This window comes from Dromiciops gliroides, chromosome 5 (assembly GCF_019393635.1).
Source record: "Dromiciops gliroides isolate mDroGli1 chromosome 5, mDroGli1.pri, whole genome shotgun sequence".
Lineage (NCBI taxonomy): Eukaryota > Metazoa > Chordata > Mammalia > Microbiotheria > Microbiotheriidae > Dromiciops > Dromiciops gliroides.
In genome coordinates, this window is record NC_057865.1 from 17505104 (window position 1) to 17577034 (window position 71931).

The 71931-nt window shown below is 45.6% G+C and overlaps 1 protein-coding gene across 1 annotated transcript; it reads right to left on the minus strand.

Annotated features, from left to right (window-relative positions):
• Positions 1–15133: 15133 nt before the first annotated feature.
• On the minus strand, positions 15134–17422 carry HOXA13 (homeobox A13). Its single transcript, XM_043968282.1, has 2 exons — positions 16468–17422; positions 15134–15594 (listed from the first exon to the last, which is right to left on the minus strand). Exons 1-2 carry the CDS (start codon positions 17420–17422, stop codon positions 15350–15352), a joined length of 1200 nt encoding a protein of 399 aa, XP_043824217.1. The 3' UTR covers positions 15134–15349.
• Positions 17423–71931: the final 54509 nt, after the last annotated feature.

The following is a 71931-nucleotide window of genomic DNA, read 5'->3' on the forward strand; positions in this document are numbered from 1 at the left end:
CCCTTTACTGGGAGCCTCATCAATCCACCACGGCGGTTTCCACCCGGGCTTTGCCAGACCTGCTCAGCCATGCAGGGCGTTCGTCTCACCCGGGATCTTTCTCACCCCCACTTCCTCTCTTCCTACTACCCCCCACCTTTCCACGCTTGCTCCCCAGCTTCGGAGCTCCCAGATTCGGAGATCTTGACTGGGGGTGGACTAGGCAGGGGAGGAAGGCTGCATGCTCTCCTTCATGCCTAGCACTGATGACTTGGGGAGCCAATGGCCACGAAGCGAGTCCGGGCTCCGCAAACACTTCCAGTCTTGCTTAATTGCCACTTCTAGTTAATCGTAATTGTCATCCAAGGCTCTTTCCAGGAGCAGGCAGTGACTCCCCAACCACAGCTTCTCCCCGGCAAGCTGACCCAGACAGACCTGAGGGGTGCAAGGGAGTGGGGGCCCGTAGGGAGAGAATAGGGGAGCCTGGTTTTCAAAACAGGGTGAAGACTTTGCCTCCCTTTGCTTGGAAGAAAAGAGAGAACAGGCAGCGGTGGCTGGGTAAGGCAAGGACTAGAAAGTGTGCATCCCACAGAACGAGAAATAGCAAAGAAAATAGAGAAAACCAAACATGGCCATTGGAAGAAGGCAGCCGAACGCGAGAGATAGAGAGACAGACAGAGACACCGACACAGAGACAGAGTCAGAGACAGACAGAGTCAGAGACAGAGACAGAGAGAGCAGCCTGTGGCTATTCTGACAATCGAATTCTTATTTGCTTTAGGGAAAAGGAAAAAGCCAAAGAAGTGGAGGAAAATCCTGGCAGTTTTGCTAGATTTAATTGCCCAGGTTTGGGGACGAAGAGGGAGGGGGAAATTGATGGCCCTGGTAGGCAGTCACAAAGGGCACTGCAGAAGCCGGGGTGCTTAGGAACTGATCCTCCTTTTCATCCCTCTTATCCGGGCCCTTAAGGCTGCGGTGCCAAAAGGACCTCGAAATATGAAAAGGGCTAACCTTTTCCCCATTCCACATCTCCCACTCCCAGAGGTCAAAAGTATCTCCATATGGGGGGGGGGAGGGAGATTTGCAGCCTAAATTCAAAGATCTCCAGTATTTAAATGTCAACATCGATTTATTTATTTATCGCTGAGCTGACCGTAACTGACTTAATAACAAATCTAATCATGTTTGCTCCGGGAAAGAAATATTCTCATTATGTATTTTTGCCAAATGATGGCTCACCATTCCATCTGAATACCCGCCATAAATATCAATAATACGCAGTAATTACTTTGTAGTGGAGTAAACTAATTTATTAGCATTTATGTTTATATGCTTTTTTTTTTTACAAGGATTACTTCTCACAAATCACATCGCTCGGACACCGCCATTTAACGAACTCTAATCAGAGTCTGCGGCGAGAGAACCTTCTGATTCTTAAGGTTGGCGGGATAAATTTCGGGATGATTCCATCATGCCTAGCTCACCATCTCTGTCCCCTGTTGTTTGGGCAGAGGTAGAGAAATGAATGGGTGGTGTGGGGAAGAGACGGGGCTGAGGGAAAGGGAGAAAGAAGTTCTCTACCTGAGAAAGAGAGCAAGAAATTGCATTTCAAGGAAATAACGTGGATTTCCAGAGGGAACTCCAAGACTGTAACACGTTTGCCTCCTGCCTGCTCTCTCGACTGTGTCCTCTCCTTCACTTACTCTTGGAAAAAGGAAAGGGGGGGGGGGGGAGCAAAGAAGAAAATTGTACATCTGTGGAGGTTTAGTTTTCCCCTTTTTACTTCCTGTGTTGAGGTTTCGATATAAAAATACTATCTCCCCCACCGTCGACTCCCCCCTTCAAGTCCCCCCCCCACCTTCCAACAAAAGGGCTGTCTGAAGGATTTCAGTGACTTTGAGATAACAAAGGCGCCACCATCGCAGGCTTCGCCCCGCCCCTGGGCGATGGCAAACCTATTCTTGCACTTGTATTAGGGCTTTAAAGGCCATAATTGAACACGGGACGTCTAGGAGAACCGAAAACTGTTCTAGACAGACCTCCGGCTTTATAGCCCTTTGGCAGTCAACTTCAGCTTGGGGCAGAGCAGACAAACCCGCGTTGCTCAGCAGTGAGATGGATGTGCCACCCTACCCACAACTCCTGGCTGTCCCTTTTTAATTAACTGCACACTCCCTAAAGGGAAGAGTGACCCCGAAAAGGTTGGTATGAGGGTGTCAGTCGGCTTTAGTTTTGCCTTTTCATCTCCATAGCTTTTTCCCCCATCGTGACAAGAGGGGTGGTTTTCACCCTTACCATCATCCCCAAGGGTCTGTACTGGAAACAAAGGGGATTTAAGGGATTGCACTGCATAGAATGAGGGGGGAGAGGGGGAGGTGCAGCCAGGGTGGCTGGCCTGAGTAGGGAGCCTGACTGTGACTTTGGGGATAGGCTGTGTGTGTGTGTGGGGGTGTCATTGGTTACTGAGAAAACAGAGCTCTGAATGGTGCATATTTGAACTCCCAGGGGTAGAACTGTCTCAAGAGACAGCTTTGGAACCCAAGGAAAGGAGGAAAGGCCAACTGAGTTTGGCAAACCTTTGGAGACTGCTAGTGGGAAAGGCTGGGAGCGAGGGGGCAGTGTGTGAGGGGATAAGGGGAAACAACCCCTGCAGTCAGAGAAGTCGTGTTCACAGCTTTATTTGCTGTTAAATGAAACCTAACTCATTACTCTCTCAGCCTTCTCGAAATGTCTGGGCGGGAGATAAGTGGGGTGGAGAGGGAGCTGACTGCTCTGCTCATTTTTTACGAACAGAAGGGAATATTCGTTATTGGGGAAGAGGTGTGTGTGTGTGGGGGGAGGAGACCCAAGGTTGCCAGAGGGAAGGCGGGGGCAGTTGATTTTGACTTTGCTCTTTGCCGGTCTGAAGCTGTTTCAGGAGGCCCAACCCAAGGGCACAAACCTTGCTCAGCTCCGGGAGAGGGCCAGCGGACGTGGGAAGGGCAGGCAAGCACCGTGGGCACATCAGCTCCTTTTCCCCAGGTTCTCCAAGCATTCTCAGGTAAGGTAGAACCGAAGTTCTGACACTTGGCAGGGCGAAATGCAGCCTGCGTTTTCGCACAGTGGGGTAAGATAGTCAAATAACCTCGGAGGTCGATCTGATATCTCGCACTCGATTTATTAATTTTATTGGTCAACATGGAGTTCCCTAAGAGCCTTATGTAAAGTGCCTCCAAATTCCTTCGGAGGAAGGAAAACAAAGCCAGGAAGTACGGACATTTGGATTTGCTTGCTTGTGATGAGCAGAGACAGAGCGCAATTCCTTCTGGCTGTTTTGTAAAAACTTCAAGGTCTCTACCGCTCTGGGAGGGTCGGACTCCTCCGGTTCCGTTGGATGCATTTTGGGGAGAAACCCATTTTTTTGCAGAAAAGAGGGAAGGGGGGAAAAGAGACAACATCCGCAGCGTCCAAGTCACCTAGGACAAGAGTGATCCAAAGCAGACTTGGAAATGCGAAAGCGAATAATGAGCGGGGCTGGCAGGAAAAACACCAAACCCTCGCCTTGGACTTGGCTGAGGATCCAGGCTGGGAACTCGAGCTATTGTCCAGTTTCCCCAGCCTCTAGCTGAGCCACCGCCACCGGTGGGCAGTGGGCAGTGGGCTAGAGGAAGGCTGGGAGGTGGGTAGAGGTGGGACTCCATTTCGCCCTCACACTCCAAACCTGGGATAGAAATTCCAATCAGAACTGGCTGGCTGGATTTGTCTGGCCCGCTCAAGTCAGGCTTCTCTTTCCAGGATAGGGTCACCCTGGCCGCCGTTATGTGGTGGGTGGGCTCCGGGGGCGAGCTCCCCAAAGGAAAGATGTACTTTATAAGGCTCTGAAGTCCTCAGTGTCCACACACCAGTCTGGCTTTGAAATATACACCTGGCTTTGATTTGGGGTCTAATCGCATCGGTTCTCCCCCCCCAAGATATTTTCTTCCTTCCTTCTTTTCTTCCCTTCTTCTCTCTTCCTCCTTCCCTCCCTTCCTCCCTCTATTCTTTCTTTCTTTTCTTCCTTCCTTCCTTCCTTCCTTCCTTCCTTCCTTCCTTCCTTCCTTCCTTCCTTCCTTCCTTCCTTCCTTCCTTCCTTCCTTCCTTCCTCACGAGAGGATATGTCTCGAAGGGAGGTCATTCTCTTCCACAAGGGCTGACAGTTTCGCCTTTCTTTTGCCTGCTCACTAACAACACTACCAATTCTTCTCCGGGATCTGGGCCTAGGAAAAGACAGAGTTTGTTCGAAATCCGAAGTCACGCATTCGGACATATTTAGGTCCATGGAAATGTCCAGTTTATGAAATCTCTGCCCAGTGTAAACATCCGCTCGGGTCTCAGCTTGGCCGCCTTCTCGGAGCTAGGACATTAATTTCTTTAATCCCCCTCCGCAGTTCTATTCTCCCCACCCCTGGCCCACATCCTCCCTCTCTGCAAGCGCAGTCCTGCTGACACGGATGCGTACAGCTCCCACTCAGAGGCTTGCCTTTTTCGGATCGCCAAGGAAGGATGGCCACTCGAAAGATCGGCCTTCCAAAGGCTCCCCACTAAGAGGAACACGGACACAAAAGAATGGGGCGGGGGGAGTTACTAAGGCTGGGCAATTTCCCGCTGGATTCTAGGCCAATACAGACGGTCATTGCCCTCAGTTACACTTCAGCTTGTCCTTGGAAAGCCGGATCTAAGTCTTTACCAAAGCAATCCCCTTTGCCACCCTCCTCCTCCTATTCGAGACCTGCTGCAGATTCTAGTCCAGCTTTTTTTGGGGGGGGGGGGCTGAAGGGTCTGGGACTCAACTGGAGCCTACTCATTGTCTGCATTTTCGGGGGGGTAGGCGGCTAAAAGTCGGGGTACTGAATCAGCCTTGGAGTAGGATCGGGGCAGTGGAGCTGGGAGCGATTCGATAAGGCCACTTTCCTAATAATTAAGGAGGTGGGTTTTTAAAATTTCCTTTTGGGGGGGGCACAGTCTTGGAAATTAATTTGGCCATACCAACTACCATGTATCTGTTCTCTCTTTTGATTCGTCTGGATGGCGTTGTCCCCTCTATCCCCTTTCTGAAGTCCTTCAAAAACCCGAAAAACAACCAAACCCAGAAACAACAATGGCCCTTACAAAACTAGCACGCTAACTCATTTCTGTCTGTGTCTTCTTATGCAGGTGCAAGACTCCGCAGGCAACCGTGGATGGGGAGAAAAAAACGTTTAGAACGAGTGGCCTCAGGATGTTGGCTACTAAAGCCAGTTTCTAAGGTATCCTAAACTTCTGGAATCTCGAATACATACACACATACATAAATATACACACACGAGCACACTGCACACACATATATACATGCACACAAATATAAACTTTTTTTAAAGGGGGGTAGAGGATCCTAGTCTCTTATAATTGGGACCTGCAGATGTAGTAAAAATGTTCCCAGGCCAGTTGGGGGCAGCTCAATTTTCCGTGGAAGTCCCTGGTTATGGATGTGTGGGTGTGTTGGAGGAAGTCCCTCACCCCAGTATTTCATCCCAGAGAGGACACACAAGCCCACCCATAGCTTCCTCCCTCCTATTTCAGAGCTCAGCTGGGAGCTGCTGCTGTAGTTAGAGCCCCCAAATTCCAGAAAGTAGCCATTACCGCCACCAGGTGACTTGAAGACTTTGTGCCCATCCCTCTGGTAACGGCCCCCTCTCAATTCCTCTGCTCACAAGGCCAGCAGCCACACCGCCTTTGGCTTCTTCCTCACCACTGCTCAGATAGGGAATGCTTTCGACTTGGCATTCATTCTTTTTCAAACCCATAATTCAAGGACAACAACCATATCCACCTTCATAGTGGATGGATACCTTCTAATTATTCTAAATATTTCCTGCCACCCGACATCCTGTGATGGGATTGTGGGTGCCCAATGGACACCCTAAGAATCCCAAATCCTGTTTCCTCTATCCTTGCATATAGAGACTCTGGGTTAGGCTGGGAATCTCGTTAATATTTCCTGGTTCCCCACACTGATTCCGGAGGGAAGAAGCATTTTTTTTTCCAATCCCTTTGACAATTATTTTCATTCTTATTTCTGTCAAGAGTTGGGAGGGAGAGATCAAACAGGCAATTCTTCCGAGGAAGGTTTCTTGAGCTCCTTCAGGCCCCAATCTCCCTGCATCCTTTGGTTCCAGAAGCTTTGTGTTGAATGACTTTCTATGGTGTTGTCTTTCGGTCTGATTTTGTTGGCATTTATTAATCAAGAACAGGGTCAGTTTCCCCTGCACCCGTCTCCTGAATGCATCTGGGCCCAACTAGGTCTGGCTTGACCTGGAGGCATTTCTAAAGACCAGAGGGAGGCCTCTCGATATCGGGTTGGGAATTCTCTCCCCCCACCGCACTCCCCACCCTCTGTGACTCTGCTCGAGGCCCTGTTCCAACCTATCCAGCCCCGTTCTCTAACGAAGAAAGCTAGTTCCTGCCTCTCAGGCCCGAGTGGAAGGACTGTATAGCTGGGCACCGGCTGCAGCGGCCCCAGCTCGGCCCTGAAGCGGGACTTGCCGTGCTTCTGCTTTCGCTCTCTGCTCCCCACAGAAATAAAGAGTACCCCCCCTATCGGATGCGTTGTCTCTGTTTCTGCTGTTTGTGGAGGAGCGGGGAGGACTAGCCCTAGAGGTGCGATGTTGGGGGGTGGGGTGGAAGAAGGTCTCTTTCAGGGCACATTTTCGGTTCTGTCCCGCTCCATAATTCCGGCTTCTCTTGACTGCCCAGTGGGCAGCAGGTCACGTTTCAGTCTATTTGTAGCGAAAATTGGGTTGTGGCTCTCGGGCTATCAAGCTTGGTTCTGGACCTAGTCGTTTCAGGGTCTCCCCAAGAACTCCACAGACTACCTAAGTGCATATAACCCAGAATCCTTTCCCTCAGCAGTGAACAGATGGGGGTGTGTGTATAGTGGGAGGAGGGAGATTCTGGGCTTTTCTTTCCTTTTCAACAATGATTTCCAGGGGCCCCCTTTGGATTCATTTTGAGCCGTCTGGTTTGCTTTAGACATGTGCCAATCATTACCTGCAGCGGGGATAAGGCTGAACAGCGGGTGGGCAGGCGCGATTAAAAACGCAGGCGAGGTATTTCTGAGCCACAGACGCCCTAAGAACAGGCCGGCGGCACGAAGAGAGTCGGCCTGCTGTGGGGTGCGAATTGGACTCTGGCAATCACCCTTCATTTCTGTTTTTGCTATGATGGGTAAAGGAAAGTTTGGGGAAATGGGGAAATGGGAAATAGGAAAAGGGTGAGGTTTTGCCCAAAACGCCATCACGAATCTCTGCAGGATTTGATTCAGTCCCATCTCTAGGTCTCCAGGGCTCAGAGTCCTGGCGTTGAGATCCAGGACCTATCAGACGCAGAGGGGGTTGCGGGGGGCAGGGAATCGTGCATCAGCGGGGCTTCGCAAACCCAAAGAAGGGAGGTAGCCCTCCCCAGCCGACATGGCAGCCAGGTTGCCTCTTTCCTACTCGTAGGTCTTCTTGGCCTCATTTTCCCTGCCTGTATTCAGGTTTTGTATCTGGGCACCCAAAAGGCCCCTAGGGTCCGAGCCATAGCCGTCTTTCGGCAAACTCAGTCTGAATTTTACAAATGGAAAAGAAAAAAAATCCGAAAGAAATTGCCCAGGCCCCAGCTCAGGAGGTCTCCAGATATGATCTCAATCCATATCGACGGCACTGTAGTCTTTCAATCAGTCCCCCTCCACACCCCCAAGCCATGCGCCAACCCCACCCCACCCGCAAGCGCTTCACTCTCCCTCGATTCTTACCCTGCTGAGGACTGCATACTTGACGTGGCCGGGCCTTGGTGTCAACGAACAGCATCCAGAAGAGGTCTGCAGAGGGGGCTCAGGTCCTGAGGAAGGCGCTGCATCCCTTCTTAGCCCCGATGAGCCGTTGATGCCCTCTTTCTTTTCTCTCTCTCTCTCTCTCTCTCTCTCTCTCTCTCTCTCTCTCTCTCTCTCTCTCTCTCTCTCTCTCTCTCTCTCTCTCTCTCTCTCTCCCCGCAACCTCCACGAAGGGATGATGAGAGGCCGACCAGCCATCTTCATTGAAGGATTTGTTTCTTCAATCACTTCATCGGTTAAGGGGGTACGTGGGGGGGGCACGTAGATAGACGATTTTCAAAGCAAAATAACCCCATCCCAAAAGAAAAATTCAATAATAAAAAGACGTCGGTACTTCAAGCAGCCCGGTTTTCTCGCCCTCAACATTTTGCCAGGAATTAACGAATCTGAGAGAGAACAAAGTCACAAAGAAAGACTGGACCGTTTCAGCCGCCGTCTCTATCCTTCCACCCCCAAAGTCCATGGTGGGCTCTGGAGAGGCCAGTGTCCCCTCTCTCTACTCTCTTCCAGCAGGCAGAAGGCCCCGCCACAGACATGACCGTGGATGGCGCGCAAGAGGACTTGACCTTTACGCTGCCGAGGAGGGCGCTTTCTTTCACGCTACAGGGGAAAGGGGGGCAGGGAAAGGGAGGGGGGAGTGAAGGAGGGCGGAGGAGAGATGCCTCTTTATCTAGGGAACTTTCCAATGCTATTCCACCCAATAGCAATCGGTACAATCCCTATTCCTGTACGCCCGTCTTGGGTAAACTTCCCCTCCCGGCTCCACTACTTCCAGTTTCATCCCCTCTTCCCAGTCCCAGGCTTTGTGTATGGTTGCCACCCAGCCTGGGAGCCCGGGGCAACAATGACAGTGGAAAGCAGAGCTTCCTCCTTCCCCCGGTTTAACCAGACCTGAGCTACGGCTACCCTTCTACTCCTAAATCCACCAAGGCCGGTCCTCACAGACCTCTCCTCTCTCCGGACCCTCCATCACTACAGGACCACGGTGTGTTCTGCAACATTCAACCCAGAAATGAGGGTCCCTGGCTTGGGGTGGTGGTGGTGGAACCAAAAGGTACAACAGCCAAGACCCCAGTTCCTCTGCCCCCCTCGCACCCTAAGGAGATCCAGCCTTCAGCAGGGGTCTGATCCTCAGGCCTTGACACTGAAGGCGCATTCGTTGTTTGGGTTTTGCATTCTCCCTTCGAACAAAACAAATCTCATCCACAGTTGAGAATTAGAGTTCTCTTGCGTTTAGACTCGGGCTTTTCCTATCTAATCATCAGGCCTGAGAAGGGCCTTCCTGGGCCTAGAGCCCGAGTTCTAGGAAAGCTCTGACTGCTACTTGCTCTCCAGGCAGCCCAGGCAGCCCTTCTGAGGCCGCCGGAGAGGCCACGGGCAGCTCCCAGGGCCAGCCTCCACCGGCAGGGGCTCCGCAGGAGGGCCAGGGAACCCAGAACTCCCAGAACTCCGAACAGCGCCTAAACAAATACAGGATTTTCCAGCGGAAGTATTTGGGGGAGAAAAACACAGTTTCTTTTCAGTCAGTCTTAGAATTCCTTTTAGGAAATATGTCGCTGTCAAGTTTTATTTCCCGTTGCAAACCGCCTTCTGCTCTGCCAAGAATTAAGACGGAGAGCGATTAAATCCCCAATTATTCTCTTGTCGGGGGCCAGGCCTGGTGAGGGTGGGGGCCCACATAATCTATCCATCCATTCGTTTTACTCTGCCTGTCCTCCTCAAACAACACCCAAACGAATCCAATCTTTCAAAACCCAACTCTGAGGCCACGGTGACGTCAGCATACATCAACTGAGTATGCCAGCCTTGGGCTAGGGCTAGGGTCGAGAAGCGCCTGAGTCTTGGCAGCCCGCATCCTCCCTTGCAAGTCCCCCAATCTCACACCCCCCAAACGAATCTCGATGCCAGCGCTTTTGGAACTCAGGTACACCGCCCCCACCCCCCAGCCTGCCTTCTCCTCCCACCACACACCACCTTCTCTCAGATTCTCCCATTCTTAGAACTACTGTCAAGATCAAGGGCTCTGTCTTCCGGTACCATTTTGCTAAGACTTTCCGCTTTGTAGCCGGGATTCCTCCACCCGTTCCAAATGAAAGAAAAGCCTGATGCGTTTGCGTGCGACAGATCCCTACCCAAACCACCACCCCATTCTGTCCACCCCCCCCCATCTCGCCTTTATCCCCCCAGGCCTGTTTGGACGTTAAGAAATGGGGGTGGATGGGGGTGGGAGGTGTGCCTCCTAGAAAGGCATTTGCAAATCTGGCTTCCTGCGCCTCAGCAATGAATCGGCAGCCCCAGGTCTGTGCCCCTAAGCAGACCAAGTCAGGGAGGCCAGGGCCAGCCTGGCCAGCGGGACTTGGGACTTGGGGCAGAAGAATATTTATGGCCTCGCAGCTTTTCTCTTCTTTCACTGCAAATTAAAATAACAAACAAGCTGCGCCATCATCGCCCCCATCCCCCGTAGGTAGGAGCAGTTGAGGAGGAGAAGGTGCCGAGCCCGCCGAAGGCCGCCCTTCCCGTTTCGGAAGGAATTAAGCAGTCTATTATTTACCCGCGGGCCGGAGCAGATGAAAACTTAATTGGCGTGCCTGTCCGGGGAGTGCGGCATAAATCTCTCCCTGCCTCTCGTCTATCGGCTGCATCTTTGCTTATGAAAAATGGGACGTGAGCCACTGACTGGGCATTTCTCCGCTTCTCCGCCAGGTCTCGGGGCTGTTGACACGCATTCGATCAACTTTAAAGGAATGCGCATAAATCAATGGTGGGACCGGGTCTTAGTCTCCATCTTCGAGGTCCTGGAGGGAGGGAGGGAGGGAGGGAAGGACTCCCTAGGGCGGCCAGCTCCAGGGCTCGGAATGGGATCCGAAGTCCTTGTTCGGCTCTAGACAGGCCAAGAAACCGTGGAGGGATGCAGGGAACAGAAAGGGGAAGAAGAGGCCGGTTGTAGAAAACACCAGCAAATACGACCACACCGACTATTCGGCAAGTCTGCAGAAGCACCCAGCCTTATTCCACTGTTGAAAAAGTCTTCCCCCTCCTCCTCTAGAGGACCTTCTGAGTTGAATTTCTGCACTTCAGGGTTTTTAAGAAAAGGCTGGATTTTAAGTCTGTTCCCCCCCCCCCAAAAGTCCCATTTCACATTTTTGTGAATGTATGTACTTTGCAATTTAAAATAGGTCTATTTTAAAACTCCAGACTGTGCGTTAACAGCAGAGGAATGCGCATAGCGACGTGTTACAAATTCTCTATGTGAAATGCCTTTAATAAACTCTATTCCATAAAAACCCTGATGCAATAAATAAGGCTAAAGGACCTAGCGCTGATCACTGTTGATCGGCCAATCTCTTCTGGGTGTATATGCGGGGTTTTTGTTTGGTTGTTTTTTTTAAAAAAAACTTTTCTGGCCCGGAAGTAGCGGGGCTAGCCCAAGGACAATGTTTGGTCAATTCCACGAATGTTTTCGAGCTGCATCCAAAGCCGTCCTGCTTTGCGTTTTAGGAGGCTGGAGGGAGGGAGGGAGAGAGAGAGAGAAAAGAAGAAGAAGAAGAAGAAGAAGAAGAAGAAGAAGAAGAAGAAGAAGAAGAAGAAGAAGAAGAAGAAGAAGAAGAAGAAGAAGAAAAGAGGAGGAGGAGGAGGAGGAGGAAAGGAGTGGAGAGGAGAGGAGAGGAGGAGAGCTGCTTGGGCTTTACCCAGCTCTCTCTGCTCTGTTAGTTCATGTCTGGGCTTCACAAGCCACCGCAGCTACTACCATCATTATCTCGAAGATTAAGGAATATTTTAAATGTAAGAGAGTGAAGAAACACCATCAACACCATGGCAGCATTTTTAGAACCATACAAATCTGCCTCCTCGACAATACCCCCCATTCCTGCAGTTAATGTGTTGTCTTTGAAGGTTACAAGGCTCCTTGTAGGGCGGGTTTAGAAAACAAGACGGAAGGAGCCGGTGCTGGTGCTAGTATCAGGCCCTCGAAGTCTGAACCCCTGAGGTCACCCAGATTACTGCCTGCCAGCTTTCCAAGCCAGGATAATTAGTAAATTACTCCATTCTCTAGAAATTAATATCCATGCACCAACAGAAGTTTCCCTGACTACATGTCTACAAATAAGCAAACACGAAAACGGAATAGGCAAGGCTCGGTGGCCTTCCCAAAGAGTCTATGATGCCCTTGAGGTGCGGTTCCATTGGGAAATACACTGGGGGTGTATTTATATGTGACTGTGTATTTTATATGGAGAGAGCCAGGGTAGGTTGTTATCATTTGTCTCAAAAATACTTTAAAATCCTTATATCTTCAAAGTAGGATTACATTTTATGAAATTACTCTAGTAATAATTTTTAAGGTGGCTGAGTTTTGGAGAAATACTTTCATTTTCTCTCTATAATTATGCATCTTAAAGAAGAAGGTCCACCTTTGTGGAGGTGCCAGGAACAACAGAGGGGCAAGTGTCTTGGGTTGTTTATGTGTGTGTTTGTATAGCTCACAACTGAGCATGACTGTATTATTCCATGTAATGATAAAGTAGTCTTCAGCACATCATTACTGAGGTCCTATTTCCAATATAAACGGAAAGTCAAACCTTTCAACAAAAGTCTGCACATAAAGCCCTATGTGTATACACACACAACTACATGTATATATCTACCACATACACACAAAACCTATATGGACATATGAGAGTGTTTATATGTAAATACATTCTATTTATGTAATACATGCATATCTTCTTTCTGAAAAACCAACAGAAAAGTCTCACAAGCTTTCAACTCGTGTATCCCAACAAAATAACACAGTTTGTAACTTTCCCTATGAATGACTCCTAGGCTCATATCTGTAGCTCTGAAATCAAGAAGGGTCTCCGTATTGACCTTTAAAGAGGTAGGTTTCTTTGAATTTCTGAAATGTAATTCTAGAAGTCTATGCTTAGCAAGGCATCTAAAACCTTTTTTATTTGCCATAAAGGTTCCCCAATAGTTCTAATTAAGGTGGTAGACCACCTTAGGAGATGACGGGAAGGAAAGGAAGGTTATTTAGGGAGGCCTCCTGTACTGTAACAAACATACTCCACTTTGAAAACACGCCCATGTACTTCTGACACAGTAGAAAATATTCAATATTGAGCTTTGGAATGACCGTTATTATAATTTTTAAAGGAGATTTTACACACGTATCACCTAAAGCACAAGAGTACAGAGATGATGCCCTCAACTCCATGAATCAGCACACACTGCCAAAATTGGCCCACAACACTTTAACTGGATATAGCATTTACAAAATATTTTCCAAGCCTGGTGGTACACATTTCTATTTAAAAATTTGAGTGTATCCACCCAAATGTCAAGTATTCACAAATCCATGTAATTAGCACCTATTTACATTTACTTCTGCTGGAGCCTCACCCCCCCCCCCCAAAAAGAGAACAGCTCTGCCTTAGAAAAGGCCTAGTAGCTACCTCGAATCCTTCCCATCTCCTCCCTGCCCCCCCACCCCAGAAGCAGCTTTAGACGCTAGGAAGACAAGCTGAATGACAACAATTCACTGAAACACCAGATGGCGCCCTTGATCCACCAATCCCAAAGAGGCCGATTCATGAGCTGTCAAAAGTCAAGGTCACAAATTGTCTTTTTTTTCGTCAAGGTCAAGGTTTAAGGCCTTTCCTAGTCTTGTCATTTCAACAAATATCAAAACCTGCACTTTTAGACACGTCCAGACCCAACCAAATACCTTAAAATACGGCAGCCATAGCATTTCTGATACTCACAACTGGTTCTCATTTCCACTGAAAGCCTGGGAATTTGGACTATCGCTTTTCCTTTCCTTCTTTCTTTTTTTCTTTCTTTTCCCCCCTCCCCCCCTTCAAAATACCTGACACTTTAACCTTCCCTAAGCACTTATCGTCTGACTGAATTTAGAGATAGGGAGATTTCGCCCTTTGCTCAAAAATTTATAGCAAGAATAGGAACTGGATTGAGAATAGAAAAGAAGGGTCCTAGCTTTAAAAGATGAGATAAAGCTGGGTCTTCACTCTCCGCGTAGCGCACGTCGGGGTAGGGAAATAAAGAGTATTTCCTTGAGATTGTATGGCAGTGACTATTTTATTAACAGAATAAACATCACTAGATCACTATCTACATGTCTTAGAATTTTTTCATTTTCAGTAGAAATATAAAAAAATGAGGGTGCACAGATACATCGTTCACAGTGCGCTGAATGTCTTTATTTACAAGATAGCATTTTTTAATAGTGAATAAGAACAAGTCTAATGTGCTGGTTGAAATAACTGATTGATTAAAAAGGTGCTGTAAGACGAATCCCTAACACTGCCTAATGCGGTCTCATAACAGATGATAAACAAGGAAAAAACTAATTACTTAAATGATCAAAATATAGGCTATAGAAATCAAAATATTTGGGATGGGGCAAGAATGGCTTTCGGCTCTGAGTTATCTAACCCCCATTTTTTTTTCTCCAGAAAAAAAGCTTCGTCAAACAGAAAAGGCCAATTCTGAGCAGTACTCTATCCGTGGTCTAACAAGAGTTGGGAGGGTTTTCTTTTTTCCCCAACTGTGTTTTTGTTTTGGTGGTAGTTACAGGATTAGGCTAGAAGGTGTCTTGGGAGAGCAAAGATTGATTAAAAGATGCGGAGTCCTTTGGAAAATCAATGATTTTGTAGGGGCAGGAAATACAGTCCAAATACCACGATATCTGCTTGTTTAGCAGCAATTAGAAATGCTTCTAAGAAGGATATTTCTAATCAGACATTTGCTTCCTATCCTCCAGAGCTCGGCTTGGCTGTCTTCGCCAGACTAGAAATCTTCCTTTCCCAGTGCTGCCTTCTTCCCCTGCCCTCTCCCCCTCTGTCTTGCTATTTTTGCCCTCAGATTCCAGTACCTTCTTTCCTCTCTGTTTATACATTAAAATATATATATATATATAAATGCATTAGCTTCACCACCCAGCAAGTGGACATTTTCACTCGGAGTTAAGTTACCTGAGCAGTCATCCCACATACACTGGGATCGCAAACGTAGGGGGAACTTTTTTTTTTTAAATAAAGGCAGACGTTGACCATGACCTCGTGAATTTCACCAGCTTTCAGATTCTAAGCATTTAAGAGAGCGTCCTAAAATACAAAGGTCACATAAATACTTACAGGATTTCAGTAAATGCGTAACTTATCTGAAATTGCGTATTTGGGGGTTGGCGTTTGGGTTCTAGAGTTGGGCATTAACAGTCAGTCAGCTTGGGCTTTCAGGAGAACTGTGAAGTCTTAACTGTTTCTTATCGCAAGGTTTTTTTGGTTTTGGTTTTTTTTTTTTTCAAAAAATATTATCGGTTCCGTCAAAGACACAGCTATCTCTTTAGGAAAGAAGAGGGCAATTGTCTCTCCTCTGATCGTTTTTCGTGATAGTTAATTATTATTATCTGAATGTGGGCAAGGCAACGAGTTCGGAGACTTTCCGCAGAAGAGCTGCCTCTTCTCTCCGTTAAAAAAAAATCCATTAACTTGTCGTCTTGAGTTTGTTAATGACTTTTTTCTCTTTGACCCTCCTGTTTTGGAACCAGATGGTGACCTGTCGCTCGGATAGATTCGTCGTGGCTGATATCCGCCTCCGTTTGTCCTTAGTAATGAATTTGTTTGTAGCATATTCCCTTTCGAGTTCTTTTAATTGGACCTTCGTGTAAGGCACCCGTTTCTTCCTTCCCCTTCGGTAGGAGTTCGCATCCGAGGGATGCGAGACAACATCTATACAGGAGGGAGAGAGAAAGAGAAAGAAGGCGAGTTACACACCCAGCGAACAGGCCTACTGTGCCCGGGGATGGCACGAGCGACAGTCCGACTCCCAGACAGTCAACACCCTGACGCCTGCCCAGCCTACTTCTACCTTTGCCACCTTTGGACCCCAGAGCTTTGTCCTACGGGAGGAAGAATCGATGTGGGGTTAGATTGTTCTTTTTTACCCTCATGGAAAATCAGCAAGGGTTGGCTACGTGATGGATGAGAAGAGGTGCTCACACCCACCCTTGTTCAAGACTGCCATCGGTGCCCAGCTTGGGGCATTTTTGTCTAGTAGCCGGTGACAACAAGACTTTCAGCTGCCACATCACCCACCCCCTCCCAAGTTTTCTCCCAGTTTAGTTCTCTGGCCTATATGAAAACGGGCACCTCTTGACTACAGTCAATTGGGAGAAACTGAGGAGAGAAATTGGAGGTTGGGGAAGGTCTGGAGGCTGAGGGATGACTCTTTATGATTTCCCCAAACTACTCCGAGAACCTTACTTTGCAGGAGAAGGGCTCCAGAGGGAGGAGATTTAGGCAAAGAGAAGCCAACCAAGAGGCCTCTTAGCTACCTCTCGGGCACCCCTAACCTACCCCCGCTACGAGGGTGACAAGAGTAAATGGGAAGTAGGAAGCCAAACCGAAGGGGCTGTAGCAAAGACTCGGCATAAAAGATGACTGGAAGAACGGAGAGGAAGAGAAGGCTCGGCTGGCTCTCGAGATGCGTCGAGGGTACAGAGGGGAGCTGGGGAAGGACTAGAAGCGGGCGAAGGACGAGCAGAGGCACCAGCTCGAAAAGCGGAGTGGAGCCGCGGGAGGAGGGAGAGGGGCGTCATTTACCGGGCAGAGTGGACTTCCAGAGATGGGGAGGCTGGCCTTGCTCTTTGGGGCAGTACACCTGGCCATTCCAGCCGTTGGGCAGAGCCCAGGGCTGGTAGCTCTCCATGGGCAGCCCCAGCGGCTCGTGGCGGGGCTCGCCGGGGCCCCCGAGGCCCGGCACCACCGGCATATCCAGGTAGCCGGGCACGGGCTGGTGATGGTGGTAGGGCCCAGCCGCGTAGCCCTGGTGATAGAAGGCGAACTCCTTGGCGCGGGAGCTGAACTCCTCGGCCGCCGCCGCGGCGGGGCCGGCCGCCGTGTCCATGTACTTGTCAGCGAAGGCGGCGGCGGCAGCGGCGGCGGCTGCCGAGGCGGGCTGCGCCGCGGCGGCACACGACTTGAGCGCGTTGGGGTGGTGGCCCATGCGGGCGCACGGGTAGTAACCGCTGCCGAAGTAGCCGTAGGGCAGGGCGGCGCCCGACGAGCTCTGAGCAGCCGCCGAGCAGGGGCTGCACTGCTTGACCGGCTCGGCGCCCGCCGCCCCCGCGGGCCCGGGGCCGCCCGAGGACGACGACGACGAGGACGCGGCAGCGGCGGCGGCGGCTGCTGCGGCGGCGGCTGCGGCGGCCGCCGCGGACGGGGGCGCCTCCCCGGGGGCGCTATAGGCGGCCGCCGCTCCGGGGGCCAGGGGCGCCGGGTGCGCCATCAGGTTCCGGCACTGGTTCGCCGCCGCCGCCGCCGCCGCCGCCGCCGCCGCGGCCACGGAGAAGTTCCCCCCCGCGTGGGCGGCGGCTGGGTGGTGGAAGCCCCCGCCCCCCGCCCCGGCCGCAGCCGCTGCCGCAGCCGCCGCCGCCGCCGCCGCCGCCCCTTCCATGTTTTTGTTGAGCTCGTCTGCCACCAGGCCGCCGCCGTTGTCGTAGAGGAACATGACGGTGGGCTCGATCCAGCGGGGGTGGAGGAGCACGGAGGCTGTCATAGCCCGAGCCGCATGGAGAAGACCCTAGTGGCGCTGTTTTAAAAAGCCCCCAAGAAGTGAAGAGCGCGCTCCGCGGGGCCGGGGCCCGAGCGAGGGGGGCGGATCGCGCCCCGCGGGGTCGCGCCAGGCGTCCGCCCATTGGTCCGACCCACCCGCTCCCTCCCACGTGATATGCAAAGCGGGCTGCTCCCGGGGGCTCGGGGCTGGGCCTCCTCCTCCTCCCCCTCCTCCTCCTCCTCCTCCTCCTCCTCCTTCCCCTCCTCCTCCTCCTCCTCTTCCTCCTCCTCCTCCTGTGCCCGCTGCCGCCGCTGCAGCAGCAGCCACCCGGCCTCGGGAGGAGCTGGCGCGGATAATTCAATAACAGTCACGGAGAAAAGGAAGAAGAACGCGGGGCTGTGGGTGAAGGGAAAGGAAAGGCTCCGGACCCGAGTGTCCTAGATTTCCCCCAGCTCCGGCTATCTCACTCCTCCAGGGCTGGGATCCCCGCAGCGCCGCTTTCCCCCTCCCCCTCTCTTCCCCTCCCCTCTCCTCCCCCGCAGTCCCCCATCAACGAGGGATGGCCTAGAAGAGGGGGGAAAGGGTCTGGGAGGTGAGAGGACCGCGGTGGTTTTCCTGTACCAATGTATTCCCGAGGCTGGGCAGGAGGGACAGGTACTCCGGGAGGATGGGGCTCGTCGGGGCGGGCGGGTGGAGAACTCGTTTGGTCTGAGTTCTGTGGTCTCTCTGAATCTTTCGGTCCCTGCATGTTGTCCTGGGTCAGGACTCCAGGCCAGCCGGGCACTTTCTGGGCCTAGGACAACTCCGCTATTTTCCTGGGTTCACTGTTGGGGTGGGGGTCGGCCAGGGGAGGGGAAACTACTAGTAGCTGTCTCTTTTCTGTGCCCGCGGCGTTGAGTTTGACCCGGACCTTGGGTTACTTAAGTAGCTCTGGCTGATTAGGAGAGAACTCCCAGGATGGTGGTAGCTCTGGCCTAGGGACGTTTGGGGCCCCCCTCCCTTCCTCTCTTCCCTCATCTCTGCTCTCCGAAAGCATTGAGAGACTTGTAACCAACACAGACTCAGTAGACACAGCCATCACACAAACACGCGGCCCCATTCTCCACCCCCACTTAGTCTCCCATCTTCTAACCGGTGACATTTGTGCAGATCCTTGGCAGCTCAATTCGGCCTCCTTAGAGATTCTAAGTCGAAGTGGGCTGGAACAAAATAGCTTGAGAAGGACAGATCGGCCACCTTCGGCTGGGAGTGCAAGGAGGGAAGAAGACTCCAAGCCGACTCTGGAGAATTCTTTTAGCTGGTTAGGTTTCTATCCTCAAAACGGCGCCTAAATGTTTCCTTTTCGCCTTCACGTTTTGAGGTGAGACCTCCAGGTTCCGTGTTCCTTTTGAGAGAGTCGGATGGAAGTCACTTCTAGTTTCTACGTCCATAATGTATTCTCCTCCTCCCTCCAAACTCTCCAGCCCTTTTCAGGCGCATCCCCCCCCCACACACACACACTCTACAGATGAGCCTCTTTTCTCTTTATTCTACAAGCCCTCCCCCCCCCAGCCCCACCCCCGAATAATGTCCCTTAGAGGATGTGGGCCTGGTTTCTCTTTTCAGCAGACTTAGTAAGTAAGCTCCAGGATGCTTTGGGCCTTTCTCCCGAAGACGAGGATTTGGGGCAGGCCCTGGCTTGGGTCCTGCCAGCTCCTGTAGGCGCTGGTGCAGGCATCGGGAGTCAAGATTAGAGACGAGCAAAAGGGACCGAGTCTCTGATGGCTTCAGCTGGAGACCCAGCCAGTTCGTGTCTTCACAACTTTGGCCCTCTGTGGACAGAAATCTATGGATGCCTTAGGGGCAAAGAGATCAGTCTTGAGGTTTGGGAAAGAATAGATAGGAAGCAAGGGAGGCAGGCGGCTAGCTAAATAGACAGATAGACAACTAAGTTTACACTAAAAACGAAACCGAGGGCTCCCTGATGAAAGCTCAGGGATTTCAGCGAGACGGGCAAAGCCACAGCGGAGCTGGACGCTGTGGCTGCGGCCCCGACCCAAAAGAAGAGCTTCGCTAGAGGAGAGCAGGCTATTTTCCGGCCCTATTTTCACTGGCGGTGCGGGAGCCAAGGCAGGATGCCAGGCCGGCATTTTCTCAGAAGAAGGCACTGGCCTGTCAGCTCAAGGGATGGACGTGGAGCGCAGGGGATGCTTTAGCCGTAAATAATTTTTCTGGGACTCATTTCCACACGTTTGTTTGGACCGACCTAAGCAACGACTACAAAGAACTCCGTCATTTCCCCGGCTTTTCCTCTCTCGTGACCGTAGCTTCAAGCAAATATTTCTTCATTCCCCGGATCCTCCCCTTACTGAATCCCAAATTGTGAAGACTTGTGCGACCTTCTGCAGTGGCGCTACTTTTGCGTTTGTACCCGGCCCCCTTTTCTTTCCTCTCTCTTCCGCTCTCCTTTTTTCGGGGTCTCATTGTAAAATGCAGAAAGAGAGAAGAGACGGAAAGGAAAGAGGAGAGCTCTCGGAGCTCCAAGGGCAGAGCTGTTTTACATACGGGTCAGACACGGCTGGAGGCCAAGGTCAAGTTGAAAGTTGCAGTCTAGCCAAAGTGAGACCTGTCATTCAAACCTTGAAGACCCTGTCTGATTTGTTCAAAGGCAGCATCCCTGAAAACAGTGATCTTCCTCTCCTCTCACTCTCTCCTCCCTCCCACGCACGCTTTTCTCCTTATTTTGTTTTCGATCTTCTTTATAGTAGGAATTAGCCTTTTTTTTTGAGGGGAGGGGAAAAGGGGCCTCCCTCCGTGTGTGCCCTTGCCGAAACCTCCCTGCCTGAAACCGCCTGAATACATCTTACAGTTCCTTTCTCTCATTCTTCCAGAGCCACACTGGACCTTGGACTCAGGGTATTTTGATTTCGTTCTGATCAATTGCCAATTTTTGGTTCAAAAAATAAAAGTGGGGGGGAGGGGGGAGGGGAGGTAAAATCCAAATTCCTCTCTCTTGACCCCAAAGAGCCAAAGGCCAGAGATGGCGCCCTGGTCAGGGATGTAAAGTCAACCGCCAAGGCTCCCTGGGTCCATCTTTCCTCAGAAACTGTTCCCAGTCGTATCTGACCAAAATTTTAGAAATCCGGAAGGGAAAGAACTGGTGTTTCTGTTCCCATTGTCCTTTGGGTTATGAGTTCCCTCTACCCTAACTTTGGGGATTTAAGAGTAAGAAAAACGACCCGGATATAATGCAGTCAGAAATGCTTTTGAAGAAGAGAGGAACTTGGTGGCCTGAATTATACAAACCGATAAAATGATATATCTGACTGGTTCTCTGCCTGGCTCAACTCAAATATACAATGGCAGAGGCCTCAAGAGAGATTAAAAACAAAATAAAAGCACAGGATCCATAATGTAAACGAGAAATCGAGTAACATTAACATCTTGACCGAATCACGCGGTACAAAGCGATTTCTCCTACCGGGCGTCATCAGCTCTTAAAAGGTCCGGTCGGTCGGCTGTTGAGATAGATACAAAGCTAAGAGGGAAGAATGGAATGCAAGATGCTCAGTGGGTCTTTTTCTAGACTGGACTTGACCTCTAGCCCGGGATCTGTAAACTGCTGTCCGGTTCCTAGAGGCAGATCTTTTCTCTCTTTTTCTTTCTCTGCAATTGCAGACAATGAGATCAGAAATTAAAGAATGAATGAGAAACGTGTAGGTGATGGCCTGGCCACGCTATTACTAGTAGATCTCTGTTGGGGCTGTGTGGGGAAAGTGGGTAATAAACCCTCTGGTATGTTTGACTGGAACCTTATAGGTTTTTTCCTTCCTCCTGAACAACAAGGTCAAGATTAGAGGACTCTAAACAGCTGCCTTCTTGTGTCTGCCCTTCTCCTTCATTTCTCTTGCTCTACAAAAGCAGAGATGCCGGCATATGTGATATACTTTGAAAGAAAAAAAATATTTTAAGAGAACTAGAAGAAGAGTCCGTTAGTAAAATCTATTTTAATGGGAAGCTGATTTTCTTTCCTCTTGTGAACCACTAAAATAGTCATTTTTGTGCTCAGGACTCCCTATTTTTTTTTTTCAATCGCTGTTTCGTCCTTGGTTTTGCCCAGGGTGGACTAACCGTAGCCAAGTTGAGGGCTAACCGGGACTCCAAACCTGGGTCTTTGGAGATAATTCTAAAACGCATAATATCCTCCAGAGCTGGTGTCGGTTTTTCAGCCTTACATGAGAATTCTCACTTCCCGCAACTAGCTGGAGAAAAGCGGGGCCGAATCTGCCTGGACTCAGAGGCTCAGAAACCCGGGACTCATTGGCTGCATCAGGCTGGCCTCTGCCTGCCTCTTCCCGTGCTGCCTTCCTCTCCAGATTCGCAGTCCCTGGCTTTCCTCTCCTGCAAAGAAGACTAGGTACTCATAGGGACGAGCCTTCTTTGCCAGGTTCGGGGAGGTGAAGATCTTAGACTTGCGGACGATCTCACTCGCTAAGCTGGGTTAGCTAAAGACTTGGAAGAACCGCCAATTCCTCTGATATGAACCTGCAAAGAGGGAGGGGCGGCAGCCCAAAGGCCTGGACCCAAAGGGCTATCCTAGAGAAAAGAACCTGGACAAGGAGAACAGAACCGAGTGCCCGGAAACAAACGGTTTTGTGGTCCACTTTGATTTTCATTAGCAAATGAAATGTACCTGCGCCCACTCTTCCTCGGAGGAGGGCTGTCAACACAGATGCGGTCGGTTTATAGCTGGGTGCGCGTTGGTCATGGAGGGGATGAATAAGCTTCAGTGCGTTGTAAAGACGCTCCGTATTTCAGGATATTCATAGGTTTCTAATGTAACCAAGGGGCTTTACGAGGAACCTTCGGGGATCATCTTAACCCTCTCCCTCCCACGGCAGAGCTCATGAAGAGGAAGAGATAAGCGAAAAACAAGAATGGGAAGAGAAAACGCCGTCTGGGGCAGGGGTGGAGGAGATGGAGACTGGAGTTCTCAGATCAGGAAGGGAGATTGGGACCGAGGAATAGAAAAGGAAGAAGGGACTGGGAAGAAGACTCTGGGTTGTTGGGCTTTTTTTTTGGGGGGGGGGAGAAGTGAGCAGAACAAAACTGAACCCAAAGTCAGTACCTTGAACAAAGCTTGGAAGCGGGAGCCACACTTCAAACTGGCTTTCAGAGAATACAGAACCTTACCCTGCCTCGTCCCCACCCTTACTCCTAGCAAACCTCCGGGTAAGAGAGAAGCTCATCCCCCACCCCAAACTTTCTTTCCTTCACAGGAAAGGGAAATTTCCTAGTGTAAACAGATGATTATTAACGACATTCTGCCGGCCAGTCAAAAGGCGGCGGCGGATGGGGGCCTTAGGCCAGGCTAGCTAGACCTTGGGACAAGGGAGTTTCCCGTCTTTGGGGTCATTGTCTCCTGTATTTTCCTAATGCCTTTGATCCTTAGTCCAGGAAGGAGATGGTATGTTGACGTAGGGTACACGGGCTCAGCCCAAAAGAAGGCTGAGTAGATATAGAGATAGAGATAGAGATAGAGATAGAGATAGAGATAGAGATAGAGATAGAGATAGAGATATATAGGTAGGTAGTAGGAGCCAAAGGGCGTTGATAAGGCAAGAAATATCTCCACCATCTAAGGAGCACTGAAGCCCTGCACTCTTCGGCTATTTAGGCCATCCTATGCCACCTAGGGCTACTCGGGAAGAGTCTTCCATTCAGCCCGACCAACTCTCTCCGACAAAGGCCGTGGATTATGTCTGCCTAGCTCAAGGTCGGAGGAGCCACTTCCGAGACTCAGGCATATACGGTCTGCCTCTCTGAAGCCCACAACCCGGGTGAATGTCAATGATGGAGACAATACGTCGGGAGCCACTTGGATATGTTCTTAAGCCTTATACTAGCTAGGGAAATCTCAGGGGAAGAAGTGGTGTATTCTCCTCTCTGGCCAAGGAGAACAGCCTGAATGCAGGCTCCCTGAGCTACTACACTACGGTCTTCTTGCTCCTGCAAAGAGCGCACAAGAATTTCTACGGCTCCCGTGCCTTCTGGCCCGCCACAGCCTGACTACCGTGAGCTGGGGTTCACTGGGGTATACTGGGCTTCGCCTTCAATGGTCCGCTCCACGTCACAACCGTCTTGGCGACAGGCATGTCCAGGACTAGTCACTAGAAAACAGAAGAAAAGCAAACGGTACCTCATCCACCCTCGTGCTGAGTTTCGATTCCCACCTCCCTTATCTGGAACTCTAAGGGCCCAGTTTCCCATAGGAAAGGCTCAGCAACCAGAGAGGCCTTTCCTGCTTGTAGAGACACAATCGGGTCGTCGGAAGGAAAGATTCAAACATTTAGACGAGGAAAGGAAACTCAATTCCGTTTCTAGAATGCACAGAACAGGAGGGGGTCCCAAACCCAGAAAGAGTTGGAGAAGGCTGGGGTGGCCTTGCTTGTTCTGGCTCTGGCTCATTCCAACCTAAATTTCCCTGAGCTTCCTTCCATCTTCCATGTTCTTGATGCCTTTAGAGTCCTGGTGACAGGGGTTAGTTCTCTCCCAATGGATTCTTCAAGGCTTAGGAAGCAAAAGAAAGGAGAGAGAGAGGCAGAGAGAGAGAGAGAGAGAAAGACAGAGAGACAGAGAGAGAGGAGAGGTGAGAGACCTCATTGCTAGGGGATGGATAAATGCATTGCCCTGGACTCAGAAAAAGAGCCACAGACATCATGGCCCTGACCCTGTGTATGCTGACAATCATGACACCTCAGGCACTGTTAGCAAATGAAGTCTCTCTCTTTGAGCATTATTAAAGATTTGTGTTTTTTTGTGGGATTTTTGTTTGTTTGTTTCGTGGGAGAGGGAATGAGGTAAAGGAAAAAGAAATGTCGTCGAGGGAATGCTCTAACTTGGTCCCCCACCCCACGTTCTGCTGGGAGAGGGTGTGAAAGCCGGCCTGCTTCTACAGGCACGCCATTTGCAACAGTTAAGAACCCTCCCCATTGAATAATAACGGGATCTTACATCCTTGAACTAGTCTATGAAGTTTTCAATGTACAATGAAACCGAGGAAAACCCACTAATGGGGCCACATTCAAGCTGAATGTATGATCTTTTCAATTACACACCAAGGTGTAATCATGGATTTATGGGCAGATTATATGTGTGTAATAATTATATGTGCATGCACATATGCACTGCACACACGTGTGTATATATCTCTGTAGATACACACACACATTCATACACAGCGGAGTAGTCTACAATAGCGGCAGGCATGAAGGGAATCGACCCTGGATCCCAGGTACGAGGCGGATCCTTTGCCCCTGGTCAGACTGACTGGGTCACATACTCAGCACGCAAGGCTCCGAGCTCTCTCAGACACAGCCTGGATTGTCCCAGGGCTTCTTGACTCACCTTTTGCTCTGCTAGTACACCTGTCCCGAGCGAAAGGCGAGCAGCTTGCTTCGGCTTTCCCTGTGCCTGGGCCTCTCCGGCTCTCCCGGAGCCAAGTAGCCCTTCTCTCTTCCCTCTGCCGCCGTTGCTCCCCTCAGCGCTTGGTCTCCCTCTCCTTCTTCTCCCCGGCGCCCACTGACTAGCTCCTTCCAGCTAAAGCTGCCCTTTGTACACCTTCCTGTGTCCCTGCTCTGGCTCCTGGAAAAGGAGCGCAGCCATAAAAATAACCGTTCGATATTAGTTTTTATGGTTATTTACACTTGGGTCAGTGCGAGGGGAAGATCTGACGCTTCAGTCATTAGTCAATCCCCGAGCCTCAGGTTTTTGATATTCGCTTTATAGATTAAGAAAGTCAACGGAACAAGGAGAAATCGTAGCTTGCCGGGCACACTCGGCCAGGGTGGGAAGAAAGGGAAGTGAAGAGGCCAATGATGTCTGATTCCTTTCTTCTTGGCTTTCACCGCATTAAACGCTCGACTCGAGGCGCTGGTAAATGGGATTTTTTAAAAATCTGAGTTCGTGGCGAGAGAGGATTCCCCTCCCCACCCCACCTCACCCCCCCCCCCCCAGCATCGGCCTTAATTTGTGACTTTGCGGAGAAAATACAAGGAAAGGTAACTGCAAGGTGTGGGAGTATAGGGTGTCTCGGGGGACGGGGGGGGGGCGATGAAGGAGGTGGAAGGTTCATTATCTCCTGACTTGTTCGGTTACAGTCTCCAGAATTGAGGAGAAGCAGAGAAAGGGGGGACTCCCCCTGTGAAAGCGAAGAGCAAGGCCGGCAAAACCCGGGGATCTCAGGCTCCTTCATGCCTAGCCTGAAATGACTTTAGGCTCCCCCTTATCAAGATTATACAGTGATGGGCGGAGGATTTATGCCACCCGTTTCCCCAGGGACGTCCAGCCTTTAATCAGGCATTTCTTTTTCTGCCCAGGACCTTTCACAATGATTAAAGCCATTCCCCAGCCGTCTTGATGCCCTCTGGTGAAATGTAGTCAGATATCAAAAACCGAATTATTTCCTCGCTTGAAGACCTGTTTCCCCGCTTGCCACGCATGTACACACGCACACACAATCCCCGTCTAAAACGGTAAAAGCTAAAGAGATGTTAATATAAATAATCCCTTGGAGGGAGGCGGGCAGGAGATTTTCTTTAAAAACCCCCTTCCCAACCTCCATTTTCAGAAGTCAATGTACTTGCAATTGATTTTTTTTTTTAAACACCCAGCTTTTTTTCCCTTTGGCATTCTTGGAGCAGATAAGCCGGTTTGGCCAGTTGTGACTGAGTTCATTGCTGGCCCTAATCCTCTGGCTGGGACCCTTCCCCAGCAAACAGAGAAGGGGGGTTTAAAAGGCGTTTTTGAAAACAGGAAGAGGAAGAAAACTGCAGTAAAGAACCTTAATCTAAATCCCCGAGCTGGGCCAAGTGTCACCCCCACCCCCAGTGAATGTGGTTATTTAGTCCTTGTTTTCCAGTGTGTGGGATTGTTTCAAATGCCCTCTGTTTGTGGTGCTTTAATTACTTTTTTTTTTTTCCTGATGTCTTGTTAAATAGTTGGCTGGGTGGATGCTAAATATGCAACCGCTTAAAGGCACTTGAATGGGGCTGTTGGTTGCAAATTGTGAGTCTGTAAATTAAGCAACAGTAGACATTATAGGCACAGATTTCGTATAAATATCTCTAACAACTCCAGCTCTAATGGGTGTAAACTCCAGAGAGACCCCACTGCTCCCTCTGTCCTGGGAGCCTGGCCCTTGGTCCACAGTCCTCCAGTTACGACAACTGGGTTCAAATGGGGGTGTGGGGAGGCCTTTGTTGGATTTCTCCCCCGTCTTCGGAATGGACAGAAAACGAGAGTAGTCTGGGGTCTGGGAAGGGGCTGGAACAGGGAGATGAGATTTGGAAAGGGAAAAGGGAAGTCTGAGAAAGGGCGCTGGAATCAGAAAGAGGAACGAGAGGCAGGAAACCAGACTGGCAGACCCATCAAGACCCACGGAGAGGTAGAAAACTAAGTTCTGAGCAGAATAATATTTCTTTTCCATGCATGCACGCACCCATGTGCATGCGTATCTGTCTGTCTCTATCTTCCAGCCCCTCTTTTTGTCTCTCGGTCTCTGATTCCAAGTCCATACAAGTCTTTTGGGCAAACAAAGTCGTAGAAAATATGGCCTCTGGAGGCCCAGGGCATTGCCACTGGGGTCAGAGTTAGGGAAGGGCCTTGACCAACCCTTCTTGAGGCTTTGGGGAACTGGGAGGAAAATAATTAGGGCTTAAAGAAGCCACGTGGGGTCTGGAGTGAAATGCTTTTGCTAACTTCTCGAACAAATCCCTGAATGCAGAGAATTCTGTTTAGCTGGTGTGCACTGCAGCTCCAAGGCTGCCTTCCTGTAGTTTAAACATTCCGGCTCTGGAGCCAGGATCGGCACCTCCTTTTTTACTGTGGGGTAGGTAGCCCCTTGGTGCCTGCTACTAATTACCTCCTTTCAGCCACTTTTTAAAAAGCCATATTTCTTCAAATTTCTGGGACATAATGTGAGGTTATGTCAGGTCATGGGACCCTCGCCTGGTGCAAAGTAATTTGATGTCACCGAGAGCGATCAGACTCATTTGTCACCGTGAGTAAGAGAGGTAAAAACAGCTTCATCCAGAATGCAAGGGGAGGGTGGGAAGTTTTGTGGAGGGGTATTTATTTCAATCTATGGTCAGCAGCTCCAGGCTGGACAGTGGGGAGTGGGGAACTAAGCTCAGCTTTTTGCCCTCCCCTGCCCCTCCAACCCTTTGAGTTCTACTCAGCTTTGCCCTCTGGCTCAGCACCATGCCTCTGACTGGAGCTCCCAGAGGAACGTTAGGCTCTGTGCCCCATGAACACTAGGACTTAGCACCCTGGGAAACTGAGGAAAGCCACTGAGGGCCTTGGCACAGCAAGATTTATGTCCAGCTTGGTCCATCACAACCCACTCAGCTGCTCAGCTGTTGCCATCCTTTGTCTTCAACTCCAAAAGATCTTCCAGGCATCTTCCCAATAGTGGAACAAGGGTTATAAGATGGGCTGAGGAGAGAGGGCCATGCCCCTGGGAGGGTCATTCTGATCCAGATGACAGCTGACAATGGGAACAGAGAATGAAGTCTAGTGATTTGGGTGTGTGTGTGTGTGAGAATATTCCTATTTAACTCCCACATTTCCAGTTATACTCAATTGGAAAATGTCAGAAGGGAACCTAAAATGAAGAAAGACTTGAAGAGGGTCTAAACATCACTCAAGATTCACCTATGGCATTTGAATGGTGATAGGGGCTATCTCCACTTCCCTCAGCTCTATGGAATAAGTTAAACCTGGATCAAGAACCGCAGGGTTCTTATATGTCTTATATATCTTATATGTCAGCATCCTTTGGGGATCACAACTTCTTACTGGCAAGTCACCAATAATAAGACAATTAACTTGGTGAGCCAGGATTTCGACAATGATTTTTGATGTCATATACTTCTTAGATTGATCAATGAGTTCATAACATCATCTGTGTGGGCACTCCCTGCTCCAGCAAAGGTCCCAGGACATCCATGCCTTATTCTGTGCTATATTGTTCTTCCACAAGGCTTTCCTAAAAGCCTCCATAATGGATCCAATCAACAGGCTGGAATCTTTCTCTGTTGCTTTTTTTCTTTGTTTCTTTGTTTCGTAATACCTTGAAATCACCAATGCATCTTGTTCTTTTTTTTTTTTTTTTTTAGTGAGGCAATTGGGGTTAAGTGACTTGCCCAGGGTCACACAGCTAGTAAGTGTTAAGTGTCTGAGGCAGGATTTGAACTCAGGTACTCCTGACTTCAGGGCCGGTGCTCTATCCACTGTGCCACCTAGCCACCCCTTGCACCTTGTTCTTGATACATGGCTAACCCCATCATAAAAAAAACAAATTGATATTATTTTCTAATTCTTGGAAGGAAGTCATAGTGGGTAGTGAGCTGAAACCTACTGGCTCTCACCCTTCATATTTCTTTTTAATATTAATTTTGTTTACAATTAACAAGCATTTATCTTCTTTCTTTCCCTGCCCCTCCCCAACTGAAAAAGAAGAGGGAAAAAAGCTAGGCAATAAATATGCATAGTCAAGCAAAACAAATGTTGTTTATGTCTAACAATGTGCATTTCATTCTACATATTCCTCTGTGTCAGGAAATGGATACCATTCCTCAATTATCTGTTCTCTGTGTTGCTTGTTGTTCAGAGTTCTCAAGATTTTCATATCTCTTCATTTTTACAATTTTGTTGTTAGAGTATAAATTGTTCTCCTCGTTCTGCTTACTTTGCCTTCCACCAGTTCACAGGAAACTTCCCAGTTTTCTCCAAACTCATAAATTTGATAATTTCTTACACCATGACAATATACTATTACATCCATATTCCATATTTTGTTCAACCCATTTCCAATTGAGTAATGTCCCCTTGGTTTCCAAATCCATGACACCACAAAAAGAGCTGTTATGTATATGTGTGCACATATTAGTCTTTTAGGGTATATACCTATTAATGGTATTGTTGGGTCAAAGGACATGAAGAATTTAGTAACCTTGGGATCTAGTTCCAAATGGCTTTCCAGAAAGGTCAATCCACAACTCCACCACCACTATGTTTCCATGCTTTTTTTCCCACAGCCAATGCCTCTAACATGTGTCATTTTGATTTGTGGTAAACTTTGTCAATCTGATGGGTGTGAGGTAGAACCTGACAGCTGTTTAATTTGCATTTCTCTAATTATTAGTGTTCTGGAGCATCTTTATATGGCTCTCCATAGTTTGTATTTCTTTCCTTGAAAACTGCCTATCCTTTTATCAACTGGGGAACACAACTCATCTCTATATTGACCCTTGGGACATCTGTCCTCTGAGTGTTCTAAGATATTAGATTTCCATGACTCACAGTTCTTAAGCATCACTAGGAAAATGCTGATGTTTAAAAAAAAATGAGCCTTTTATGTAATCCCTAGGGTTATAGGATTTAGAATGGGATGGAATTGTAGCAATCATATAGTTCATCATGAAGTTTCCCAAACGTGGTACCCAGAAGAATATGGTATGTTTTTCTTCATAATATAATAATACATTATTATGAATATATGTGCACATAATATGTCAAGTTAATTATTCTGTGATGAATAACCACAGCACTCTTATATTGCAAATCTAGTGTTGTTTTCAATTTAATTAACATTTATTAACTACATATATGCTAAAGACTGGGGATATAAAAGCAAAAGAAAAGTCCCTGCCTTCAAGAAACTTACATTTTACTGGAAGAGGGAAAAAATACAACAGGTAACCAAGAATGTAGAAAATACTATGAAGTACAATTAAGAAGGAGAGAAGATTAACACCTGTGGAGGTTAGAGGCTTTTTACAGGAGCTGGCGGCTGAGCTGTGTTTTGAAGGAAGTGCAGTGTGATTGGGTTTTAATGAGTATTTATTACATATTGATGTCAAGAAACATTAGTTTTAATATCCCATCTATCCTGATTAAACTGGAAGGGGGTAAGAAAATAGTGGAAGGCCATGGAGAGAGATGGACATTGGGGTCCTGCATTAATTTGCCTGCTACCTGTTTTGTGTTCTTTGTTTGACCATGTCTTAGCTTTGGAAAAGAATTCTGCTCTAAAGGGCATTTAAAGGTGTTGGGTGTGTGTGTGGGGAGGGGAACACCACTCTCTTTCTAAGTCTTCTTCTGTCAGGCCAAGAACAAGTCCCAGAGACCAAGACAAGACCCAGAATTTTGGGGAGGTTCTCATTGAGGTTAGGAGATAATGCTGAAGATCAAGGTCATGAGTCAAATGAGTTCAACCTTGGAACCTCCATCCTGGTGAGATGATGATCTGTCTAGCTACTGGGAAAGTCAGTCTACCACTGTTTGCCTACATACTTCTAACATTACTTTTTTTTTTCAGGGCAATGAGGGTTAAGTGACTTGCCCAGGGTCACACAGCTAGTAAGTGTCAAGTGTCTGAGGCTGGATTTGAACTCAGGTCCTGCCTACATACTTCTAAAAGGTTATCTTAAACCCTTAATTAAATCTCTAAAGAAAGTGGATGTAATGTTGGTTGGAAGGCACATGGAAATGAAAAGGTCTTTGTTGGCTCACAGTAAAGACAGTGGATGACTACCCCAGATCCTGATTCTAACATGGTGTCTAATTCCCAATTACCTCAAATAGCAGATCGTTAGGAGAAGGGACATTATTTGTCATACTAAGGGCAAGGACCCTGAACTCTTTCTACTGATCACCATTTTTAACTGTTTCTTGACTAACTTAATCCTTAGCTAAGATCTATCATAGAATATCCTCAGAGTGAACTACCCTAAAAATGCACCAGAAACACTCCCTTCTGCATGCCAAGAGCCTGTGCCTGAGGGAAGATGCAAGAGAAGAAAAAGGAGAATGAGATTGGGTTGAGATCAGAAGATGGAAGGGAAAGGAATGGAGGCACATGGTCAGAGCCCTTTGAGGATTTCCACTGAAACAAAATTGTTAAAACAAAGTACCACCTCCAAAAGGAGGCGTCACCTGATCACCACCCCAGTCATTATGCATGCTCCCTCCTCTTCTTCTTTAAATGATTTTGTATTCATGAGCCAATATTTGCCATTTACTCATTTGTGTAAATGTTGTTTTCCTCCCTGCTCCCAGTAAAATATAAGCTCCCTGAAATGGTATTTCCTAAAGGAGACCTTTCCTGTATCGCTAGCGCCTTCCCGCTAAATTATTTTATTTTTCGGGGCAATGGGGGTTAAGTGACTTGCCCAGGGTCACACAGCTAGTGTCAAGTGTCTGAGGCTGGATTTGAACTCAGGTACTCCTGAATCCAGGGCCAGTGCTTTATCCACTGCGCCACCTAGCTGCCCACCACCAAATTATTTTGTATTGGAGTCAGGATAATCTAAGGTTGAATCCTACCTCAGACCCTAGCTGTGTGATCTTGGGCAAGTTACTTAACTTTTGCCTGACTTAGTGTCCTCATCTGTAAAATGATGATAACAACAGCACCTACTTCCCAGTGTTGTTGTGAAGATAAAATGAGAAACTATTTGTAAAATGCTTTGCAAACCATAAAGCAAATTCTTTTGTTGTTGTTGTTGTCATCTCCTCCTCCTCCTCCTCCTCCTCCTCCTCATATTTTCCTCAGTAGAATGCAATATCCTTGAGAACAGGGACTGTCTCACCATTGTTTTATTTCCCGTGTCTAGCACAGAACCCGATATATAGTAGATGCTTAATCAATGATTGCGGATAGATTGATTGATTCAGGCCAGAGACTGTTTAATTTTTACCTGTGTATCTACAACAGTGGCACCTGGCACATAGTAGGTGATTAATGTTTGTTGAATTAGATTGAATGAGCAGCCCTTACTGGAGAAGATACGAGCTTTTAGGAGGCCCTAGTAGAAATGTCAAGGACTATTTTGAGGAAATGAAGCCTGAGGAGACAAGAACTTCCCAAGATGGTGGAGAGGGCTTCTTGCTCTCCCCAAGGTCTAGGGAAGGTCATTGCCAACAGAGTAACCTGATTGACCAAATGATGAGCCTGCAGTTGCCATCATTTCCCACTAGATGTCTTCCGAGCTAATGATAATTAAAAGGCACTGTCCTTTGGATGATGTTGGATTTCTTAGGTCTCTTTTGAAGTCTGGCACTTCATTAGTGAAACCAAATCCCTCTTCTTTTCTTTCCTAGACACCCCCTCCCAATTTCTGTTCTTTTCAAGAAGTCAGGCTAAAATCAAACGTGGGCTTGGATAGACAGCCCTGCATGGCTTCATGGCTAATGCCATTGGAATCTTTTTTATGACCTTTGATGTGTTTAAATAACATAGCAAGGCTGGGCACCCACCTTGGATTAAACTTTAATCATCTGAGCCCAAGGACGACCAGGTGGTAAATGAGTTTACTATGACATTGCTCCTTAGGGGACAATGCTCAATTCAAGGTTCAGTTTGTACAGTGACACAGGGTCCTGCCAACCCCTTGGCTCTTATCTGGAGTGAGACTGAGCCCCAATTACTGCCTCAATTAGAGGCAGTCCTGAGGAAGTAAATTTCTCATCTATTGGGTCAAAAACCCATAGACAGACAGACATCTTGAGTAACAATGTCACCTAATGACCACTTACCCACCATAAACATTAAGTGAAGTGTCAGGGCAGAAACTCAGGGCCCTTTCCATTTTCACTGGGAATTTGAAGAATGGTTAAAGAAATAGCCCATTGTAGTAATTTCTTTCAGCCATTGTCTGACACCATCAAGCTCACTTTGTAATACTATTCACCTTCATGCAGTCAGAATTCTTTCCCTTGAAAATACTTGGGCCACTCCATCCTCACTACTCTTTTAATTTAGGAGAAATCTACACACACACAAACACACAAAGACTTGTCAAAGGTCATCCCTTTGTTAACTGCCATTTTGTCGGGGATTAATTTCAGTCCTGGGTTTAATTCTCACTCACCTCTAAGAGTTGATAAAACCTAGAATTTAATATAGCATAATATAGCATATCATATCAGAACAAAACACAATATAATATGATACAAGGTGCATCAAGTCTCAGTGAAGTTTTCAGCTTGACTTCTGGGTACCTTGTATAATTTAATACAGTAGGATATAGTACAATATACTATAATATACAATCACATGACATGATATAATCTAATATAGCATATCACAACATAACAGGACATAATACAATAATACAATACATGATACAATACAGTATATCATATGTCCTAGTAAATATCTATTTACTCTCAACTGCATAGTTTTTCAATTACACACACATACACATACATATTTTGAGCAAATGTGCATTTTCATTACTGTAAGGAATATGTGCCTATAAGTATGTATGTGTGTATAAGTAAATGTATATATGTGTGTATATATTTACACATGTATAATTATATAATATTTTTCAATCTAACAAGGATTTGTTAGTCATCTGCTATTTAGATGTAGTGCTAGATGTTGGAGGGAGGGGGGGGTAACAGAAAAAAAATAAAAGCAACACTTGCCCCCCAAAAGCAGATTCTACTGAGATATGTGACAGGGTATTTATGCAGATAAGCAAGTATAACATGTACATGAAGTAGATACAGAGTAGTTAAAAGTGGTGAGAGGCACTAACAACTTTCTGCAAAGCCTTCCCTGAACTATACACTTTAATTCAAGCCCACAAGAACTTATTAAGTACCATGCTTTGGACACTGTGCTAGGGGACTGGGGATAGAAAACCAAAAATGAAAACAGTCCTTGCCTTCAAGGAGCTGAGGGATATATTCTTTTTTTGGGGGGGGGGGTATATTCTTTACATTACATTTATTATTTTATAGAATGTTTCTCAGGAGACCTGGATTCAAATTTCAAGTCTCACCACCACTCAGAGGGCAGGAAATGTCCTTTTTATTAATTGTAGTCCCCCAGTACCTCACACAGTGCCTGGTGGTCATAAATAAATGTTTATTGGATTGTCAAAAAAGAATATTCGATCTTTCATATATTGCATATTGCACACATATATGGAAGAACATTTGAAAGCTGTGTAAATGTACCTGTATGTATGAACACATACATGAATATATAGAATAGAATTTATATGTGTGCATGGATATATTATATATGGAATGTGTTTATATAATACATATATAAGTAAATGGATATAATGTATACAGCACAGGTACACAGGTGTGTAGATAGGTAGATAGATAGATAGATGATAGATAGATACTATCAACCTAGTACAATGGATAGGTTTTCTGTCTTGAAGTCAAAGGGCCTTGGGTTTTTCCTACTTCTTTCAGCTGGCTTTTTTTTGGGGGGGGTGAGGCAATTGGGGTTAAGTGACTTGCCCAGGGTCACACAGCTAGTAAGTGTTAAGTGTATGAGGCCAGATTTGAACTCAGGTCCTCCTGAATCCAGGGCCAGTGCTCTATCCACTGCACCACCTAGCTGCCCCGAGTTTGTCCTACTTCTTTGTTTGTTTTTTTTTTTTAGTGAGGCAATTGGGGTTAAGTGACTTGCCCAGGGTCACACAGCTAGTAAGTGTTAAGTGTCTGAGGCCGGATTTGAACTCAGGTCCTCCTGACTCCAGGGCCGGTGCTCTATCCACTGCGCCATCTAGCTGCCCCTGTCATACTTCTAACAAATACTGCTTGGGTGTGAATAAAACACTTAAGCTCTCAGTGGCTCAGAACACTCTTTAAGATTATGGATGACAAAAATTATTGGAAGGAGTTTCCAGGAGCGTGTACTGAATGCCCCCCAAATCATTGGTCTAGACCAAAAAAATGTATGTCTGGAATGCAATAGAGATGGAATCCCATAGGAACTTTCAAAGGAAGAAATCTGGCTTTGCACAGGTGAATAACAAGAGGGAGGAGGAGAGAAAGGGAGAGATACTTCAAGTTGAATGATAAATCCTTGTTTGTGTTATGATCCAATTCCTGGTGGAACCTGTGATTCTACTGAATTAAGGTACTCTCTTTACCTATATATCAAGCAATTGAGCAACAAGCATTTATTGTCTTTTGTGAAACAGACACTGTGCTGACACCTGGAATATGTATGTGTGTCTATGTATAATGTATGTGTGTATATAAATCTCCCATGTGTCAGAACAGTACTATATCTGTATGTATGTGATATATATATATGTATACAGAATTCCTAATACTGATGAAATTAATTGCACATCCTACCATCCATATTTCTGAATGTTATCAAAAGTACAGGGTTGGTTTAGACTTTTTTGAGTTCCACCTTGCTCAGGACTGCTTTCTGCACTTGTTTTACTCCCCATTCACTTTTCCAAGGACTGACATTCTTCGGATGATTTTTCCTTGGAACTATGATTCATTAAGCATTCAGGTGATTTGCCCAAAAGCATTACATAAACCACAAGACACAGAACTGTCCTAGAGACCCCAGGTGTGTCCTTGAATATACAGATGTCTAGATATATTCTTTCCTTTTCCCCCCACCAGAGCTTTCTGTATATTCTGGAAAATAAATCACAAGGTGAAGCTGGACTATGCAGATTTGTTATAAGGGTTTTCTTTTTCTTGGTGGTGGTGGGGCAATAGGAGAGAAAGAAAATAAATGTTGGTTGATTGATAAAATGAACTTCAGGGGCAGCTAGATGGTGCAGTGGATAGAGCACTGACTCTGGAGTCAGGAGGACCTGAGTTCAAATTCAGTCTCAGACACTTAAAAATTACTAGCTGTGTGACCCTGGGCAAGTCACTTAACCATAAATTGCCTCACCAAAAATTTTTTTTAAAAAAAGAGGAAAGAAAAACAGCAGTGCAGAAAACCCTGAGGATTCCCAGGCACAGGAAGTCACTGTTGTTGCATTGAGAAACAAAAGGAAAATAAGTGCTTATTTTCCAGAAACCCCAACTTTCCATCTTACATTAGTAAAGGGCCTCAGGCCTGTCTATTTGCCTGTTTGAGAGAAGATACCTCTTCCCTAGACTCCCTTCCTAGTTGTTTTCTGCCGCCTGTTGGAGGCTGTTATATCCTTTTATCTAAGCTGCGTATTGAGATACAGCCATTATCATTCTATACTTGTATGTTGATTTCCAGGGGCCAAAGTTATATAAAGTCCAGGACTGAGGGTCAGCCTGGAGATTTAGGAAAAGGAATGGAACTATGAAGGAAAGGATTACAAGGAAAAAGGAATCATGATTCTGGAGGATAGATAATGAGATATACTGGCCTCCTCCCAGCAAAAAAGAGAGATGAATGACGCTGAATATTGTAAACATCATCAGATGGATATCTGTATTGAGGTCATAAAAGGTGATTAATAAATGCTTGTTGGTTAATTGATTCTTTGTCCTTCATTCTTTTTCTTTGATGAGGGGGGGGGTTTAAATTATTGGGGGGGATTTCTAGTTATGACTACTGAAATATAAAAAGGTATAATTTTTAAAAAGAATATAATGTGTGTGTCTTACTTAAAAGTAAAACCGAGCGGCTAGGTGGTGCAGTGGATAAAGCACAGGCCCTGGATTCAGGAGTACCTGAGTTCAAATCCAGCCTCAGACACTTGACATTTACTAGCTGTGTGACCCTGGGAAAGTCACTTAACCCCCATTGCCCCACAAAAACAAAAACACAAAAGTAAAACCAAGGAGAAGCATAAGTGGACCCTTCTATTGGGTTTCCAGGTTCAATGCAGGGCAGGGGCAAAGAACATTCCCTCTCCAGGGACTATTACTCCCCCCTGACCCCCTCCTCCCCACACCCCACCTGGATTTCTTTGATTTTTTATTTATAATTTTATTTTAAACATAGAGGATAAATATAAACATTCAAACAATCTACAGCGTAGATTAAACAACACAAGAGTGTTTACAATCTCATACAGTAATTCCCCCCTCCCCTTTCTTCTCCACTGTCCTCTCCTCCCCAGCTTCTCTAAGAGTCTAGCTCAGCTTGGGTTCCAGGACTCAGGAGCCCACACAAGGACATGGAGCAGGGCTCTCAGTTTCTGACAGGCTTGGTGGGTGTATAGATGGGTTTTTTTTGGGGGGGGGGGGCAGTGTAGCTGTTTCTTGGAGTAAAGGAGACACCTTCATTTTCAAAATAACCAACCATGGATCAACAGAGACACAAGAGGCGTTTTAAAAAACAATTATTTATTACAGGTCCTGTCTCAGAAGGCTTCCCAAAATCTCAGGCCCCAGTGTTTTATTGTCTAGTCCGTCTGCAGGTTGTAATTATGGATTCAAGATGTTTAGGGTTTGAAAATACTCTGGTTGTTGTTGGTGAAAACTCCACTTCTGCAAAGAAAAAAAAATCTGGAGATAATTAACTGGAATCGCCAAGAACACTGTGTCGCCCACACTGTAAATGGTCCCGGCCACCTTTACAAGACGTTAAAAAAACAACAAACCTCTTGTAATGAATGGAAGCGGGACAATCGCTGGATTAGGGTTTTCACAGAGTTCCCAAGAGCCAGGGCAATCGCGGGATTCTCTGCTGTTTCAGCTAGCCCAGCCTCGGTCTATTAGTGACGCCAGGATCGGGGAACTGGCGGCGCTGGGCGGGCAAAGTCCGCTTGGGAAGGCGAAGGGATCCTAGGGGAGGCGAAATCTGCTAGCTCAGGGGCCCTGAAAAGTGAGCTGGCCCACGAGTGAGGCAGAAGCCCCTCCGAGCTTGTTGGCACGAAGGGGGAAACAGAGGGGGAGGGGGAGAAGGGTGGAAAGCGAGGAGGGGAAAGAGAAATCAGCAAGGAGGAAGGGACCCCTGGGTGTCGATGGAGGCGCCCACGACTTGTGGCAAAGGAGGAACAGGACTCGGGGGTCTTGTCTGAGGGCCGGACGTGGAGGGACGGGGGCGACGGGGAGACGGATTTCTAGACCCGCGGGTTGAGGGTTCCCAACTCATCCCAGGCCAAAGTCTAGGAAGGAGGCTTTTAGGGTAACTGGGCTCAATGGAAACCCGCCCCTCTTCTAGTCCGAGCCCAGGTTGTTAAGGACAAGGTAGAACAGCTGGGAGTTGGAGGGGCGTGGGGCGTGGGGGGCGGGGAGGGGGGGACGACCCTTGCTCCTCTGCAGGGATCTGGCTTGTTCTAGCCACTTGTAGAGGCTAAGAGCTGCTGGCCTCTAGGCTGCCAAGGCATGTGGCGGGGTCACTTGGGGAGTCAGGGGCCCTTTTACAGTCTTTGCTCCGCTCCTGTTCTCTCAGCTAGTCCCCGCCCTTCTCGTCCTAACCTCAGCAGGTCCTAGCTCTCCTGGAGAGTCTCCCCGACTCCTCCCCCCCCCCACTTCAGACCAAAATCCCTTGGATCTCCCAAGGAGAAGGGTTCCCCACCCCCGTTTTTTTTGCCGAAGCCAAGTGGATTCTCCAGGACGCCCCAGCTGCATGTTCCATAGGGTGTTTTACTGATGAAAATGGAAAGTAGAGGGGAACAGAGATGGAAGGGGGGAAGGAGAGAGGAGAACAGGGAAAGAGAGAAAGGAGGGAAACAGAGGGGAAGAAGGAGAGAGGAGGGAGACAGGGGAGGAAGGAGAGAAGAGGAGAGGGAACGAGAAGAGGAGAGGAGAAAGGAGAAACGCTGTTTTCTTGATTCCCCCTTTCTACCCTGAAAGGAAAGTGGAATCATCTTACCCTTTTCCACTTACCACGAAGAAAAGCATGGGAAGGGCTCCAAAGAGAACTCATCCATTCTTTCCTGTTATTTGCCACAGTCGGTTTATAAGAGTAAGGAAAGGATATTTGCAAATGGAGGGAGGGTGATTGCTACTACTAACGATAGCAATAATGTTAATTACTAATCTGGATCGACATCAGTACAAAAACGGGATGGGCCTCAGAGTATTATTAAGCATTTTGTAATTGAAGGGTTTTTGTTTTGTTTTTACATCATCTCCAAATATAGCCTTCCCTCCTTCCCTAAGAGAGAACTATGCCTTGCAACACATTCAAAGCAGTTATATTCAATTCTGCAAAAGACGTTTTACTCTTCACGCGATTAAGAACACAACATTTCAAGTAGCACAGTCGTGATAACAAATGCTGTGAAGTCTGGCTTGGTCTCGTTTTAATTTCAAGTCTTCTCTGACTTTTAGAATCGAAAACCAACAAAAGAAACGCAGACACACACCAGTTCCTTTGCTACAAATAGACTCTCTTCTGCCCTCCCTCCACTCACCCCTCCACCCCACTGGATAAGCCCCTTGGTGCCAGGTCATGCCCTGCTTTCCGCTGGTATCCAAGACAAACCCACTTTTTCTGTGAGGGATTTCAAAGGCATCCAAGGAGGGCAGAGCAGGGACGGCTTCCAAACAAAACGTGCATTGTCTAGGGGGCTTCAGGGGCTCGAAATACTGTCTCCCCAACCCATTCCCCTCTCTCGACGTTGAAGGAGCAACTCTAGCAGCCCCAAAAGAAGCTTAGAGACAAACCAGGATTGCCATTGCCTTTGGCTTCGGGGGTGGGGGGGGGGAGGTCGCCATCGCAGAACTAAGACGCATTAGGGAATGGCCTTGTTTTCAAAATTCAGTCCAATCCTTCTATTATTTTTTAAAATTTTAACAAATTGGGCATGGAGTGTGTGGGATGGTGGGGGAGTGTTGAAGAGAGAAGAGAAAAAGAGGTGCAATGTTTTAGGACCCAACTTTCTTTTTCACACAGCACCTTCCCCCTCCATCCCCCCCACCCCCCAGTCTCTGCAAGCTAAGGAAATAGCAGAGAAGGAAATATTCACCCACCAACAGTTTATGCAATTTTCCCCTGTTCCCCAGAACACTATCAAGTAACTATGCCCTGGTTAACTGATTGGTAAAGGCTCCAATTCCGGAGCGGGAGCGTGCCAGCGTCCGAGGGAAGTTCAGTAGCAGAGGAATCGAGGTCCTGGGAGCGTCCTAAAATAACGCCCCCCCCCAACCCCTTCCCACACTCCTCCATCTCTCCTTTCTGAGCTGCTGGGTTGGGAATGAGATGAAAGCCCAACTGCTTCCAGGCGGGGGTCCGGCCCCAGAAAGGTAATCCCTCGCTTTCGGCGTGCCTTCGCATAATGAGATGGCTGTGCCTGTGAAAGCGCAAACCTGGGGAGTGGGTAGGGACGTCCCAGCCCCAGGATCGAACCAAGCACCACCAGGGAAAGAGTGGAGGACCCTGCCCAATTCTTCTTTCTCTGCATTTGCCCAGGCGGGGCGAGGTTAGCAGGCAGGAGAAATTACTCCTTGTGAGGAGAGGGTCTGAAAAAGTTGGAGAGGCCTGCAGGTGCTGGGATCATCTCTGCTGGTCCCTCCTTCTGGAGGCTGGAGGAGACAGAGGCCCTGGCAGAGCGGCCCCCAGTCTTGATCCAGATCTCGGATAGCCAGAACGGGACCAAATAGCAGAGCTCCGAGAAACAATAGAAAACCGAGCAGCCTAAGTCCTAGGCTAGAAGTCTTTCCCACCACCCCACCCGTCCTCTAGATCCCAACCCCCTCCCAAACAGCCCCCCTTTCCTGGATGTGAGGCTGGAGACGCCTAAAAAGCTTAACCAGGATTTTCCCAAGCAGGATGCCACAGAGAAAAGTCACCCTTTCTGCGGTTTTCTTGGCTGATTTATAAATTAATGATTGCAGGGGATGGTCCCAGTGCTATTATTCTGAGTTCAAAAACAAAACTCCTCTCTCTCTCTCTCTCTTTCTCACACACACACACACACACACACACACACACACACACACACACACACTTTCCCCCCTTCCCCTGAAATGCATTCTCTACAACCCAAGGCGAATCAAATCTCGATAGATGCCAAACGCTCCTTTTTCCCCCTCCCCACCATTCAAAACGAATCAGGCCCCTATGGGCGCCCACATTTTCGCCTGGCCCGTCTTCCAGGCCTCTCCAAAATTCCAGCAAACAGACGCTTGGATACCTGGGCAAAAGACCTCGGGACACTGGAAAAGGCTACTCCTGGGACGTAGGGTCGGCCACCGGTGAGTGATTTCTTTTCCAAGGTCTCTAGTGTGTCCTAGCCCCGGCAAAAGCCTTTTTTTTTTTTCTGTTGCGTCTTCAGGGAAGGAGACCCCAGTCTCACCTCGCTACAGCAGGCGCTGGGCGGGAGGTAAAGGTCGGAAAGGGGTCGCGGTTCTGATGGGATGTAGCGTGTGTAAGAGGCTCATAGCTTCAGGAACAAAGGTGGAGGGACCAGTAAGAGGTGTTGGATTTTAAGAGAACGATCCTTTGGCCTTAGGCGACCAGTGAGATCTCTAGTTATCAAGATTTTCTTCTTTGTGTATTTGTGTATGTGTTTGGGTACGTGTGTCTATGTGTTTTCTTGCCTCCCCTCTTTAGCAGAGTTGAGGGTGCAGTGCTACAGATAGGGACCTAAAACTCTGAGGCCATCCCTCTGCTTCTGCTAACCCATAGGGCGGCCTGGCTGGGGGATGGGGGCTCTTCAAGTGAGTCGGGCTCGGTGATTTTCCTGCGGGCGTCTTCGACCCAGTCGTAGGATCGTCGGAGATCCGGTCCCCAGGCCGGGGCCCGGTAATGAGCCCGCAGAACAGTGTGAGGCGCCCGCCGGTTAATGAACAGAGCAGTCGAGAAAGGATCTGCTTTGATCTCCTTTGGACCCAGCATCTTGGCCGGGAGAAGACGGGGCTGCTAATTGGATTTCGCAGTTGCCTTTAATCTCCACCACCCGTCTTGGAACCCGACCAAGAGGAATTAAACGAATTTGATAAACAAGATGTAACTGACTCCTAGTTTAAAAAGCGAGCGAAAGCGAGAGTTAATGATCGCAGCTAGGTTACCACCTCACAAAAAAAACCCTTTCGATTTGAGTTTCTGGGTCCCCTGCAGCCCCAAGTCTCCCTCATCTCTTTCCTCCCCCATTCCCTACACCTTGGATATGGCTTAATTAGAGTGGAAGGAGGGGTGAACGGGTAGTGGTGAGGGAAAACACTTCGAGTTGGGGAGGGGGGAGAGAGACGCTGTGGGTCACTGGCAAGTCTTGGAAGGGCCTCCAGGGAAAAAGGGTAAGAGGGTGGAGGCCCCTTCTAGGGGGACTGATGGGACAGAGATGGAGAAAGAATGAAAGAGTCCGTCCTCCACAAGCCTCATTTTGAATTTCAGGCTGGGAGAGAGGGAAATCAGGCAGGAGAGGAAGAGAGAAAGAGAGATACTGAGAAGGAAGGAGGAAGGGAAAGTGGCAGAGGAAGGGGGAGGGAAGGAGGGGAAGACAGACAGAGAGGGAGAAGCAAAGAAAGAAAATTATATGAAATATAAGGGGCAGGTTAAAACACTCATGGTTTTTCTTCTTAAGCCATGGTCATATCATTCTTTATTTTAATTATTTGAGTTCTAGAGAAAAGATGGAATGCTATTTAGCCAATCTCCCTGGCAAGGAGATGGTTGGCCTGGAAGGCCTCATGTTTAGCTGTCCTGAAACCCCTTTCTTTTTGTTATCTCTGGGTTGAAGAAGGGAGTGGGTCAGGGAGGGAAGGAAGATGGCTCTGTCAGAAGACTGTCAGGAAAAGTGCAAGGGTTTGGGGGGAGAAGGTTCCTAGAGAGGGGGAGGGAAAATTCAGTGAGATGGTGGTAGAAAGCAGGTGAAAATGAAGGGAGAATCACTGCTTTTCTGAGCAACACAAGCTAATGAAATCTGTGGGTCTCCCAGGATTTCCTGCCCCTCCACTCTAACACTTTTGAGAGGCCTTTGAACAAATATTTGGCTTCCACACTGTAAATTTCTAGTCTCCAACTGGAAAGCTTTCAGACACTTTTTTTTTTTGCACCTAGGGAATGTGATACAGTGAGGGAAGCTAGGCTCACTGTCCCTGAGGATTGGATTAAAAAACAAGAAAACTTCTTCCACACTGAAGTGGGGTCTAACTTGGGGTAAGAAGAAGAGGTCATGTTGGGACCCCTCTCAATTGCTGGTTTGCATGTTTGTAATCCCTTGCTTGACAATAACTTGGAGCTGAAAACCTTGTGGAGAATTGGCTAAAGAAGTCCATCTCCAACTTCACATTCCACTATCCTTGAACTTTAAGGGGTCTTTCAAGTCTTACTATCTAAGTGACCATGGGTAGACAGGCCATGTGGTGTAGTAAATAGTGTTGTTTTGGGAGTGAAGAAGACCTAAATCTAAGATCTGACTCTTGACACATATTAGCTGGATGACCAGCTCCCAGCGCCAGTTTGTAAAATTTGTAAAAGTTTTCATTTGTAGAATCAGGATGGCCATCATTCATCCATCTCATTGTTGTGAGGATCAAATGAGAAGGTAAAGCACCTCACCATCCCTCAAATAATATATCAATGGGAGCTATTATTAGTAAATCGTTTTACCTCTCTGGGCCTTAATTTCCTCTGGAATTGTTGGCTTAATTAATTTGGGAAATGTTCATCATAATGCCTGTGCTACCAAGCTCTCAGGTCTTCCTGAAGTTCAAATGAGATGATGTTCAGAAAACATTTTATAAACCTTAAATCAAAAATACCTGTGGGGGGCAGCTAGGTGGCGCTGCAGTGGATAGAGCACCCACCCTGGATTCAGGAGGATCTGAGTTCAAATGTGGCCTCAGACACTTGACACTTACTACTGCGTCACTTTGGGAAAGTCACTTAACCCTCATTGCCCAGGAAAAAAAAAATACCTGTGATCTATCATCACCATCACCACCACCACCATCATCACATTTATAGAACTAGCTTCTTAATGCCTACCAAGAAGTACAAGCATGGAATGGGGGAGGGTGATAAAGCTGATCTGGCTCTTAGGATTCTTCTCCTGCTGGTCTTTTGATGTATTTTTTTTTTAATTTGGGAGAGATTTTGCAAATAGCTTAGAAGAGTAAATGAAGACAAAAAAAGTTTAAAAGTGACCAGAGAGCTGGTTTATCTCCTTTAATACCAATAACAAGATTAAAGTGTTTCAAAAACACTTTATGTTTTTGAATCCTTATGGATTTTCCTTACCCAAGGCAATGAATAGCATCCTCTCAAAAGCAGGTTATTGTGATTCTAGGTTTAGGGTTAGCTTGGAACTATTCTAACAGTCATCTCTAAGGATGCTAAACCTAGAGAACTGCTATAACAGCTATCTTACTCTAAAGAAGGTGCTAGGGGGCAGCTAGGTGGTGCAGTGGATAAAGCACCTGCCCTGGATTCAGGAGGACCTGAGTTCAAATCCGGCTTCAGACACTTGATGCTTACTAGCTTTGTGACCCTGGGCAAGTCACTTAACCCTAATTGCCCCAGGGAAAAAAGGTGCTAAACTTTCAAGATATGAATATATTATATATACATATATAATATGTATTCTTTATTTTTTAAAAATATTTTTATCAATAACTTTGTCAATAAATATCCTAACTACAAAGAATAAAAGAGAACTTTATATGAAATCAGGAACTTATATCTTGTTTTAAAGGGTTTATGTTAAATTTACCATAATCATGACAAAATTGCCCCATTTGTTGTGCTCCTGATGAATTTCAAAATTTTTTTATCTGGTATATAGATAGATATTCTCTCTCTCTCTCTCTCTCTCTCTCTCTCTCTCTCTCTTTCTCTCTCTCTCTCTTTCACACACACACACACACACACACGCACGCACACACGCACACATGAACATCTCTTTCACATCTCACCCACTTGCACCACCAGCCTCAAACTCTCTTTCTAATAGATGAATAAAGTCAAAGAAATCAGCATATTGGTCAACTCTTATAATGTTTCTTATTGTGTATCTCTAGTTCATCACTTCTTGTCAAGAGCGGAAAGGAGGCATGCTTCATCATGGATCTTCTGAACTCATAATTAGTCACTTTCATCAGAATTATGGTCTTTCAAAGGTGTTTTCACTGTTGTGACTATTCACTTTAAAAAAATTATAAAAGTATTTTATTATTTTCCAGTTAGATGTAGAGATAGTTTTCAACATTTGTTTTTATAAGATTTCTAATTTCAAATTTTTCTCCCTTCCTTCCCTCCCTTCTCCCCCTCCCCAAGACAGCAGGTAATCTGATATAGGTTATATATGTACAATAACATTAAACATATTTCTGCATTAGTCATGATATAAAAGAAGAATCAGAGCAAAAAGGAAAAATCTCAAAAAAGAAAAACAACAGAACCAAAACCAAAAGAAATAGTATGGTTCAATCAGCATCCATATTCCACAGTTCTTTTTTTTTTCTTCTGGATTTGGAGAGCCTTTTCCATCATGAGTCATTTGGAACTTTCTTGTACCATTGCATTGGTGAGAAGAATCAAGTCTATCACAGTTGATCAACACATAATGTTGATGATACTGTGTACAATGTTCTTCTGGTTCTGCTCATCTCATTCATTATCAGTTCATTCAGTGACTATTCACTTTTAAAGGGGACCTCAGACTTGGCAGATCTTCCCAAGATAAAAAAGCTTTAGGAATAGGCCAGGGATGTCTGTGGTTTGACAGAGGCCTAGCCAAACTGGGAGAGGTTGATCACCAACTTGGCTATGGGACAACAAATTTTTTGGCCATAGTAACATAGTAAGACAGACCATATAATAAGTCCTAGAGAGGCTGCAACCTGGGCATAGCTGGGTCAAGTGAGGACCCACACTGATGAAATCTGGGGTTTTGGATTTCTTGGATACTTAGAGGCATATGGAATAATCAGTGGAAGTGGAGGAAGTATTGAAGGTTTTCCATGCACTGGTAACAAAGGAAATCCGATGGACCAGGGAAAGGATGTGAACAGTGGAGAAACAGAAATCAATAAAATCATAGACAGACAGAGAGACAGAAAAAAGATTGTTGCTTCAAGTCTCCTGGCCTGCTCCTGGGCAGACCAGCCACACAACACCTTACTGATCAGTGGACAGAAGTCCCTCAGAAGTAGGGAATCAGTTATTGAAGTCGTCAACCTGTCACCACGGCCAGGGCGAATACAGCCTGCAAAAGTGGGAAAGAAGGGGGAGGGAACACAGCCTGGGAAACCCTCTAGACAGACTGCCCTGCACCAGTGAAACACACTGGGGAGCTGGGGCCTCAGATCTGGGGCTGGGAAGCAGAAGGCCCCAGCTCCAGCTGCCAGTCACAGCTGGAGGGAAGCAAGAACTCCAGGCAGACACAGGAACTACCTGGGGGCAGGAGGTGGGGTGGGGCAAGGTGAGAGAGTCTGGCTTCTGGGCTTCCTGCTTCCTCCCCCCCCCTTAAAAAACCCACCCACTGTGTACTCCCTTAACCCCAAACAGGGGGAAAAAGCCTCCCAGAGCAAAGAAAGGGTAGGCTAGGGAAGGAAGTTCTGACTCTCTCTTAATGTATTGGGTGGTTTCTATTTCCCCCTTCTTTCTGAGGCATCTGGAGGCATGTGGAGGAGAGATGGGGTCTCTCCTCTCTCCAAACATGTTCTTACAGCCTCCTCCTATCACAAAAAAAGCCCTACTTGTCATCAAGAAACCAAGTAGGCAGATAGATAGATAGATAGATAGATAGATAGATAGATAGATAGATAGATAGATAGATAGATAGATAGATAGATAGATGCTGAGATCAGGGTCAGCTCCAAATTACTTGGATCAGTGGACAGAACCCTAGGATTTGGAATCAGAAGACACAGCAATAGCTTGCCACTTCTCACTGCCCCTGTGATCTTGGGGAGGTGGTTTCACCTCTGGGAACTTCAATTATAAAATGAGAGGGTTGAACCAGATGCCATCTAAAGTCTTTCAAGCTCTGATCCCAGTGGCCAGATTATTAAACATATAAATGACAGTGATGGCACCTGCTCAATGACTTAAGAGAGGATTTTTAAAAAATAGGTTATTGATAAGCCTCTGATCATTCACAACAGATCTGTGGAGGGTGGCTATGAAGTGATAGGATAGCTGTTTCCAAAACTCAGCATTGAATACCTTGCCTGTGCAGGGATAACTTCCTCCTTGCATGCCTCTTGACTTTCTACTACCCTCCTCACTGGAGGACAGAGATGTTGGCTTCACAGTAAGATGCTTGTTAGGAAATTGGCAGATTTCTGTATTATTACATCAGAGTTTCAATGGATACTGTCTTAGTAGATGTCTTCCCTCTTCTGGGATAGACCCTAACCTAACAATTCTTCTTCATACTGGGCTGTTCCAGTCTCTACCCTTGAGGAAATCCTTGGCTAATGCTCCCTACCTGTGTACTACAAACTTCTTTCTAGTTTTTTGGCTATTTTGAGGGTACCAGAGTAGAGCTGGGTCTGTTCTTTTGCATCCCTTTCCCAATAAAGAGCCACAAACTTTTCAGATCTGCCATTTTCTGAATGATGCAATTGTACTACTTCTCTTGAATGATTGTCACCCCTCCTCTAGTACTAGCTTTCAATGACCATAGGCCACAGCCTACTTGGTGTCAACTACTTGGTGTCACTGTGGTCTTTCCATTGCAACTTCCTCCAAAGAACAAAATGAGGAGATTGCCTGAAGTGAACTCTATTTTTATTTTATTTTATTTTTTTGCAGGGCAATGGGGGTTGTGACTTGCCCAGGGTCACACAGCTAGTAAGTGTCAAGTGTCTGAGGCTGGATTTGAACTCAGGTACTCCTGAATTCAGGGCCGGTGCTTTATCCACTGCGCCACCTAGCTGCCCTGAAGTGAACTCTAAGATCCCTTATAGCTTTGGTGCCATAATTCCAAGAGTTGTGTGATCCTGCTGTGTGGATTGGTTTGTTTTGGGACATTTGTCTTTATGAATGTTCAGGGAAGTCCCCATGTGAAAACAAAGCCCTCTACATGTAAGTCCATATTTGGGACTTAGGGTTCGATATTTTACAGTTGGCCCGGGGCACTGAGGGGCTAAGTGATGACCACCATCAGACAAATCAAATTAAATCAATAGGCATTTTTTTCCAAATACATTTTTATGTCTTCTGGGTTGTTGGGTGTTTTTACATCACCATAGTTACCCCCACTAACTTTGCTTCTCTGCCTCCCAGAGAGCTATCTCATATAACAAATAGTATTTTTTTTTTTTTAGTGAGGCATTTGGGGTTAAGTGACTTGCCCAGGATCACACGGCTAGTAAGTGTTAAGTGTTTGAGGCCGAATTTGAACTCAGGTACTCCTGACTCCAGGGCCGGTGCTCTTTCCACTGCGCCACCTAGCTGCTCCACAAATAGTATTTTTTAAAGAAAAAGAAGAAAATATCTGCACATTGAAAAAGGCAGAAATCATGTGCTTGTAAACCTCCGACCTCTAGGAAGGGTGGGTGGGGGTTGTCCTTTCACATTCTTCATTTGAGTATTGCTTGATCTTGATTCTTTTATTTCATTCTCTCTCCCTCTTTTTATTATTTCCATTTCCATTGATAGTCCTTGCATATAATGTTTTCTTGGCTCTGCTGATTCACCTCTGCATCAGTTCATGTAGATTTTTCCATGCTTCCATGAATATACATCACACATTTCTTGCAGCGCAGAGATATTCCATCATTTATGCAGCACAATATATTTAGCTATTTCCCAATCAATAGGCATCTACTTTGTTTCCAATTTTTTTTTCTATCACAAAAAAGTGACAGGTATTTTGTTGTATTTAGGCACTTTCTTCTCTCTTTTTAATTTTTCTTTCTTTCTTTTCTTTTTTGGTGTGGCAATTGGGGTCAAGTGACTTGCCCAGGGTCACACAGCTAGTAAGTGTCAAGTGTCTGAGGCCAGATTTGAGCTCAGGTCCTCTTGACTGCAGGGCTGATACTCTATCCACTATGCCACCTAGCTGCCCCATGGCACTTTCTTCTCAAGGATTTCTTTAGGGTATAAATCTGGTAATGAAGTCTCTGGTTCTAAAGGATATGGACATTTTAGTAACTTTATTTCAATACACATTTGTGAAGGGTTTCCTTTGTGCCAGACACTGTGCAAAATACTGGGGATACAAGAAAAGAAGGCAAAAACACAGTCCCTGCTCTCAAGGAAGTTACATTCCAATTGGAAGCACAACATACAAGTAACTAGGCACTATGTGTCAGAGGGAGGATTTGAATCCAGATCAGGTTTTCCAGAGAACTTAGACTTTGAGGGAGTTTTTCAGACAGTGCAGAATCAAGGTGGGAGTGTCTATTCAACAGTCACACTAAATGCTACATGTGTTTTTTTGTTTTGTTTTGCGGGGCAATGGGGGTTAAGTGACTTGCCCAGGGTCACACAGCTAGTAAGTGTCAAGTTTCTGAGGTTGGATTTGAACTCAGGTCCTCCTGAATTCAGGGTTGGTGCTTTATCCACTGCGCCACCTAGCTGCCCCCCAATGCTACATGTTTTAAGTACCAGTAGAGCTATACCTTACTGTCTGGTGTCTAAAGTCTATGTCAATATATACTTAGGAGTCTTGTTTTCTTTTCTAGTGGAAGAAATGCATGTCTTTCCTGAATCTGATGTACTTTGTACATTGAGTATCTTTTTATTCTTTTTCAATCAATCAATCAATGTTTCTTATGTGCTTGGCCCTCTTTTTGATGTAAATCTAAGCTGTAAGTGATTTTGCCCAGAGCTCTGGGATAGGGTTCTGAACACCCAGATGAAGCGAAAGTGCTTGAGCCCTCTCTCTAAAGACCAAGGTTCTCTTTGTCTAAACCTAGTTCTGCAAGAAACAGCTTGAGCTACTGGGCCCCTTAGATGAGAAGAGCCAGTAGTGGTCTGTGGTTAGATATGAATTAGTAGCAATTAGAAAACAGAATGAGGAACCAGATCAGTATACATACTAAAATGAATGAAAGGACAGATGCATGATGTGATAGGTACTTAGCATCTACTGCTAAGGTAGTACCCATGGCAAGTGAGATTGGAAGCAATGAAACTGTAGCCCAAATATCACTGGTCAGGGGACCAAGGTTCAAATGTTTGGACAGATGAGATATCAAAGCCCAGTGTAGGAGTAGGTAAGGTTCCTCTGGGTAGATGGATTTCTCACTGCCACACTCCTGACTGGGTATGCCATCATGGTTATTGCAGAGGTGAGGCTAGCTGAGGCCAATAGAATCAGCACTGTGTCTTTGCTGAATAGCCTTGCCACTAGTCTGCTGAGTAAACTTCTTTTGCTAGATGTCGTACAGAATACAAGTGTCGCCTTTCATTACAATCTCAACCTGAACTAACTGGTCCAGGTGAAGTCAAGCCTGACCCAGAACATGAACACATACATGCGGTAGGGAGTGGAGCCCAAAAGAAGGGGGATAGAAGGGGAGGATTCGATCAATTATGGCCATTACATATTCAGCTAATATATGTAAGGATATTAATAATTACAATTGTTGCTGTTTAAAGAGAAATCTCCTTAGACCAGTAGCTAACTTTTTTTTTTTAGTGAGGCAATTGGGGTTAAGTGACTTGCCCAGGGTCACACAGCCAGCAAGTGTCAAGTGTCTGAGGCCGGATTTGAACTCAGGTACTCCTGAATCCAAAGCCGGTGCTTTATCCACTGCGCCACCTAGCTGCCCCAGTAGCTAACTTTAAAAAAAAAATTTTCTTTTTTGTTACATTTTGTGTTTTGAGTTGTCTCCCTCTCTCCTTCCCAAGCCCACATTAGAGAAGGCCAAGATTATATATGCATATATACCCATATGCTTATATGTAGGTATATACACCCATGTATGCATGTGTGTAAAAAAGTATCCTTCCATATATGGATTCCTTGTCTGGAGGTGGATAGTATTTTCCTTCATAATTTCTTTGCATGTTCATATTACTCAGAGTAGCTTAGCCATTCACAGTTATTCTTTGAATACTATTGATGTTACCTTATACAATGTTCTCTTGTTTCTTCTCATTTCATTCTGCATTATTTTATGCATCTTTCCATGTTTTACCTAAGTCAACCTGCTCCTCATTTCTTATACCACAGTAGCATTCCATCATAATCATTTGCCATAGCTTATTCAGACACTCCCCAATCTATGGGCATCCCCTCACTCTCCTGTTCTTTACCAGCACAAAGAGAGCTGCTAGAAATATTTTAGAATATATCCATTCTTTTCCTTTTTCCCTGATCACCTTATGAAACAGACCTAATAGTGGTATTTTGGGGTCAAAGAGTATATCAGTTTTATAACTCTTGGGGCATAATTCCAGGTTGCTCTCCAAAATGGTTGGATCAGTTCACAGTTCTACCAACAGTGCATTAGTACCCCAATTTGTTCACATCTCTTCCAACATTGTCATTTTCTCCTTCAATCATTTTAGCCAGTTTTATAGGTATGAGATATCTCAAAGTTGTTTTAATGTGCATTTCTCTAATCAATAAAAATTTGGAACTTTTTTTCATATGACTATATATAGCTTTGAATTCTTCCAAAAATTGCCTGTTCATATCCTTTAACCATTTATCAATTGGGGAATGACTCATAGTCTAATAAATTTTACTCCATTCTCTATATCTGAGATATAAGGCTTTTCTCGAAGAAACTGTTTAGAAAATTCCCCCCAAATTTCCTCCTTTCCTTCTAATCTTGGCTACATTGATTTTATTTGTACAAACCCTTTTTAATTTAATGGAGCCAAAATTATCCATTTTGTATCCCATAATGCTATCTCTTGTTTATTCATACATTCTTCCCTATGAATAAATCTGATAGCTAATATGTTCCATGTTCTTCTAATTTACTTATGATCTCTCTCTCTCTCTTTTTTTGGTGAGGCAATTGGGGTCAAGTGACTTGCCCAGGGTCACACAGCTAGTAAGGGTCAAGTGTCTGAGGCCGGATTTGAACTCATGTCCTCCCGAATCCAGGGCCGGTGCTCTATCCACTGTGCCACCTAGCTGCCCAATATCTCTCTTTATATCAATGTCATGCATCCATTGTGACTTTATCTTGGTAAATGGTACTAGTAGCAAATTTTTGAAAAAGAGTTTTGCCTTTTGCAACCAGGTCTTACTTGGAGTCATTCCTTGGGGAAGCTTTTGTTTCTCTTTTTCCAGCTTAATGTGATAATATGATGATGTCATGAGTGCTCTGGACAGTTAAGGGTTTCTTGAACAGTCCCTTTATTCACCAATCTCATAAAAACATACCTGTGTCCTGTTGAGTATAGCTTCTTTCCTGAATTAAGACTGCATGCTCTTTTTTCTAGCCGCAGGAGAACAGGGGCAGACTAAAAGCTTGAAGAAGACAAAGCAATAATATTGTACAAGATGAAAGCACACCTCAGTCTATTAAGTAAAAAGAGTTAGAAACTTTGACATGCTCCAAGTGGCTTAGTAGTGGTGGTGGTGGTAGAGATGGAAAAAGTCAGAGTTTATCTAGCTCAGAGTGGGGAGAATATAGCAGGAAGCAGTAAATGTGTGTGAGAAGGAGGGAGAGGTAGGGGGGTGTGCCCTGGTCATGGGTGGGCAAATGAATGGAGCATGTGTTTATTCCAGCCAGGAAGAGAAAATACAGTGTGTATGTGCAGGGAGAATGGCTAGGGGCTATGTGTGGGAGACTAGCACCCCGGCTGTCTTTTCTTTCATAGCAGATTGATCTAGGAAGCAATCTAGTCAAAGTTATATTCTTTGGGATTGGTGCAGGGTCTTGAAAGGGATAACATCATAAAATGAAGAGGTAGACCAGATCCTTAGGGCACTAGAGAAAGAAGGGAAGGAAATACCCTTAGCTAGCCAAAGGTTTCACAGCTATGACATTCTGCGGAGGCTTCTTTTCATTCAAGTTCTTATACCTGAGGTTGTGAGCAATTGTGTTAAACTGAGCAATGCACAGTAATACTGGATGGCATTCCCGTTTGACAACTTAACCATTGTTCAATTGATGCCCATCTGTTTTTTTCTAGTTCTTTGCTGCTACAAAAAATACAACTATAAATCTTTTGCGGAATATTGGTCCTTTCATTTTGTCATGAGCTCTTGGCCTAGTAGTGATCTATGAGTCAAGCAGTTTTGGCATTTTAGTCATTTTCTCCAAATAATTGTAGACTGCTTTCCAGCATGATCTTTCTTTCTTTCTTTCTTTTGGCGAGGCAATTGTGGTTTAGTGATGTGCCCAGGGTCACATAGCCAGGAAATGTTAAGTGTCTGAGGCTGGATTTGAATTCAGGTCCTCCTGACTCTAGGGCAGGTGCTCTATCTACTGTACCACCTAGCTGCCCCCAGCATGATCTTTCTAGAGCCCTTCTGATATGTTCACTATAGTTCACTATTCCCATTTTTTGGTCATCTTTGTCAATTTACTGGGAGAGGTATGAAACCTCAGAGTTGCTTATTTTATTTCTCTTCTTTACTAGTGAGAAGAAGAAATATTTTATGTGATTTTTAATTATTTGCTATTTTTGGATAACTATTTATTAATATCTTTTGACCATACATCTATTGGGAAATAGCTTTTGTTCTTCTTTATTTCTATTGGTTGTCTATAAATCTTAAATATCAGACCCTTATCTGATATTTTATATAATATATTATTTTCTGTTGTATGTTATATTTATATAATTTAAATATAATTATATATTCTACATTGACATATACTTATATATAATTTTAATATAATATATTATACACATAATTTATATACAATTAAAAAATATAATTTCCCCACAGTGTTTTAGTTTTTTTTTCCTCTTTTCTCTTTTATGTTGTTCTGTTTAACTAAAAAAGACCAGAAAGGGTTATTGAACCCTATTGCTTGATACCTCACTGAAAACATTGAATATTGAATCTTGCTAATTGAAGTCTTATTTCTTTTTGATAAATTAATCACCACTTTAAGTATCTGCTACTGTTATACTAGAGAATTCATGTATAAGATGATGTGGTTTACTTGCTAAAAGAAGATTATGTAATAATGTCTAAAAGAAGATTATGTAATAATGTTTAATATAATCAGCTATGTACATTCATTTATTATTTATATGTCATTATACTCTGGGTATGGTTTGGAATTATTGTATATATCACTAATATATTCTCAGTTATGCAGCATAGCACGAATTTTTACCATCATACTGTCTTTAGTGAAATTAATGAGATTTCGGAAGTATGGAAACTTATCATTTCAGAGACTAACTTGCTGTGAACTCTGATGCAGGCCCTGGAGAAAATATATGTGCAACAAAAGGAGAGACAGGTATACGTAAGTCCATGGTTTGCTTATGATGGTGACTATGTAGAACACAATTACTAGGCACAGTCCAGTATTCATCCTCTCTCCCTCCTAATTTAACCTAATTTAACTGAACTTATTTATCTTTTTATCTCACTCAGTTGAACTCACCTGTGGCCTAGCACAATCACTGGCTGTCTCGGAACCATGAGATATGGTATGATAACCTTTCCATAACATTTTCAGGTGTCATGAACACATACTAAATTTGACTTTGATCCAGACACATGGTGGTAAAAAGTGTTACATAACTACCTCAAGTGTTGCATAACTACCTCAACCCTCTATTAGAAGTCTAAGGGTATAAAGGAGGGAATGTAATGGAATTTATTAATTTGATAATTGACAATGCTATGCTAAGATTTAGTAAAAAATACAGCAATTCAAACAGTTAAAGAAGATAATCCAGCTTTCCAGACCAGAGTCCAGAATCCAGAATCCAGACCAGAGTCCAGAATCCAGTTTTCCAGACCAGAATCCAGTTTCCTCCTGATGACATCTTACCACTTCAAGAAGACAAGAGAACTCAGAGACTTTATATGAACTGTTTTTGCTTTATTAGTTTTTACTATCTCTATCTGTAACATGTACTCTCTGCAGAGGCTCTCCCTTTGCAAGACCAATGTCAAAGCGTCGGTTCATGAGGACAAAAAATCGCCCCTCTGGACAAAACTTTCCTCTCTCCCTTTTCTATATTGTTATTAACATATTGTTAGTTAGCATAGGTTATTATATTCTGTTATTTTTGACTGTTTCATCAAGGAAACAAAGTGGGGAACTGTAACGATTGGAATGACGCCACCTGCTGGAGACTTACTGTAGAAGAGTTCCGCCCATGAAGCGAAGGTCTTTGAGGGCAAGACCAGGAGTCTTTTCTTTGTCGCCAGGAAGTGACGCGGGCTAGTGGGAGGAGGAAGGAAGAGACTGGTGCTCAGTTTCACTCTCTTTCCTTTGGACTCTGGTGGAGAGCGGAGCTAGAAATGTGCTCTCCCTTTAATAGATAGGAATCTAGGCCTCTCTCTCTTTACCAAATTCTGATTCTCCTTAATAAATGCTTAAAAGTCTAACTCTTGCTAAAGCTTATAATTTATTGGCGACCACTCACTCATTAGATATTTTAGACAGTTTAGCTAGAATTTTATCCCTTGACAACAGTCAAGCATCAGTTTTGTTCATGTAAAAGGTTTTCAGTTTCAGATTATCAAATTCATCTGTTTTGTCTTTTGTGACCACCTCTTTCAGTCCATCAGTCAGTCAATGAGCACTTATTAAGCACATGTAATATGCCAGACACTTGTAAATTCTAGAGATACAAAGAAAGGCAAAGACATGGTCCTTGCCCTACTTTAGTTTGGTTAAGGACTCATACCTTAGCAGTAAATGGAATCTCATTACATTCTTTTCTAATTTTTATTTCTTTTTTTCTTTTCTTGTTTTTTTTTGTGGGGCAATGAGGGTTAAGTGACTTGTCCAGGGTCACACAGCTAGAAAGTGCCATGTGTCTGAGGCCAGATTTGAACTCAAGTCCTCCTGAATCCAGGGCTGGTACTTTATCCACTGTGCTGCCTAACTGCCCCTTTTTCTAATTTTTTTATGGCATGAACTTTAATATTTAGGTTACATATCCATTTTAAGTTTCTTGTGTATGGTATAGATTGTATATGGTATAGATTGTTGGTCCATATCCAATTTCTGCCAGATGGCCTTATAGTTTTCTCATCGATTCTTGTAAAGACAATTTAGATGATTACTGCTTTATAATACCATTTGAGACCTGGAAGTGACATTGCCCCTCCATTGCTATTTTATTTTTATTGTGTCCCTTCATAGTTTAGATCTTTTGTTCTTCTGAATGAATTTAGTTAGTGTTTGGTCTCATTTGGTAGCATAGCCCCTCAGTAGGTTGATTGGTATAGCTGTGAAGATATAAGATAATTACAGTTGTATTGCCATGCTTGTCATATTGGCACAGCCATGAATGCTGAATATACTCAAATTATTCAAGTCTTTGTTCCTTTTGGAAGTATGACTTAATAGAATGTTGGCCATTGTGTGTTACTGATCAATTTGAGGCAGTTCTTTCATCAACCTGATGGAATTACAGAGTGATAGCTCCTTTGAATAGCTTCTGAAGATTTCTTATTGATGCTCTTTAATTTTCCTTCATGATCATCCATCCACCCATCCATCCACCCATCCATCCATCCATCCATCCATCCATACATACATACATACATACATACATACATACATACATGTGGGTATATCCTTTCCCCTCAGTGAATCTTCTCTTACATCAAGGAAAAAAGGTTAAGAAAAAACTATACTATAACTAGCTTTGAATGGCTCTGGACCTATTTTTCTCGACCACTTCTTGTGTCAAGACGAGGGAGGAATGTTTGATTGTGTCAGGAACCAAGGCTGGTCATTGCATTTGCTTAAAGTTCTGCCCTCTAGTGTCCTTTCCCTCCCACCCCTTTTTATATTGAAGTCACTGTCTGTACTGTTCTGGACTACCTGCTTCTGTTAGTGGGTTTTTGAATGGGTCTCACCAAAAGCTGCTTGAAACAGGAATTTGAGGTGTCTCTCTGAAAAACATGTGCCTACAAGGGGATAGAGGACTTCATTCAGGCAACTGTGTTTGGACTTCTGAGAGGCTAAGATGGACCCTGAGAGAAAAGATGAGTAAACTCATCAAAGACCTGATTTGTAATTCTGTCTTTGCTACTTAGCAGCTCTGTGACTTTGGTTACTCCCAACCTCAACCTCAGTTACCTTATCTATAACATAAACATATTTACATTACCAAACTCCCAGGGCTATTGCAAGCAGTCCAAGAGAATTCAATATAAATCACTTCCTAAGCCTTAAGGCACTATGGGAATGTTCGACATTATTCTTACCTTGGGTAATGTTTGGAGAGTGGCCTTTCAGCCTCTCCTTTGGGCTGGATTTCCCTTTTTTTCCATTACATGGATAAATTCATTTTTAGGAGGAAAAACTGGAGATTGCTAATAGAGGAATCTTTTGTTTTATTTGAAGGCCCAATTAGTTCCTTCTTGCAGATTTAATCTGCTCCAGAGTCTTTGGTGAAATTCCTCTTGCCCTTAACCTCCACTTCTGGGCAGACCGATGCTGGGCAGGGCAGGGATGGACATTGGGAGCCCTGGCATGCTCCTCTCATTCACATTCATCTGGGCATGATAGTTGGTTTGTCTGTGAAGTCCTATGCACTTGAAGAAATCACCACACCAGGAATGGCCTGAACTCCTGAAGACTAGGCACCTGACAAGCTCTGATTTCCATGATTGTATGTGTGTGTGTGTGTGTTTGTATGTATGCGAGAGAGATAGACAGACAGAGAGGCAGAGAGGCAGAGAGACAGAGAAATTTCTGACTTGCTTTTGCTTCAGAGAAGGAAACTCCTCAGTTTCTCTTCCCAGTGGCCTAAGCCCCTCCTACTGCCCTGGCTGAGATCTAAGCCTTAGCTGTTCCTGGGTCCTTGTTCACACACTTCGGAGTCCAGAGTCATCCAGGCTCCAGCCGTACTTCTTTGAGAATAGAGGTATGGGAAAGCAATTACACACCTGGGCAGGCTTTGAGGAAACCCTGAGCCAGTGCTGATGATAATGCCATGGGGAGCTATGAAACTGACTGTCATACTTCCTGGATCCTGTTGACAATTTCAACAAAAGTCAAGAGAGGGGTGTGTGTGTGTGTGTGTGTGTGTGTGTGTGTGTGTGTGTGTGTTTCTCTTGCTTAGCTGGCTCCCTCTTTGGCCTCACTCATCCATCTCTCTCCCAAACAGCCCTCCCTTTTCTCTTCCTCTTCTCTCCTCCAGGAGCTCAGAGTATTCCATAACACCCACAGCACAGACCCACAGCATTTTCCCTGTTCCATTCCAGAATCTGACCTCAATCTGGCCCTCTTCAGATCATGGAATTTAGCACTGGAAGGGGACATCTACACCTCACAGATGAAGGAACCTGAGGTCCTGGAGAAGTAACAAGATTCGGCCAGGTCAGAGCTAGGTTTTCAACCCAAACCTTCCAACTCCCAGACCTTCTTCCTCCCCTCCCCCCACCAGGAGCTATTCCCAGCTGCAAAGACAGACAGTCTGGGGGGCTTGATTTCCTTCAGCTAGAGGGCTCGGGTGAAGCTGGTTTACTTCTGTCTAGCAGATGGTGTGGATATGGAACACGTAGCACTGGAGAAAGGCTAGGCTGGGACTTAGGGGAGGGGCACAGAGATGGACTTTAGGGAAATCCGGGACTGAGGTGGAGAATCCCAACCCCCATCCCTTCCCTCCAGAAGGCCCTTGACTCCTATTTGCAAACCTTCAGTTCCGGTGAGTCCAAGTTCAGTTCTTGGGGCTGATCAAGGGACAGGGAATTGGTCTCAAAGGATCTGGAATCGTCATAACAGATTCTGAACATGGAGCTTAAGAATAAGTCTCCTGGGTCACCTCTATTTGATTGCACAAACTAATCAAGATGTATTTTCAGGCAGCTAGGTGGCGCCACAGGGCACGGAGCACTGGGTCTGGAGTCATGAAGATCTGAATTCAAATTTGACTTCAGACCCTTCATAGCTTCATGACTCTGGGCAAGTAATTTAACACTCTATTTGCCTCGGTTTTTTCATCTGTGAAATGGGGACAATAATAGCAGCAACTTCCAAGGATTGTTGTGAGTATCAAATGAGATCCTAATTGTAAAGTGTTTAGGACAGCTCCTGGCACATAGTAAGCTCTATATAGATGTTTAGCTGTTATTGTTGTTGGTATCATTACTATTATCCACTGTTAGGTGGGCACAAGGACAAATCATTCAGTATTTCTTTTGGGTTCCTCTTGATAGCTAACCCAGAAAGAAGCTCTATTAAACCAACCCAACCCAACCCCACACAGTCAGGCACAGTGGGAAGAGAAAATTCCAGAAGGCCTTCATTTGATTCCTCCTCTGACACGTGCTGTTTGTATGACTCTGGGCAAGTCACTTAACCTTGAGCTGCACAGCAGGGACTGATCTGTGGTGTGAAAGAGCTTCTTCGCAAGGGAATTTACTACAATAGTGAAAAACCAGACTCAGTAAAACTAAGAAACAGAAACCAAAACCTGGGAGCTCTATCCCTCTGCCTCTTCTCATCCCTTTTCTGAAAATGGAAGTTCTTTAAGCCACCACCATTTAAGAGCAGGGTTACCACCAGCCCTTTACCCCTATCTTATAGAGTGAATGTTGCCCAGGAAGTATGATGACCGTATATAGCTCCTTTTTTTTTTTGTGGGGCAATGAGAGTTAAGTGACTTGCCCAGGGTCACACAGCTAGTAAGTGTCAAGTGTCTGAGGCCACATTTGAACTCAGGTCCTCCTGAATCCAGGGCCAGTGCTCTATCCACTGTGCTCTGCATACTTTAAAGAGCTATAGGGGGCAGGTAGGTGGCACAGTGGCAAGTCACTTAACCCCAATTGCCTAACCCCCCCCCCCCAAAAAAAATTTCCACTTCAAGTATGTGGAGAACTCAACATACATTATCTCATTTGAGCCTCATAACAGACCTTGACATAAGCTTTCAAGGTACTATTATACCCATTTAACAGATGAGGAAACTATGGTTTAGAGAGGAGAGCCTCTGACAACTAGGTGGCATAGGCTGGGTCTGGAGTCAGAAAGACCTGAGTTCAAATCTGGTCTCGTATTCCTATTAGCTGTGCGACCATGGGCAAGACACTTAACCTCTCTGTCTTGGTTTCCTCAACTGTAAAATGGGATGATAATAATAACACCTACTTCATAGAGTTGTTGTGAGGACCAAACAAGATAACAATTGTAAAGCACTTATCATAGTGCCTGGCACATAGTAGGGATTTTAACAAATACATGTTTCCTCCCTCCTTTCCTTCCTTTCTTCCTTCCTCTCCCTCTTTCCTTCCCTTCTCTTGTCTTCCCTTCCCTTTCCTTCCCTTCACCCCTCCCTTCCCCTTCCCCTTCCTTTCCTTTCCTTCCCTCCTTCCTTCTTTCCTTCCTGAAGTTACTTGCCTACTGTCATACAGACAAGCAAGTATCTGAAGCAAGGGTAGAAGAGAGGTCTCCCTAATTCTTAGTCTGTCACACTATTTAGTTACCACTAGCTAGTCTTAGCTCTAATGTATTTCTGATATGTTATGCAGTTAGTCAACAAATATCAATTAAACACCTATTATATGTCAGGCACGGTGCTAAGTATGGGGATACAAAGGAAAACAAAAGACTGTCCCTGGTCTCACAGAGCTCCCAGCACAATTGGGGGGAAGAGGGGGAGGCACATATATACTCTTTAGCTTCCATTTCTGATACTTATTACCTGTGTGACAACAGGCGAATCAAATCACCTCTCAGAGTCTTTATTGGTAAAATGAAAAGGTCAGACTTGTTCACCTCAGAGGTCCTTTCCAGCCCTAAGTCAGTGATATTATGAATCAGAATAACACATTCAGGTCCCCCAATAATTTCTACCACAGGCTCCTTGATTGTAAAGTTAGCTTGGGGAAAACATGTGGTAAGAAGCTGTGCTGCACTGTTTTAGACAGTAATTGACTTAGGTGGGATAAAAATAACTTCTGAGATGAATTCATATTTGGATCATTAATATTTCCCACCCAGAACTGACCCACCATGCTAGGGTGACTGGAGTTTCTCTCGTTCTGAAGAGGGGAAAATGGCTTTTAGATACATATGGGAATCCACCATCTGGAGTTTCCATCTAGACTGCATGGTCCAAACCTCGTTCCCATATTTTCTATTTCCAGTGAATGTTATTAAATGAACAGTTGCAACCCTATGTTCTGGGGGAGGGGTTGTAATTAGGACACAAAGGAGTTAGGACTGGCATTTACACAGAGATGATCACCCCTTCCCCATTTTTGAAGACCCAGAGAGATTTAATGTATCACTTGGTCACACAGGAAATGGAGTCCAGATTTAAACTGCTGGCAGTCTTTCTTATTTAGCCTATCAAAAGTGTTTGATCCCACTAATTTCATCCTTAGAGAGAATGGTCACTCATCATCTCCATCCTCCTCTTATGTCTCACAGATTCAATGAGTAGGTAAACCTAAAGTTGAAAAAGCATTTCTTCTGCACCACATCAGACAAGTGGCCATCGAGTCTCTGCCTGAAGTCCTCCAGTAAAGGGAGACATTTGGCCAGTTGTCTATGTCAAAAAAACAAAAAATATCCTACATACAAAAACACTGAAGTAACTGTAGTCTCTTACAAACTCCTTCCTCTGGTCGCCTGTGAGGAAAGGAAGCCAAAGGTTTACTGCAGTCTGGAGCTCTATGAAGATACTGGGTAATTTGTCAATGGAAAAAATGGCGCATATGTACACACAGACAGAGCACCACCCAGAAAGACTGGGGAAATGGACGTATCACATGGTTCTCTTTTATAAACTTGGCTGAAATGGAACTCTTGGATTTCCTGTGCATCTCCAGGAGAGGCAGCAGAGCCTGGTGAAAGAATGCTGGATCATGAATCTGGAGGCCTGGGTTCCAATCTCACCTTTCTGATTGTATCCATATGTGTCTCCTCATAGCTTCAGTGCCTTCATCTGACAGATGGGCATAAGAATAGTTACAGAACCTTAAAGTACTGTGTCGATATGAGCTATTATTCTGTGGCATGAGGAGTCAGTGGGTTGAATACGGTAGGATTTTCTTCCTGTTGTTGGGGTTTTTTGTTTGTTTGTTTTATTTAGCTGATGGAATCTGAGCAAGCAAGATGGCTTCACTAAGGGATGTAGAATAGTTCAGTGGAAAAGACCCTTGGATTTGAAATTAGGGGGTCTGCATTCTAATCCCAGCTCATATGCCAATATAATCATGAATAGGTTTTCTAAGTGTGTCCTACATTATCTCCCTTGGTCCCCACAACAACTCTCTGAATTAGGTGCTATTATTATCATTCTTTTTTTTTTCAGATGGGGAAGTGGAGGCCTGGGGGTCTTACCCAGGGGCATACAGCTAGTAAGGATGAGAAGCAGCTTTCAAAACTAGATCTTTACTCCAAGTTCATCAAATGATATCTAAAGTCCCTTCCAGCTCTAAATCTATGATCATGACCTAAGTTAGAATCCTAATTTTTATGGGTGACCTTGAGCTAGGGAGTTCAGTAAATAGAATGCTAGACTTAGAGTCGGGAAAGGCATGAGTTCTAATTCAGCCTCAGACACTTAATAGCTGTACAACCGTGGCAAGTCACTTAATCCCTGTTTGTCAGTTTCTGCGTCAGTACAAATAGACATAAAAACATCTCCTAAGGGTTGTTGTGTGTGTGTGTGTGTGGGGAATGAAATAATATTTTTAAAGTGCTTGCAAACCTTAATGTGCCATATAAATTCTAGCTATTATTATTATCATCATTGAGCAAATATGAGCCTCTTTCTCATTGTCCTCCCTGCCCTACAAGGTTGTTGTGTTGTATAAGCCATAAATTGATACATGTGGACTGTTATGAAGCTAGGTGTTGAAGTGGACAGAACACTGGGCTTGGAGTCAGGAAGACCTGAATTCCAGTTTGACCTTGGACACTTATTAGTTTGTGTGACCTGGTCAAGTCACTTAAATCTCTAATGGCCTCAGTTTCCTCAGCTGCAAAATGTGGATAATAATAGCATTGCTTCCTTCCCAGGATTGTTGTGAAGACTAAAATCTAAGGAGCTTAGCACAGTGCCTGGCACATATTAGGAATTTTTTTTTTGCAGGGCAATGAGGATTAAGTGACTTGCCCAGGGTCACACAGCTAGTAAGTGTCAAGTGTCTGAGGTCATATTTGAACTCAGGTCCTCCTGAATCCAGGGCTGGTGTTTTATCCACTGCGCCACCTAGCTGCCCCCACATATTAGGAATTTAATAAATACTTGCTTCCTTCTTTATTCATCTCTATTCATCTATAAAATGGGAATTAAAAATATCTGTGCTATTTACCTTAGAAAGTAATCAGGACAAAAAAGTTTTAGATGTCATTCATTCATTCATTCATTCATTCATTCATTCATTCATTCATTCATTCATTCAATAAGCATTGATCAAACATTATATGTCAAGCTCTGGGCTAGATACTGGAGAAATGAAATAGTTCCTGCCCTCAAGGATCTTTCATTCTATAATACTATGAGCTGTGGTCTATATGTACATCTATCTTATCATCAGGAGGACCACGACTCTATTTGCATATTGTATAACATCAACAGTCATCTGTAATCTACCATTAGGTACCTCAAGGTGAAATTTTGCTGCATTTAAAGGTCAAGTGTTGTTGCAGTCCTCCTTGTCTAGTAATTTCTTGACCATTCCCTTCATTCTTCCTTATCTATCCCCAATCAGAGATGCAGACCCCACCTATTCACCAGAAATTGAACACAGTTCCAGGTTCATTTCACTCTGCTCCTTTTTACACTATAAATTCCAGCCAAACTGACCAACTTCTTGTTCCCCAAATGACATTCCATCTCCTGCCTCCATTAGTGGATTGTCTCCTATGCTTGGAAGGTGCTGCTTCCTCACCTCCACCTCTTTACATCCCTAACTTCTTTCAAAACTCAGCACATGAGCCACCACCTATGGGACACCTTTTCTATTCCCTCAAGGAATTAGTGCTGAATCCCTCCTCAAATAACCATGCATTTGTTTATCTCCTGCATCTCTCCAATTCCCCCTCCCCCAACAGAATTTGAATTCCTTGAGAGTAAGCATTGTTTGTCGTCGTTGGGGTGTTGGGTTGTTTTTTTTTTTTCCATCATCATTGTATACCTAGTACTTAGCCTGGCACATAGTATGGGCACATCAGTGGTTGTTGGATTGATTTGGATTAGGTTGGAAAGAGAGCTACAGAGTCTATGGCTAAAACCAGGAAGGATATAATAACGACCAGAAATATTATCTGAGGTTGTTTGCAGAACCAGGAGCTAGCCATAAGTCCTATTCTCCTACTAGATGTAAAATCAATCTTCCATCTCCCCAGAGGTCTATGCATTCCATTCCCTTTCTCCACAAGACACCAGCTGAGGGCCGTACCTTGGAAGATTCCAGCTGCTCTCTGTTCAGCCATTGTGCCAGTCCTACTTCAGAACCTAGAGGGAAAGTAGGTTATAAGCTAGTGAGTACTCTGAACAGAGATTGATGATGGATTCAGTATGGATAATTACACACAAACCTTGCAGTCAGTCTGGCTGCCAGGAGGAGGGTAAGGAACTTTCTTTCTTCAGGGGCTCTGTCTGGATGGAAAATGATGGCTAGACTAGTCTCTCCCATGAAAGCCCTCAGGCCTAACTTGGATCATTTCTGGGGGGCCTTACATAAGAGCTGATCTGAACCCTGCCTTGATGTTGCTTTGGCAGTCTTTGGGCTTAGAAGTATGGTCTCCCTCCTCTCTGAGCTGTGTGTTTGTAGCCTTTCCAAGGATTCCAAAATGTTAACTCCAGAATAATTATAAAAACCAAGCTACACTTGGACTTTAGAAATCCCCATTTTTAAAAGTTATTTTTGGCTTGTGTTTCTTTTCTTATTAAAATAATTTACTTGCCACATCAGGGACCTGATTATTGGTTATTGGTACAGCATCACCTTCCACCTGGAGAGATTGCAAGCCATCTACAACTTATGGTTTTAGAGGGTTGTGTGAGACTCTGGAGGGATCATGGGACTTGTCTCTGGCCACCAGGTACTAAATGTCAGGAAGACTTTCCATCCTCCATCCTGACTTCAGGTTCAGCGCTCTATGCACTACTACCCACAGTCCCCTTCATTAGATGACTACTTCTACAGTTTTTAAAGATTGGTCCATCACATATGTGTCTCTCTGCACTTCTGGGTCTATGGGGCTGGTTGGGATAGGGCAGTGACTGGAACCAGAGTTGTGTGGGAGGCAAGTGGAGTAGGAAAGCCAGGGTTTTAGTCACTGCCTTGCCAATCATGATGCTTGAGATTGTTACCGGGTTTCATATTACTTATCTGTAAAAATGGTAATTATACTAATAGTACCTTCTTTACTTACTTCTTAGGGTTATTGTGAGGGTCCAAGAAGATAATAAATTTGAAAGCCCCTTGAAAAGGACAAATGTAAAGGATTATTATTATTATTAGTGCGTTTTTAAAATACAATCTTCTTTATAATGATAAAATACAGGCAAGAAGAGAAAGACAAGGGAAGGAAGAACCATAATGAATCTCATCAAAGAAAAGCCTGTCTTTCCAGCCATTGACTGATGGGGAATCCTGTGAATCTCTGGGGAGAAAAAGCTCTGAAGATATATTGGTAAGTTTCTCTGAAGGATTAAGACAAGGCAATTACTTTTGAAGGTCAAGTTAACTCTTTCAGGAAATTCAGGCACCCCCTCCCGCCTCCCACAAGTATTGCTGATATATTCCAGTCAAATGGTACCTGGGGGGACTACCAAGTGGCATCTAACAATAGTTTTCTGAAGCAGTGCATGTGAAGTTGGTCATGCCAATCTGATTCTACCCATTGTAGAGATGATGAAACCAGTTTCAGAGAGTTGATGCAAATAATACCGCAATACATTTTCAAATGGTAGCCCAGGAGCCTGAAAGAATCCATACCTCCTTCAAACATGCTTAATAGGAGAAGGAAAAGGGACTGGACCTACAATTTCATGTATATAGGGAACTCTCAGGTGAAGTAACTGCCAATGCAGGCCATCACTTTCTCTGAAATGTATAGCCTTTTAGAAAGGTGCCCAGAACATCAGGAAGTCAAGTGACCTGGCCAGGGTCACAAAGCTGGTGTGAATCGGAGGGAACACTTGAGAGCAAATCTTTCTTGCTCTGAGGCCAGTTACACAATGGTGTTTCTCTCATGGGCCCAAGGATAACCTGGCTCCCATGCCTGAATGTTTATCCATCTCCATGGCCCTTTTTAGCCCTGAGAAGCACTTTCACTTCTGGCCTGCTGATATCCAAGAACTTATCCAAGTCCTCTGCTCCCCTGTGTATCTGGTTACAAAAGCCCTTTTCTATCTTGAGACTGGAAAGGGCCCACATAACAACCTGCCCTTTTCCTTCTGCCCATACCAGGGTCCAGGGTTGGGACAGGGGCTTGCCCTCACTCACAGGTTCTTAATCCTTTTTGGGGAAGCAATTTTGTCCCAGGCTGTAATCTTTCCAATGGATTTCTCTGTTGTCGATCTTTCTCTGTTCTCCTTGGCCCCGTGTGCTAAAAAAACTTCCTTTTGCCTTTCATTAACACTCGGGCTTGGACAGTCTGCAAAGTTATGGTTCTTTGGAGCTCACAATGAGCTTCTTTTCCTCCTATGCACATGCTGTTTGGGCAAAACCTCTTAGCTTATGACCTTTTGGCTGGAGGCCCCACCAGCCACCAGCATTGAAGAGTGGGAAAAGATGTCAAAAATAAACTTGGCCGGAGTTTCCCAGCAGCTGCTCTGCCTTACCCCTTCTGCATCATTCCTTGGGTAGGCATGGATGTCACTGACCAGAAGGGGTGAACAGTTCATAAGCCAATGGAGGTGGTGTTGGGGGGGGGGCAGATTTTCCCTGTCCCCAAGCCAGACTAGAGGTGGATTGATAGGCTGAAAGCTACATCATAAAACAGGCTGGGGCAAAGTAAGAATGAAATCAGTGAATAAGCATTTTTTTAAAGGGATTAACCTATGCCAGTCACTGAGCTAGTTGCAATCCCAGCTTGGCCAGAGGATTACAAACAGTCCAGACCACAGAGAAAAATCTAAGACTCAGAATCCAGAAAGTTAGAAGGATTTAGAACTTGGTTGGACATAAAAAGGCAGCTATCTAAGAGAAAACATCACCCCCACCCCCACCCCCGGCAAGGTGTTATTCTTTCTAAATGAACCCTTCAATGGAGGTGCTGGTATTGACAAGGCCATGTTGACCCTTGGTTCCCTGTTCCACCCGGAGAAACCCAGAACTGGGCTGGGTGTGTCCTTCAGCTCTACCTCCCCAGGAACCAAGGTGGGGCAGCTTGGGTTCACAGACAACAGAGTGAAAATTTCTTTTTTTAAAAAATTAATTAATTAATTAATTTTTTTTTCTGTTACATGTAAAGATAGTTCTCAACTTTTGTTTATACAAGCTTTCCAATTTCAAATTTTTCTCCCTCCCTCCCCCCTTCCCTAGACAGCAGGTAATCTGATATAGGTTTTATATATATATATATATACACACACACACACATAATAACATTAATCCTATTTCTGTATTAGTCATGTTATAAGAGAAAAATCAGAGCAATGATGAAAAACCTCAAAATAGAAAAAACAACAGCACCAAAAACAAAAGAAATAGTATGGTTCATTCAGCATCTATACTCCACAGTTGTTTTTTTTTTCTTGGATTTGGAGATCCTCTTCTATCATGAGTTCCCTGGAACTCTTCTGTACCATTGCATTGGTGAGAAGAATATAGTCCATTACAGTAGATCAACACTCAATGTTGATGATACTGTGTACCATGTTCTTCTGGTTCTGCTCATCTCACTCATCATCAGCCCAGCGTGAATATTTCTAAAGGTCTGCAAAAGGGAAAGTTCCAGGGAATGTTTTAGCTGGGCGACCAGCTGGAAAGAGGAATGAGGCAGAGAAGGCAGGTAGTCTGCTGGAATTTGCTCTGAGGAAGGTGAATGGGGTGCTCAGGCGCTAGAGTAGCTTGCTAAGGAATCGGCTTTGGACCCTCAGAATTCAGAGAATCACTGCAGACTCTCCTTTTGGGCCAATCAGACTCTGGTGCGCCAGACCTCTCCAGGCTTGCCTCACAACCGGGAGCTGTCCCTCCTGCACTTGGGGAACGGCCCTGGTCACTCCCTCCAGCTCCCATCACCTTCCTTAAGCCCCCGGGCCTTCCATCTCCCCCGCTCCCAGGCTCTTCAGCTCCCGCCCGCTGAAGTCCCTAGTTCTCACCCCGGCAACACTGGAGGACACTTTCCACCCGGTCCATCTTCCGCGAGGGGAGCGGCGGGGACCGAACGAGGACCCCTCAGCCCGTTGGCCCAGCCTCAGCCTGCGTCCCCCGGCCGCCCGGCGCACAGGGGGTCTTCGGCTTCCCTCGAAAAGCACCAGATGGAATCGAGCGGCCTTCCCGGACCCTGTAGCCTCCGAGGCAAGGCGGAGACGCCGGGCAAGATGGACTGCCTGACGGCCAGCCAGAGGGGCAGACGCAGGGAGGCGGGCAGGCCCGAGCATCGTTGCGCCCATCGCGGGCCTCTGGCAGTGGGGGGCGCAAGAACACAGCAGTTTGGGAGCCGGCCGGCCTTTGTCCTAGCCGCCGCCGCCGCCGCCTCCTCTGGAGAGAGGGAGGGAGGGAGGGGATGTGCAGGGAGGCGGGGGTGCAGAAGGGATGCAGACAGGGATGCTGCTGACTGGCGGGCAAGAGCAGGAGCAAGAGCAAGAGGCGGGAGGCGCGCGGGAAAGGAGGAGCCTCGGCGGGGCTGTCTGAGCGCCCCTGGGTCGGGAAGCACCCAGCTCCCACTTGGGGCCCGGCTCAGAGGGCTAGGACTCCTTTGCCTCCTTTTCTGCATCCTTCCCCTGCCGGAGGAACGCGTGCAGAGACGTTGGAGGACCTGAAGGCCAACAAAAGACGCCGAAGCGAAGCGCCTAGAATGCGGACTCGAATCTCAGCTTTCTCACTGATAACCCGAGGGATTTGGAGCAAATCCCGTCCCTGATTAGAAAAGGGGGGGGGGGGAGCAGAAGGGAATAGCGCTTCCGCGGAAAGAGGCTACGTGCTGTTATACGGAAAAAGAGGTGGAGGAGAAGTCAGAGGAACTGGGTTCGGATCCTGTCCGTAACTGACTTTGGGCAAGTCCCTTACCCTCTCTGGTAAGGGAGGCTACCGAGAAATGAATGCTAGTGACTTCTTGGAGCAGGGTCCGTTTTCTCTCTGGGAGGTCTCTTTCTAGCTTCTACTGTTGTGACAGTTATTCACTTTAATCCCTCTACTCGGAAATCCAGGGAGCGAATTTGTAAGATTTGTTTAAAATTCATCCTAATGAACTCTGATCTTGAATCTTTCCCTGCCATACTAGACAAGAAATATACACGTGAAAAATCGCCAAAGTACATTGAAAAAGGTAAATTTTTATTTCTTTAAAAATAGTGTAGGTTTTCTAATCAATGATGTGACCAGGACCCAAACTTCCCTAACTTAAATACACAGATACAGACACAGACACAGACACAGACACACACACACACACACACTCACGGGGTCAGGGACTTTCTGAGGATAAGAATTGTTCAGCACTTCATCTGGCACTGAAATTGACATTTAGGATGAAAGGGGTAGAACGGGGTGGGAAAGAAATGCAAAATTAGCTTGGAGAAAAATATTTTGTTAAAATTTTTGAAAGACACATGCCCGGAACAACACAAATAAAGGAGTGGGTTGGGCTTGATGAAGCTCAGGTCTTCTCCAGCCCTACAGCCTGTGATTCTCATTGGGTCTCTCAGTTCCCTCTTCTGTAAAATGAGGATTTGAACTAGATGTATTCTAAAAAAACATTTTTAATTAAAAAAAATTAAAACAACAACAACAATAAAAAAAAACCAAACCAAAACATTTCCAAATCTATGGACAGCTCATCTGTGTCCTGCTGCTAAGGTGGAATGTCCCATTGGGAAAGACTCTGCTGTCAAGTGTTGAGTCCTCTGTTCATTTACTGTACTCCTAAGCACACATCTCTTGGTTTTCCTGGTGGTTCCTAGGGTATTTCTATGTGCCTATCAAAGTGTCAGGGAAGCCTGGGAGCTGCTGGTCTTCAACATTTTTCAGAAGGAATAACTAGAATGTGCCTATTTGTAGTGCCCAGATGCAAACCTTTGATCTCCATCTCCCTTGAGGTCTATGCTTGAGCTGGGAAAATTAGGCCTGGAAATTAGGGCAAATACTCAGGTACAATACAAACAATGGAATATAATGAATTCATAACAATTATATGGATATTCAGGCTCTCCTCCCGAACTGGACAAGGATTTTTGGCAGAAGATGCCAACATGGGGCAAAGCTTCCTTTTCCCACTGAGGCAGAATTTGAAGGAACCTTAGAGACCTTCTTGCCCAATCTCTCATTTTGTGGTGGAGGAAACCACACCACATCGTAGGGTGGCATCTTTCTCAAGGCCATACAGACAATACATGGAAAAGCTGGGACCTGAACCCAGGGCTTTCTAGATTGTGGGTCCAGCTTTCTTGCCTTTCTACTAGCTCATCTCCAAACTGAGTTTAAGTGTCTAGGGGGGGCAGCTAGGTGGCACAATGGATAAAAGCACTGGCCCTGGATTCAGGAGAACCTGAGTTCAAATCCAACCTCAGACATTTGATACTTACTAGCTGTGTGACCCTGAGTAAGTCACTTTAACCCTCATTGCCCTGTAAAAAAACAAAAAACAAACAAAAAAGAGTTTCTGGGTTGGCTGTCCTAACCCACTCCCTTAGATAGTGTCTATGTGCCCTCTTCCCTCACAAAGAAGAAAAGCTTCTTTTTATGACATTTTAAGGTTTCCATTCCCAGTAAGTGGACAGGAAGCTGGCTGGAGCACAGGATCATGGGGTCTGTAGGAAAAGTCCTCTGGGAAAAGGAGATGTTGTTGAGGATTAGACTGAGGGGATCCCTTTTAGTAAATCCGATGAGTTCAAAGGATCAGTTTTAGAGCTAGAAGGAACCTTAGAAACCCCTTACTATGAATTCCTCATTTTGCAGATGAATAAATTGGGGCTCAGAGATGTTCAGTGTCTTGTTGATAGATGCACAGCTAAGTGATTGCTCTATTTATTTATTTATTAAGTGGGGGGGAGGGGGGAGTGAAGGAAGGAGTGTGGGTGTGTGTACATGCTGGAAGTGGGAGTGGAGTGAAGAAGAGAAGGAAACGGAGTGTGTGTGTGAGGGAAACAGGGAGAAATTCTCTAGATTAGGGATGTTAACATTAATTTAAAAAAACTTGATGCCAGCATTTATTATCTTTTTCATTGTTCCTCTGAGTAGCAGAAAAGGATAAAAACCTCACAACAAATATTCACAGTCCAGCAAAACAAATTTCCACAATTGGCCATGTCTGAAAATGTATGTCTCAATCTGCATCTTGCTTATCACTTCTCTGCCAGGAGGTGGTTGGTTCATCAGTGAGTGGATGAGTTCTGAAGTTTTTCCAAGCTGTTTCCCCCTGCCCCATGATGTTGTTGTAATTATATAAATTGTTCTCTAGTTCTGTTCACTCCACTCTGCATCCATTTATAGAGGTCTTCCCAGTTTATTCTGAAACTATTTGTTACGGAATAATACGTTTTCATGACATTAATAAAACACAATTTGTTCAACCATTCCCCAATAGGTGGGTGCCTCTTTAGTTACCAAGTTTTGGCTACCATGAAGAGAACTACTATAATTTTTTTGTTCATATATATTTTTCTCTTTCTTTTTTTTTTCTTTTTCTTTCGGGGCAATGAGGGTTAAGTGACT

What these genes read in the sequence shown, in the direction of transcription:
- HOXA13 (XM_043968282.1), bottom strand. Translation starts at nt 17,422, where the DNA reads ATGACAGCCTCCGTGCTCCTCCACCCCCGCTGGATCGAGCCCACCGTC. An exon ending in CTGGAAGTCCACTCTGCCCG is followed by an intron (nt 15,595 to 16,467) that starts GTAAATGACGCC and finishes CCTCCTGTATAG; the next exon opens with ATGTTGTCTCGCATCCCTCG.